This window comes from Temnothorax curvispinosus, unplaced genomic scaffold (genome assembly GCF_003070985.1).
Source record: "Temnothorax curvispinosus isolate PA1 unplaced genomic scaffold, ASM307098v1 QBEX01014798.1, whole genome shotgun sequence".
Lineage (NCBI taxonomy): Eukaryota > Metazoa > Arthropoda > Insecta > Hymenoptera > Formicidae > Temnothorax > Temnothorax curvispinosus.
In genome coordinates this window covers 7,054-77,643 of record NW_020224578.1, presented here as the reverse complement: position 1 = coordinate 77,643, position 70,590 = coordinate 7,054, and the positions used below count along the sequence as shown (strand labels likewise).

General features: G+C 36.3%; 8 protein-coding genes across 15 annotated transcripts in view; 4 read left to right on the top strand and 4 right to left on the bottom strand.

Annotated features, from left to right (window-relative positions):
- Positions 1 to 3,796, top strand: part of LOC112465008 (transferrin-like) — a 5,788-nt gene extending 1,992 nt beyond the window's left edge. The window contains exons 3-9 of the mRNA XM_025032354.1: positions 396 to 692; positions 881 to 1,041; positions 1,177 to 1,286; positions 1,438 to 1,830; positions 1,912 to 2,381; positions 2,645 to 2,766; positions 3,277 to 3,796. Of these exons, the coding sequence (XP_024888122.1) occupies positions 396 to 692; positions 881 to 1,041; positions 1,177 to 1,286; positions 1,438 to 1,830; positions 1,912 to 2,381; positions 2,645 to 2,766; positions 3,277 to 3,606 (1,883 nt within the window). The 3' untranslated portion in view covers positions 3,607 to 3,796. The remainder of the gene's footprint in view (positions 1 to 395; positions 693 to 880; positions 1,042 to 1,176; positions 1,287 to 1,437; positions 1,831 to 1,911; positions 2,382 to 2,644; positions 2,767 to 3,276) is intronic.
- A 478-nt stretch (positions 3,797 to 4,274) lies between these two features.
- Positions 4,275 to 7,324, bottom strand: LOC112465003. Its single transcript, XM_025032346.1, has 7 exons — positions 7,112 to 7,324; positions 6,538 to 6,679; positions 5,933 to 6,446; positions 5,618 to 5,849; positions 5,170 to 5,527; positions 4,744 to 5,092; positions 4,275 to 4,620 (listed from the first exon to the last, which is right to left on the bottom strand). The coding sequence occupies exons 1-7, from the start codon at positions 7,322 to 7,324 to the stop codon at positions 4,341 to 4,343; spliced, it is 2,088 nt and encodes a 695-aa protein (XP_024888114.1). The 3' UTR covers positions 4,275 to 4,340.
- A 3,500-nt stretch (positions 7,325 to 10,824) lies between these two features.
- On the top strand, positions 10,825 to 12,671 carry LOC112465005 (splicing factor 3A subunit 3). Its single transcript, XM_025032348.1, has 2 exons — positions 10,825 to 11,165; positions 11,279 to 12,671. The coding sequence occupies exons 1-2, from the start codon at positions 10,953 to 10,955 to the stop codon at positions 12,566 to 12,568; spliced, it is 1,503 nt and encodes a 500-aa protein (XP_024888116.1). The 5' UTR covers positions 10,825 to 10,952; the 3' UTR covers positions 12,569 to 12,671.
- A 1,345-nt stretch (positions 12,672 to 14,016) lies between these two features.
- LOC112465006 lies at positions 14,017 to 22,830 on the bottom strand. Of its 5 annotated transcripts, none has more exons than XM_025032350.1 (4): positions 22,101 to 22,830; positions 19,012 to 19,518; positions 18,420 to 18,920; positions 14,017 to 17,129 (listed from the first exon to the last, which is right to left on the bottom strand). In XM_025032350.1, the coding sequence occupies exons 2-4, from the start codon at positions 19,362 to 19,364 to the stop codon at positions 16,829 to 16,831; spliced, it is 1,155 nt and encodes a 384-aa protein (XP_024888118.1). In that variant the 5' UTR covers positions 19,365 to 19,518; positions 22,101 to 22,830; the 3' UTR covers positions 14,017 to 16,828. The 5 variants fall into 5 exon arrangements, with proteins under 5 accessions (XP_024888118.1, XP_024888120.1, XP_024888119.1 ...); XM_025032352.1 differs by having other exon boundaries at positions 22,393 to 22,830; XM_025032351.1 differs by having other exon boundaries at positions 22,403 to 22,830.
- Positions 22,831 to 25,404: 2,574 nt separating this feature from the next.
- Positions 25,405 to 46,456, top strand: LOC112465016 (janus kinase and microtubule-interacting protein 3). Of its 3 annotated transcripts, none has more exons than XM_025032375.1 (14): positions 25,405 to 25,532; positions 26,337 to 26,526; positions 27,069 to 27,422; positions 27,629 to 27,902; positions 28,210 to 28,323; positions 30,312 to 30,404; positions 40,139 to 40,228; positions 40,455 to 40,577; positions 40,916 to 41,242; positions 41,405 to 41,626; positions 41,792 to 42,640; positions 42,789 to 42,890; positions 44,598 to 44,731; positions 45,089 to 46,456. In XM_025032375.1, the coding sequence occupies exons 2-13, from the start codon at positions 26,342 to 26,344 to the stop codon at positions 44,619 to 44,621; spliced, it is 2,757 nt and encodes a 918-aa protein (XP_024888143.1). In that variant the 5' UTR covers positions 25,405 to 25,532; positions 26,337 to 26,341; the 3' UTR covers positions 44,622 to 44,731; positions 45,089 to 46,456. The 3 variants fall into 3 exon arrangements, with proteins under 3 accessions (XP_024888143.1, XP_024888142.1, XP_024888141.1); XM_025032374.1 differs by having other exon boundaries at positions 42,789 to 43,353; XM_025032373.1 differs by having other exon boundaries at positions 42,789 to 43,413.
- A 4,534-nt stretch (positions 46,457 to 50,990) lies between these two features.
- Positions 50,991 to 51,694, top strand: LOC112465015. 2 transcript variants are annotated; one of them, XM_025032372.1, is made up of 3 exons: positions 50,991 to 51,271; positions 51,353 to 51,509; positions 51,599 to 51,694. In XM_025032372.1, exons 1-3 carry the CDS (start codon positions 51,007 to 51,009, stop codon positions 51,681 to 51,683), a joined length of 507 nt encoding a protein of 168 aa, XP_024888140.1. In that variant the 5' UTR covers positions 50,991 to 51,006; the 3' UTR covers positions 51,684 to 51,694. The 2 variants fall into 2 exon arrangements, with proteins under 2 accessions (XP_024888140.1, XP_024888139.1); XM_025032371.1 differs by having other exon boundaries at positions 51,353 to 51,621.
- Positions 51,695 to 51,827: 133 nt separating this feature from the next.
- On the bottom strand, positions 51,828 to 53,437 carry LOC112465014. Its single transcript, XM_025032369.1, has 2 exons — positions 53,142 to 53,437; positions 51,828 to 52,950 (listed from the first exon to the last, which is right to left on the bottom strand). The coding sequence occupies exons 1-2, from the start codon at positions 53,220 to 53,222 to the stop codon at positions 51,844 to 51,846; spliced, it is 1,188 nt and encodes a 395-aa protein (XP_024888137.1). The 5' UTR covers positions 53,223 to 53,437; the 3' UTR covers positions 51,828 to 51,843.
- A 4,081-nt stretch (positions 53,438 to 57,518) lies between these two features.
- LOC112465013 lies at positions 57,519 to 66,795 on the bottom strand. The gene is made up of 6 exons (XM_025032368.1): positions 66,582 to 66,795; positions 66,373 to 66,483; positions 66,215 to 66,305; positions 65,688 to 65,824; positions 65,073 to 65,205; positions 57,519 to 57,737 (listed from the first exon to the last, which is right to left on the bottom strand). Exons 1-6 carry the CDS (start codon positions 66,689 to 66,691, stop codon positions 57,519 to 57,521), a joined length of 801 nt encoding a protein of 266 aa, XP_024888136.1. The 5' UTR covers positions 66,692 to 66,795.
- Between the last annotated feature and the right edge of the window lie 3,795 nt (positions 66,796 to 70,590).

Below are 70,590 nucleotides of genomic sequence, written 5' to 3'. Positions count from 1 at the left end.
AAATTAAAATTAATAGTAAAAATTAAATTACTAGAGATCAATGCGTAAAGAGTTTTATCGAGTAAAATTAAGAATTTTAAAATTAGTTCAAACTTACAATATATAAGTAATAAAAATTAAAACATATTCCTTAAATGTTTTTAAAATATCTACTACTTTTTTGGAACTACAAATTATCATTAACAGTCTCCTCTGAAACTGACTAAAAATTAAAACCAAAAAATTCTGAATTTTGTATTTTTTAATAATTTCTTATTATTGAGCATTAAATTGAGTATTAAAATAATTATTACGATATTTTCTTTATTATTGGCAAAAATCTAAGTTTGGGTTATGTTATTGCACATCTTGATAAAAAAAATATATGTGTTATAAACATAATTTAACTTCTACAGAGGAATTTGAATTCCAAACGGTGGCAGTGGTCCCCGTAGATTTGACGCAGCAAAACATACTCCCTGGTGAACGTCTAAAAAATTTGAAAGATAGTGGCTTTTGCCACCCTGGTTTTAGCCAATCTCAATGGTGGAATGATTATATTCTCAAGAACTTTGAAAACTCAGTGAACCCTCCGCAATGTCAGGATGATGTAACCGCTATCGAGAACGAGATCATAAATCTTAAAAATTTTTTTGGAAAAGCTTGTAGGCCGGGCGAATGGGCTGCTGATAGCGCCGTCGATCAAGAACTAAGTAAGTCGATTTACATATTAAAATAAACTTATTTTCCTTATCTTAAGTATATCAATTATTATCTATTACAAATTTTTGCTTAAAAAAAGATGACTTCAAGATATTTTAAAGGTAACATACATAAATTCAAGAATAAAAATTGCACTATTTTGAAAAAGTGTATAATTAATAAATAATATATTTTTCAGAGAAGAAATATCCAGAACTGTGTGCTCTTTGTGACAACGAGGTAACTTGCAGTTATGATAATATGGATCATCATGGACATATCGGAGCTTTGCAATGTCTAGTTCGTGGTAAAGGTAAAGTGGCATACGCAGCACTCAACTACGTTCAGAATTACCTCAAAGTAAGTGAGATACTTTATCTTCATTTAAGAAACGATTACAGCAATTCTCCTAGAATCAACGTGTATAACAATTATTAATTATTTATATTGAGTCTTCTCTTTATGCTATTATATTAATTAATTATTATGTTTCAGAGAAATGAATCGTATCAGTTTTTATGTCCAAGCGGCACCGTTCTTCCTTTATCCACTGAAAATCCTTGCGCCTGGCTCAAACAACCGTGGAGTGTTGTTGTAGCTAGAAAGTAAGCAAACAGCAACGAAGATAAATGAGAAAAATTTTTTCTTTTATTTCCCGAAAATATAATTCTGAAAATTATATAAGTTATTTAGGTCTCTTTTTGAAATAATTCACTTGAATATATATATCTTAATTATATAATTCCCTTTTTTCAGCGACATCGCAGAGTCTCTAAAGTCTAAATTGTTGACATGGCTGAAACCTCCTCATACCGAACTTTGGCTAATTACTTTAGATAGTATTATACAAGATGACAGTTGGGCCTCCGAGATAACCGAGAAAATGTCCATAGCTACGTACTTGAGCAAGGGAAGAATCGTTGATATCGACAATATTCAAACTTGCGGCAAACACATTCGTTGGTGCACAATCGGCGATCTGGAGACCAACAAGTGCAAATGGGTGGCGAAAGCGGCGAAGGCTCTTGGTGTGGCACCGAGCATTTCTTGCATGAAGTCAAATTCCACGTTTCAATGCTTCCGCGATATACAAGAAAATCGAACGGATATCATGGTCATTGATTCTAATTACGGTTATCTGGCACGAACGTAAGCAGAAAATTTCAAGTATCGACGAAACTTTGAGCAACATTAAAATTATTTGACGTTTTTCTTACATTTTGCTTGCAGGGTTTACGACATGTCAACGGTTCTATACAGCGAAACTGATAATGATAAGAATAGTGTGACACTCGCGGTAGTGCGTGAGCCCAGAGGCGACGATTACCCCATAAAGAGCTTTCACGATTTAAAGGATAAAACAGCATGTTTCCCTGAATACGGCGGACTCACCTGGTTGAGTTTCATCAACACGGCTAGAACAAACGATATCATTTCGTCTAAATCCTGCGACTATCCATCGTTGGTGTCCGACCTGCTGTCGGGCGCTTGTACCCCCGGAATCGAAGATACCGACCACTCGAGCACCGCCGTCCCCTCGGACATAGCGTCCAAGCTTTGCTCGGCTTGCAGACATCAAAATAATACATCCTGCGCAGGGAACGAAACTAATCACTATTACGGTGACAGAGGGGCCATGCGATGCCTTATTGAAGGAGCTGGCGATATTGCGTTTGTCGAGAAGGCGAATATTCTCTATGGTAAATGTATATAAAAGCTTAAGAAATCATCTATTACCAATTCTTTTAATTTCAAAGATCAGTATTTTACAAAATGTGCTTTTAATCTGTCAATTTTTCATTTTCATATATTAATGGAAACATCTTTTCTTAAGTTTATTATTATAACTTTTTACTCGTAATTATGAAAAATATCTCTAACTTGAATTTAAACGCGTCGCGTGCACTATTCTTAACATTTTTTTTATTTGATAGTTGGTAATTATTATATTTTTGTTATACAGTCGACTACTTCTCCATCGATTCAAATATGTACCGTGTTTTGTGCAAAAATGGAAGTTTGGCCCAAAATCCAGGGTTTACTGTTGACGAGTTCTGCGCACTATCGGTAACAATCGACAGTGAGGTAAATAACTTTCTTAGAAATTATTTAATTTTTAAATTAAACTACGTCATCGTGTTTAATTAAGAAATTAAATATTTCTGTTAAAAATCCTTAATATTATTAATACACATGCAGTAATTGTGCTATAAGATATTTTATGCAACACGTGCATGGAAAGTGCCCCATTACGCACGCTACGCGTGCGTGATAGACCACTTTCCAGGCACTTGCAACATAAAATAGGGAGTGTAAGCCGTGTGTAAAGATGAAAATTCCCGGGTGCGGAGTTTACAAGGCGAGTGCGGTAACCGCACCCGGGAATTTTCATCTTACCTCACTTGTTACACAAATAACTATTAATTATAATTAATTACATGTAAAAAACTTATGTAACGAAAACAATGAAAAATATGCTGATGTAGAACAAAAAACAGAAATATCAATTTCAAAACGCTAAAAGACTATATAATGTAAGCATTAAATGTTTAACATTTCTTTGCACAAATCGAATAAATCGCAATGTTCTTCCAGATCGTTGGTCGTAGGAAGGATAGCGTGCAAATTTCTAGAACGGATACTATTCTAGCCTTATTAAAAATGGAAGATTGGCTAGGATATCGTGTAAAAGCTCGAAGACCAATTCACATGTTCGGGCCATTCAACGACACAAGAGATCTTCTCTTCAAAGATTCCTCGTCGGGTTTGATTTCCTCATCGTCGATGAAGAAGACAGTGCTTGCCTATAAAGAGCTTTTCAGTCACGTCGAGGAGTGCTCGAATGACTCTTTCGCGGTCACCGCTAATTTCATTTTTGTAGGCCTAGTCGCACTTTATCACCTTCTTTCCAGTCACGTACGCTAATTTTCTCTGCATTGTTAATTCCAATATTTACAATATTTACGTAATATACAATTGCCATATGTACTTTTAAGTATAATGGATGGCTAAGCGTTGACCAACTTTTTATTGACCTTTTTTTTAAATAAAAGCACCACTACCATATTTCCTTATTTTGGGGATTAGAATAAAACATTATTATTACTTTTCTATATTCACTGAATTTTTATTTACGTCACTTAATCCTTTTACACATGCAATATATACTACTTTTCTATCGTATTTTGCAAAATTTTTTTTAGACTGTTATAGTGTAATATCATAAATTAAATTTCATTAAATGTTATTTAATTTTATTATATATTTGTAGATAAAAAATTTTAATTATGTTCTCTCTTAATGTATAAAACTAAATGTATAAAACTTAATGTATCAAATGCTGTTAATTAAATAATAATTTACATAAATTATATTTATATTAAAATAACACTTTATTAGATTTTAATAGCAATTTTAAAATATGTCACAATCTTTATGCATACATACATTGATATATATATATATATATATATATATATATATATATATATATATATATATGCGCGTCATTTAACATTTTTATTTTATGCATCTTTCTCTGTTTTTAAATATTTTTAAATGTAACAGTAACTTAAACAATTATTATCTTCTGGAGTCCCCACCATTGCGCGTTCAAAAAGGGCGCGAGTTTTAAACACGCCTTGGATCCCACCAGTCCATCAAGTCCATATCCAATGTGGGTATTTTTCTTTTGCCTGGGCAATGAAAGGGCCATTGTCCGAAAAGAAGATCGTTTGCAATTTAGGACATTGCTCGAAAATTGCGAAGTTATTGGCGTCCTCGGTAGGTACATCCAAGTATAAGTGTTTTAAGTTTTTACACAGCATCAGTGGTTCGCCGAAGTTGCCATTAAGACCCAACAAATTGACTTCTTCCAGGAGTTGACAAGAGGAAAACAATCTACGTAAACTAAGCTGATCGGTTCCGCCAAAATAATTACTGTAACAAAAGCCATACTCTATTATTATGGTTTCCGCAAAGGAAAAAATAACAATGTTTTATGATGTTTGCAAGAGATGTAAACATATAATATATTTAAAAGAAAATGTAACTCACACGTACGTGTATGAAATGTTCAGTTTTCGTAAATTCTTGCACTCAGCGAAGGCCTTAATACCTCGCGAGGTAATACCACAGCCCGTTAAATCTATTATTTCCAAGTCTGGACACGAATTTCCCAATTGTATTGCAACTGCATCTCGATCTTCGTAAGACGTTGATGGTGATCGGCCGCTAAATGTGCTCAAATTTAAGTTACGCATCCGGCGATTTTTTTGCAATATTTTGCAAAGAGTTTCAGTTGCTATATCTATCCCTCTAAGGTTTAAACCCTCTAAAAATTCTAGATTTTCGAGACACAAAAATTCTAATGGTTGGTATTTTGAATGATCAGAAAAACTGAGATCCAATACTAAAAAAAAAAATATATGTATTAATCATACACAATTTACCTGTAATCTTAAATATTATATTTATTTATGTACATACCTTTCAACATTTTGCATGTTATGGAAATTTTTAAAAGAACCGAGTTGTTAACAAATTGGCAGTTACTTAATCGTAAGTGCGTTAAACCCTTGCCACAAATGTTGACAAATTTTTTGAAGTGCTTAACAGAAATGTTGCTTGATGTAAGATCTAATTGTTGTAAATATTTACATCTAAATGCAAAGTAAAATAAAACATTGTGAATACAAATAGAATTCGTATAGCGCAAATTTCGTAAATTTAAACATTTAAAGAGAAGAGGATCTCGTGTTAAAATATTGAAGCGTTTATTTATTTGGCTCAAACGGCACAACGACCTTATATCCAAGTTTTTTAATATTATTAGTACTATTTCATCCTGTAAAGATAAAAAAAAATTAATACATGAAATTATATTGTAATAAATATTGGTACGACTTACGAGAAATAGATTTCTTCGAATACTTACAGAAAGCGTAGAAAAACTGCTACATGATTGTTCTTTGGATTCATTCGAATAGAGTTCGATATCTTTTATTAACTTTGCATAATTTGTATGATGTCGTAAGAAATGGTTCCTTAAAATGCCTCTCTTAATAAATGGATTCCTATATATCTGCTCAGAACATGCCACTACATCTATTTCCTGTGACATTTGCTTGTGCCCGAACTTGCTCTTGTTAAAACTCTTTGCTGTATTGCTGCAAATAACATATTAAAAAAAATTATTTTTATTATTAAAAGAATAATAAAAAAAAATTAAATATTATGATAATTATTATACCTTTTACAAATAACGCAATATTTTGAGAAATTTTTTTGCAGATGAATTATATCCAAGTGTGCAGCATCATGATCATGACTATATCCAGGTGTTAAATTATGGCTGTCCCCATGGCAAGGATACTTGCAATTAATACTTTTTAACAGATTAGTCAAATTCAGTATAGGACTTTTAGGTAGGACTAATTCTGATGTGCCAATTAGCTCCACAGCATCTAGGTGTGTGGAATAGTCCCAGTGGCTGTACATAAATTGTAGTCTGAGTATTTTCGTTTTAAAGTCACAGAACTTTAAAGGCGGCGAAAATATCCGCGATGTCAAAGGAACTGCATTCTGAGGTGGTCCACTCCATAATAGAAACCATTGATTGTTCTCCCACTCTTTCTTCTTAGTGAGAGTTATGTCATCTGGATACTGTTGTTTACCTTGAGCCCAAATTTTGGTTACATACCCAGGATTATATACTTCATATATAGAGACTCTGACTGGATATACGGCTTCATGAAACTCGAGATCTTCAAAATAGAAAATTAATTATAATCTTTCTTAAACATAAATGTATCTTCTTTAACAATATCTTATTTATCAATTATAAATGTGACATACCAAGATAATTACAATACATGTGGCTATCATCTTGTGGTAGTGATGGTGGTGGTGGTGATGGTGGCGGTGGTGGATTGTCATATGAACTTGTTATAGGTTTCGACTGCCATGGAGATGTCGAGATGTCGAAACCATTGGTTCTCTATATTAAAAGATCAAGAAAATATTGTAGTATAAAATTATAGATTATAATTACTTTTTAACCCGTTGAGGTCACATCTCCTAAAAATAACGTAGAGGTCCAATGGACCCCACAACAGTTTCCATTTGCGTTCTTTTTGATGTAGCAACTCAAACCTTGAACTGGAATTAATTTATGATTTCTTCTTGATAATCCAATAATTTAAAAAAAAATTTTATGTTGAAAAAACGCGAGAAAAAAATTTTTTTTCGAGAAATTTGACTTTTTTCACAAAAATATTCATCAAAATTTTTTAAGATAAAGCAAAAAAATTTTGTGCGTTTTACTCTCAAATTAGTATACTTTTAAGAAAAAAAAAAGCCTGGGGTCCACTGGGCCCCATGTGACCTCAACGGGTTAAAAAGCATAACAGATATCAAGAAATATACATACCATGACAAATGTACTTAAAAAATCTCCATAATTAGGAAAATTGATAGGTGGTCCGATTATCCTTTCATAAGTTTTCATTATGCTCGGAGTATTCATATAGTTATACTCTTTAACCCAGCCATCGCTATCCTTTACATATTGATAGATAAAGTTAACACGATCCTCACCTGCTACTACTTTATCGATCGAATGATAGGATGCCAAATTCTCCATCTAAAAAAAAATTAAAGATACGGAGTGTAATAATCTTGAGTTGTTCTTAGCATAGGTATGTTAAAATGCTATATTGTAATATAATATATTTATTACAATTATATATATATACTGTAAAATGTATATCTAATTGTGAGTTCTTGCTTGCTTTTATGCTGTCAGCATGCTAACAAACTGAAAGTAACATTATTTTTATTTGTATCATACAAACGCTATTTGTAAGCCAAACAATAATTAGCACGTATAGTATAATCAAAATATTTAAAAAATGGCATTTAACAATAATGAACAATAATTCTTAAAATTAGTAACGAGTGAATTTTATGTTTTTATATTTATTAGAAAGTAAAGATGATTTTGTGTGTATTATAATAAAATTTATACTAATTTTAGATAGTAATCTTAATTAATAGGACATTGAAATTAGCTCTGTTCTTTTAACTGAAATATAAATAATTATTATAAAATGAATAATTAAATATGAGTGATTACAATAACTTGATGAATTAAAAAATATATATGTTAGTCAAAAATATACAACGCATAATCACAGTATAATAAAAGCCATTGCACGTAATAAAGTTTTAGTCATAATCTTAAGGCTGTAAAAAAATAAACCAAGCACAGTCGATTATTCTCCTCGCGCTTGAAAAATAATCAAGTGTGATTGGTCTATTTTCTTACGGCCTTACGATTAAAACTAACTTTGTTATGTGCAATGGCCTTACAATACAGTAGAAACACTGAACTTTTTTAGTGGTCGTCAATTTCCAGTGCACATGATTGGTATATCCTACATCAGAGACTATATATAGAGAATATGGCGGCTTGTATGTATGACAAAGGGCCTAAGCTAAGCAGAATGGCGTACAGTATTGTGCGTTACATAAGACAAAGACTTAAGACATAAAACACTGCCAAGACAGCTATTCTGCTTAGGCCCTAAGACCGCCTAAGACTTAAAGGCATAAAACACTGCCAAGACAGCTATTCTGCTTATAGGCCCAAAGAGAAAAATACTTCTCTCTCTTTCTCTCTTATAACCCCCTATCCTACAGAGAAAATGGCGGCGGTCATGACGATCCCTACTGCATACATGTATGTACAATATTATACTGCGTCGCATTTCGCAATGCCTGTTCCATACTTTTCTATAATGTTCCATCTCAATGGAGTATTACAAAAGGCTTCTTTTAAGCTAAACTTCTTGCACGATTCATCTTTCCTCTCTTTCTTTTCACGTTGGAAAGAAAAAGAAGAAGATATGAACTGTGCGTGCAAGTTCAGCTGAAAGAACAGCAGGCCTATATATACGTAGCTTATATATGGCAGTAATAATGCACACACTAAAATTAATATGTACATTAAATTTATATCTCGGTGATCTAAGCATGCTAATTTCAGCCAATTTGAATGGTCCAGTTTAAATATTTCTTTAAAATTATTTAAAAACTGTTATGGCCTTGGTTTCGATATTAATTTATTTTATGTTATTTTTTGCAATTTTTCGTGCAAACTCATATGGATATAGTAATTAAATTATTATAAATTTTACGTACTATATGATGCATTGCCAGCAATTTATTAGATCGCATGCGAATTATGAAAAATCGTAGCACACGTGTGTGCTAGCTGCGTTAACTTAGGATTATTTTAAGTAAAATGTTGTACAATTATTTTATATTGGCTGGTTTTAAAATCTCAAAATTGAAATCCGATATTAATATCTACTATTCCAATTCTAATGGTTTAATGTTTAATTCACACACAACGCGGAAATATAATGCGATTTACGACGAACACACTGTATTTAAAAATCTAAATGATAAAATTCAAAATACCCATTCAATACCTCAGTAAAACAGGAACGTCACATCCACGTCGAATCACGTGTAATTTCGTCGAATTCACGTCGAATCCACGTAGCAATAACGTAGATCCACGTACTGTTTTACTGGGGTATATGACACTTTCTTGTAGTATAACTTAATTTAAAAATAAATATGTACCTTGTTTTAATTTCTATATTTATATAGAATATCCTCCTTGATTATAATAATATAATTAAGATATCTTCGTCGACGAGCGATCGAAATATACCACAAACACGAGTGCAGCTCGGCAGCTAGTGGAAGACTGGTGAAGCAGGTGAAGAAGTAGCACGTGTAAGTGTAAGTTACGAGAACACGTGGCGGAAAGTTTAATAATTAGGGTTGAATCCCACGGTTGTCGAGGGAGAAACGAATCGGAAATGAAGTACTGTGAAAGGTAACCAATGAAAACGTTTCTCCAAAAGATATATTCTTTTTTTTTTTTTTTAATGACCGGGGCTGCATTCAGGGTTGCGTTCGAAAACTTTACTTGGGTGCACACCAGCGTCGTTCTGTCCTTGTTCAACTTTTAGTAAATAACAAAAATATAATGACGCGGTGTGCGCACTCGAATAAAGTTTTCGAAACGCAGCCCAGGGAGTGCACTATTCACTTATATTCTATCCCTAGAGTCCTTTTTATAAGAGTCTGGACAGACTGGTCCTTACTTTCATTGGATGTGCAACACCATGGCGGAACCAATCACGAGCGGTAAAATAGCGAGCCTATGCCCGTATCAGACTACGAATTGGGATTGAGATTGGATTGAAATTTGACCAATCAGAACATAGTTTACTAAACTTGAGATCAGTTTTCTCTGTTCTGATTGATTTAAATTTCAATCCAATCTCAATCCCAATCCGTAGTCTGATACGGGCCGCTTTAGGAGCCTCTCTCAGGCCTCTCTCAGGAAACTTTTTGAAATAAATTCCGATCGGAATTATTATTTTCTGATGCATTTCTATTATGTTTTTAGGGAAAACAGTGCGTAATTTTGACAGGAATCCATTCCGAAAAGTTCCATAATACGTGTCAGTACACACTAACGATATTTTACGTGCTTTGCTACAATGTTACATACCTGCAAAGCACGAAATGATGTCGTTAACATTTACAGAATAGGTGTATTAGAATGAAAAATAAAGCATTACAAAATTAATAAAAAATGACAATTACTACGTTTACGCGAGCGTTACTTCTGTAATATAAACTTTATGTTATGATAATTCACTCGATCGTTTACGCGGAGTAAGTTATCGTAAGTTACTACAAAATCCCGTTTACGCGCGAAAAAAAATCTTGTTTACGCGAAGGAATTATCGTAAGTACTACAGAAGTAACGCTCGCGTAAACGTATTAGTAAAATTGTCATGCATTTATCGTCTCGTATCGCGCGAGCTAAGTGAGAGCGACAAGGAGCGAGTGATATTCTCTGGCGCTGGGGTGCGTTCGAAAACTTTACTCGAGTGCACATCGCGTCGTTCTATCTTTGTTAGGTACTAAAAATTGAAAAAGGACAGAATGACACTGGTGTGCACCCGAGTGAAGTTTTTGAACGCAGCCCTGTATGCGTAGTGGAGAGGGAAATCCGCTGGCGTGCGGCGACTGCGCGACTGCGACGTGCGCGCCGCGAGCTCGAAATCGCAGCACTGACGTTAGGGGGTTAGGGGGCCTTTATTGTTGAAAGAAGAAGTCTTGACTTAGCGTGTTTTTGAGTTGAGTTGATATATCAAAGTAAATTGAGTTTAAAACCAGAGATGGAGACAATATTGGAACAACAACGACGTTATCACGAAGAAAGGGAGCGGCTGATGGATGCGATGGTGAAGGAGATGTTGCACAAAAAAGCGGGACATCGCGAGACCATCAATTCGGAGCATCGCTTGAAAATGTTGCTGGATCAGTTCATGGACAGTACGATGCATTTGCAGGATTTGTATGAGGACAAGGACGGACAGAGAAAAGAAGAGGTATGTTAATATAAGATTTTAGGTATAAATTAAAAACAATGTCTTTAATGATTCTAACCTTTCTAACATTTCATGAGTTTCATATGTTCTATCTCATGGTTTATCGTTTGCAGGTTCAAGCACTTTCTGGCCCAAATGAATTCTCAGAATTTTATTCGCGTTTAAAGTCTATAAAAGAATTCTATCGCCGACATCCTAACGAGATCAGCGTTCCCATGTCCGTCGAATTTGAGGAGTTGGCCAAGATGAGAGAAAATCCGACCGAAGAACTGTCCAATCTCGTCGAGTTCACAGATGAGGAGGGTTATGGAAAATACCTGGATCTTCACGAGTGTTATCAAAAATTCATCAATCTTAAAGGGATAGAGAAGATAGATTATATAACTTACCTGTCGACTTTTGATCACTTATTCGACATTCCTAGAGAGAGAAAGAACGCAGAGTATCAGAGGTATGTCGAGTCCCTTTTAGGGTATCTAACAGAATATCTGAACAGAATGAGGCCTCTGCTCGATATAAGCACAGAGGTTGAAGAAGCCAACAAGGATTTTCAAGCTCAGTGGGAGAAAAATACCTTCCCTGGTTGGCCTAAAGAAACTGGAAGCGCTCTGACTCACGTAGGGGCACATTTGGAGCTGTCTGCGTTCTCGTCGTGGGAAGAATTAGCGTCTCTCGGTTTAGACAGATTAAAATCGGCTTTGATGGCATTAGGCCTCAAGTGCGGAGGTACTCTCGAGGAACGAGCGCAAAGACTTTTCAGTACAAAAGGTGAAGCTTCCCTAGATCCCAACCTATTAGCCAAGAATCGAAAGGGGAAGTCAGCTAAGAGCAAGGATTCCGAGAAGCAAAAGGAGATTGCACGACTCGAAGCTCACGTATACAAGCTCGCTGAATTAGTGTCTAGTCAACGACTGGCTACGAAGGAAAACGTACAGAGGAAACAGGCGAGAACCGAGGGTGAAAGGGGAGACTCTGATGCAGAAGCAAGCGCGAGCGAATCGGAAGAAGAGGACGATAATGAGGTCCCGTATAATCCGAAGAATTTACCTTTGGGCTGGGACGGAAAGCCCATACCTTACTGGTTGTACAAGCTGCACGGTTTAAATATCAGTTACAACTGCGAGATTTGTGGAAACTTTACTTATAAAGGCCCGAAAGCATTCCAGAGACACTTCGCGGAATGGAGGCACGCGCACGGCATGCGTTGTCTTGGCATACCGAATACAGCGCACTTTGCTAATGTCACTCAGATCGAAGACGCTCTTGCTCTGTGGGAAAAACTCAAGGCGCAGAAACAAGCCGAACGTTGGCAACCAGAGCAGGAAGAGGAATTCGAAGATTCGCTTGGCAATGTAGTAAATCGTAAAACGTATGAAGATCTCAAAAGGCAAGGTCTGCTCTAAAGTGTACTTCTTAGTTGGATCTTATTGTAATCCTTGATTATTAACTGTATCACTAATCTTTTTATAATTCCACTTGTCCATTAAAGTGATTTCACGAGTGAAATATTTTCTTATCCAATTACTTTAAAATTTGTTAAATTGGGTTAGTACCTTAAAAAAGAAACTTGCGTTTAAATAGCTAAAGAGCAATATTATTCACACGGTTACGCATGCGTTTGCATCTGCATAGAGAGAAATTTTATTTCAGATTTATTTCTCAGATTATTTTAAATCAAAAAAGGTTGTAAATAAAAGTAAAATGATATAAATTAGAAATAATCTAAAAAAGGATATCTTCTTGAGAAGTAAAAATTCAGGCACTTATTCAAATGTAAAATAAGATTATCCTTTTTATAAAAAAAATATATTAATATATATATATATAAATTTTCAGAAATTATTATTTCTGCTTTTCAATATATTTATCACATATATGAATCACATTTCTGATTTAGACACGAGTATTTTTTTAAGGGATATTTAACGCTATATATATTCAAGAATTTTGATTGCATTCAATAAGAGCATACTTTCAAGCTCATGATATATAAATAATGTATAATTTGTATTAGAATTCAGAATGCTATAATTAATTTTATTTGCTATACTTTTTTATGTGTGTGTGTGTATGTGTGTGTGCGCGTGCATTTTGATACGTATATTTTCTATATATGTAATTTTTCAAAAGTTTTTTATATTATGGGGAATATGTAAAATTATAAACAGAATTCCGTTTTGAATTAAGTTGAATATATCGTTGAAAATAAACTACAATGTAAAAAAATTACGTCTACTTAAACAATATATTAAAAGCTTGAGAACTTATTAAGTTTAAGAATAATTAAGCTTTAAATAAATTTATATAAATTATTTTGTTTTGTTGCTAGTTTTTTTATTATACTATTAAAAGCATATTTCATTGAAACTCACTGTTCAAATTTCGCCTATAATCGATCATCTTTGTAGCTATCTCTATCTCCTACTAATAAAAATGAATGTGGCCCAAAAGAAAAACGAGTTTCCACTTTGTTCTTTTTAATTATATATATATATATATATATATAGTGGATTGTTTAATTTTTTATTTATTATAATAGTAATTGGATTTATGTTAAAAATTCAATTTTTAAAAAATTAAGATACAACTTTTCCTGTTCTAATATACTCTAAAATTAACATTTAAATTGATTGTAACGTAAATATTGCCAGTAATATAAATTTTTCACATTCTAGGCATTCGGTAAAAAAATTATTGCACAAGGTTGCAAAGCTCGGGTTCTTCTCTTCTTTTCTTATATCTATTATCAATAAGAAGGATCCGGCTCCGGCAGTCGCAATTTCCTTACCTTTCTTCTTACTTTCATATTTCTTATCTTTAATTACAAAAACAAAGTCTGTGCATATATAGATATGGAATACTTAATAAATCTTATATTTGCTCCATTACGTTCTGCACCAGATAATATCGCGATGTTAGCGGATATTACATATGGAAGGGGGGAAACATTTAATATACATAAAAGCACATTAATTGTGTGTGTGTGTGTGTGTGTGTGTGTGTGTGCGCGCGCGCGTGCGCGCGTGAGTGATCACACATCCATTTACTATTCCAAAAACACTTTAGTATCACCCTGGGCTGCGGCGCATAATACTGATGTGATCTGTCGTTAATTAGTCATGACAGGAAGTACAATAGTTCCGGATTTTCTGCTTACACTGGATAATTAAGACTTTCATAAGGAACACACTCATAGAATTAAATACTTTTAGCATGTACTCTGAGTAAATTTATCACCGGCACCAACAAGTTCTTCATATAACCGTTCAAAATAAACGGAATTTCAAACGACTAGTCTTCATACCGGGTGTACAATCACAAAAGTCCTAGTACGCTAAATCGCGCGTATCATCCTTCATATCTCAAGTAGATAGCTTCCTTGGATTGCGTGTCGCATCGTTAAATCTTTACACACGGTATCCTTTTCGATTTCGGATATTATCCATGCTAACTGCAAATTCGAAATGCAAAACGGTATGGTTCTTAGTCTACAATTATTGTTAAAATTTCGTCGTTCCAGCAACAGCTTGGTACCTCTCGAATACTCTCCGCTGATTAAAAACTTCTTATCGATATGTGTCTAAGTACTTAACGCAAGATGTATACTCTCTCAGTTTATATATTGGTTTCCTTCAATATAAACGCTCGCTACGGAATTACTGAATTGTTAAATTACGGCTTATTAAAATCAGCCTCTAAATCCATCCTATTAAATCTCTTGGCAAACTGAATTTACGAATACTGACTTGTAGGAAAGTTTCTACGAAAAAGTTCCATGAAATCTCGCACAGAAACGTTGTGATCATGTTGTTATCATTAGATCGTAGAAATATTTCTAATCTCAAAAGTTATTTCCTTAATTTAAGCAATAAATTATTTGGATAAAATATTATAGATAAAAGATTTCTATAATCAGCTGATCACTAGAATGCCAAAAGTATACACGTACTAGTGTATACTCCTCGTACTACACTTAGAGATATTTCCAAGTCGATTCCTCAATTTGTTTCTAATAACCAATTTAGTTGCCTTCAATATTCCACACTAATGCGTATAAAGACTATTTTATTCGACATATACTCTGCAACAGCAGCAGAGTATAAGTATGTTAACCGTGAAATAGTCAACATATGTTCTTCTAAATAATATAATAATACATTGGATATTTTATCAGTTAAAATACGTATATTTTTACACTTAAAAAGAAACACGTGCAAGTGTCTCGCCACTCACTATCGTTTCTGAGAATTTTAGAATTTTTTACGTATTGTTGAATTTATCTTTAAATAAGCTCTAATTTTGTCATAAAAATGAGTTGAATTCTCAAAAACGATAATGGGCGGTGGGATATTTCGAGAGATATTACATTTTATCGAAAAATTTGAAATATTTAAATAGTGTGCTTTCAAAACTACAAAACTTTTGTTTAAAACAGAACTTTTGTTTTAAACAAAACTTTTGTTTAAAATGTTTTTCCATATTTACTGTTTCAGCAATATACGCTTATAAACATAAAAGTCGATCATTTTCAAGGGGATGTTTCTCTTTAACGCACCTGTAAAAGAATACGTGTCTTTTATATTTTGATTTATATTGTTACATATTTATATATGTTTCTTTGTCAGATAATTACATGCCTTTAGTGCGCATCAGTGTGGAGTAATTAAGCAACCGAAATCGCTATAACGCCCGTATAAGTCCTTTGTATATGTAGCCAATAGAACGGGATTTCGCTTTACACGAAATGCTTCGGATACACTCGTTAAGCGACACCAATCGCTGGACGAGGAGGGACGGATGTTTTTGCGATAGTTACTTTAGCTTATAGCTCCTGGCTCATTATAGCAGCCATATTGGATTATGACATCACACGCGATAGACCACGCTTATGAAATCATACTATACATCACATTCATTGTAGCGATTTATTCTCGCAATGTACATTAGAATAAATTAGTCTTTTTACACATGCTATTATTTGTATTCAACAAAATAAGTTTATAAGATGATAAAATACGTTTATACCGAATTCTTTTTTCAATTCATAAGATAACTGTAAATCCTAATAATCTTAATTATGAGGCTTATTTTTTTTTAAACATAGAGAGTACATTTAACTTGAATTACATAATTATTTATTAATTCTCGCCTGACAAATACGTATCTTATCTCTGTTGAATATCAACTCATCTTTCTGCTGACTGTCTAAAATGCATCCCATGATATCTAAACATGAGGGAAGGGTAAAATAAATAAAGGGTAAAAGACATCTTTGATGATTCAGCAGAGATTGATCTGAATAAACTCGGCATCCACTAGACGAGAATTAATGAAGAAGGACTAAGAGGGAAATGCATTTTATGCATTATTTTGTTTTGTTTTACCAAATGAGAGTGTGGAGCATTTGAAAAAAAAAACTTATTTATTTCGGTGAACAGTGTAAGAGAAAGATTCATATAATTCTTCGCTTTAGATGTCATAATTCAATATAGCTAACAACAAGATCAGAAGTCTTACATATTAGCGGTGTTCTTCGAAATGCGACAATATGGTATCAACGAAGCGTCTTCGATAAAGTAATATCGAGGAGGAAGAGACTTAGGCACGGTAGGTCGCACGTTGTCGGAACTGCTGGGGAGATGCTGGAGAGGTCTCCTTGTCCCTTATTCGACGCTGTCTACGACCGCGCTGTCGTCCAAGGTGTGGAGCCAATTAAAGATCATCATGTTCCTCTCATACTTGGACAGCTGATTCCCACGTTCCCTCTCGACGTCCCGTACCGTCAACGCGTGATTTCGCTCCTTCCGCCCGATCAAGGAAGCACCAGGAACTCCGCCGGTCGTTCCGGGCACCAGCAAAGTGGTTCCGTGAGAGCTCTGCGCCGCGGTAGCCGCCGCTTCTAGCTGGTCTAGATTAAATTCACTCTGCGAGAGGCGCTCCAAAGCGCGATACGTGGTCAGTAGCCTAATGAAACATGAATGAGACACTCTAGTCCTGCCTTTTTTATACTGAAACTTATAACGGCGAGACTTAATAACTTCAAAATGCGTTTTGAGCCCACTTAGATTACAACATACGTAAGTACCCCAATTTCGATGAAATTTAGATAAGTTTTTTTTTTTTAAGAGACCGTTCTCACTCTGGTGGAAAAATGTCTCAGAAAGATGCATTATTTCTTATTTTTTTATTTATATTATAAAGTATCGGAAAATCATTAAAATTGGGGAAAGACACTTATGCATATTTTTTTTTTACACTTGGTAAGAATGATCAAAGTATCCCAGGTAGCACCTATGCGTTTCAAAAACGTTTTACAAATGTTTCTTCGAAACGTTTCATAACGGTTAAAATGTCCACTTGAAAAAACGTTAAAGTAAACGTTTATTTTCGGGTTCGGAGAATCTATAATAGATTCTCAAATGTGAAATTTGACCAGAGACAGTACATAAAGTCTTACGGCAAAAATTTGTCACTCGCTGTTCTATACATCATTGCAAGCCACATAAAAAATAAATAAATAAATGAATAATAAATATTCAAATGAAATTAACTTTTAAGTGAAGTAAACTAATTATTTTGTCGAAGAGCTGACGACACTTTTGGCCAAGTGATTTTGTAAAATACAATTTTCCGTTTTAACCTGCGTGGACAACTCTCTTTCGATAATCCGAACACCTGGCTGGCCGTACCTGGGGGGTTTAGAAGTACGCAAGTGAGAAAAAAAAACAGATTTTCAAGTCATGGTATAAGTCTCAATTTTTATCGGATATTGATAATAATTAATTGGTCACTCAGGATATTTTACAAAATCACTTGGCCAAAAGTGTCGTCAGCTCTTCGACTAAATAATTAATTTACTTCACTAAAAGTTCATTTCACTTCAATATTTATTATTCATTTATTTATTTATTTTTTATGTGGCTTGCAATGATGTATAGAACAGCGAGTGACAAATTTTTGCCCTAAGACTTTATGTACTGTCTCTGGTCAAATTTCACATTTGAGACCGTTATGAAACGTTTCGAAGAAACATTTGTAAAACGTTTTTGAAACGCATAGGTGCTACCTGGGATATAGCTTATTCTAGATAAAAGAATTAAAATTTATTATATATTTCCATTTTATGCAGCTAACAAAAGACAAAGACAAATACAAACGTCCTATTTTTTCCTCGTTCCAAAAAAATTGTATCTGAAAAGTCCACGTATTTTGAACATAGGCAGAGCAAAGAAGAAAGACTTCGAGTCTACTAACCTTCGTCGTATGTAATTCTGTCGGACTTTCTTATTGACGGACCTGACGAGATCCGCTCCAGTGAAGGGCACGGGTGGTGGTGGCGGCGGTGCCGGTGGTTGCGGTGGTAGCTGCGGCACCGATTGAGCGTTTGAAGAAGATTGCTGCGCTTGCTGTTGTTGCTGAGGCTGTTGCTCCTGCGCGGCTCCTCCATGCGGGCTGGGAAGTTGGGACGTGCTGGCCACGGGCTCGCCTACGGCGACCCAGGTGCTGCAGGACCTCGAAGCGTGATCGAGCCTGGCGTGCTCCAGCAACAGGGTGTTTCGCTGGGCAGTGTCGAGGGCCAGCGCGGATACCGCCGTTCGTAGGCCACCGGCCCCAGCCGCGTCTGGGCTGGGAAGCTGCGATACATCGCTTGTGCTGAAGCTCTTACGCAATCCCAATGCTGACGATAGAACACCGCAACTGCGGATCAGTTCGTTCTCCTCCTCGAACCATAAAATCTCGGGAATGTCCGCCGGCCTAGCGCGAAATGCACGTAATAAATAAGTAATTAGTCGATGTGAAGTAGTCATATCTCTTCATCGTGCACGGTAGCGATTGTACTACGAACCTGTTGCCCTGAATCTGTCGGGAGTCCGGTTTCGGCGAGGGCCCCCGTCCGGTGAGCTGCGCGTCGCTGTAGGACTTGAAGGTGACCAACCTGTTGGCGCTGCGCAGATCGCTGGCGATCGACGACACGCTGAAGAGCGACAGATCGGTGGTGACGCTCTCGTGACTCGGCGAGCGCAGCATCCGCGAGGTGACCTGTAGAGCCGGGCATTGCATGGTCGTCTGACTGCCATCGCCACCTCCACCGCCGCCCCCGCCGCCACTGTCATTGTCACCACCGTCGTCGTTGCTGCAGCATTGCGCGCACATAACCGCGGGTATCGGCGAAGCCGACTTCGTTTCATTTTCGGACATTTTTGCACTTTGTCCGTTTTTTTTCTATCTATCTATTTGTCTTCCTTTCTGTCGCACGGCGCTTCAACCGTTTCAATTTCTTCCGCCGTAACTGCAGCTAGCTTTTACGTCATGCCGAACGTCCGACGCTTCTTCGCGGTTTCCAGAGTAACAACTATATATGATACACAGACGACAACTTAGAGATAAAGACGATAAAATCAGGATGTGAAAAAATTAATTTTTAATCAGAAACCTTTCCAAGAAGTTACTTAAGGCTTCCGTTCTGTTATGGCGGCCATGTTTGATTAGAACGTTAGAAGGAAGAAACCCTAATTAATCGTTTTCTAATATCATGTACAAATGAGAACAATGATTTCTTTTCTCATATGATAGAATAGATTAAATATACCAAAGACTCCTTTTTTAAATATTCGTTCATCAATAAATGGCCGTGTAATTTAATTCGCGTACATATACTCAATAAAAATTGACCTAATTATATCGTGTTGCTTAATTGCAGCATTCATTAAGTCAGAAGCTGAAAAGGAAATTGGCACATATATATATTGCAAGTTTTTTTATCAATTAGATTTGATATATAATAAACGTGCGATAAAATTATTAATTTCGATATAAATATACTATAAATAGAAATCACAGTTTCTCGCTTCCACGTCATAATTTGATATGCAGTGACCAGACAGAGGTGTCAGCTAGAAATATGTAGTTTTTGTAGAACGCCAGCATACTATTATTATAGCTTTATTTTAATGAAATATGCAGTATATAAAAGTAAATTTATTTTTAGCTGGAAAGATAATTATGGTGAGACTGTTAATAGATATTATGGATTACATATGATACCACACATGTAGCGGATTAATGCAGAGATGGAGAAACTATTATCTAATCACGAGTCCTTGATCTAATCTGTAGAGCTGGAATGTGCAGGTAAGGTGCTAAACGGCTTGCAACGCCGTCACTACGTAGGCGTGGTGAAGTATACTCCGTCTCGCGATGTTATAAGGAAGCGAAAGCATACTTTACATCTATACTAAGTAATTTTTTTTAAAACCATAATATTACCTAATAAAAGTATCGATATATCTCAATTTTTATTTTTTTAAACAAAATCTAAAATATAATATATATAAGTAATTTTCAAGTGCATTGGTTGCAAAACGTTCTATTTTCTACGTGTATACCTTTCACGCGTGTGCAATTGAAATAAGTCTATTAATTACGTAAAATTGAATAGACTTCATTTTTCTTAAAATGATATTTGAGTTGTACTTATTAAAATATCTAATGTATAATTTTGAAAAAGTGCAACAGATAACGACTTTTTCTCAGAATTTTTTGTAAATTTTTTGCCAATCAACAAATGTTTTAAAGACTCTGCCGTTAAATTCAATTTTTCATAAGAATATCAAGAAAATTCTAAAAATTGTCAATATTTAATATATATCAAAAAGACTCACAAGATTAAAAATAAATTACAGAAAAAGGAGCATCGAGCCGCAACAAAGTGGAAGTGTTGTAAAATTCTATATATTAATAAAGGAAACAAATTGACAAACGTTTCGGCCCCTTATGGGACCATCTTCAGTGTCAAATAACAATTAAGTCCAAATAACGCAATTTAGTTGCGTTAATTTTAGTGTAAGAGTATGTAACGTGTAACTTTTTCAAAATTTGGACTTAATTGTTATTTGACACTGAAGATGGTCCCATAAGGGGCCGAAACGTTTGTCAATTTGTTTTCTTCATTTAAAATTTTACAACACTTCCACCTTGTTGCGGCTCGATGCTCCTTTTTCTGTGATTTATTGTCAACATTTAACTTGATGGTAAACATACGTATGAATTTTACTATTATATCATTCTTCTCTCCTCTCCCTCTTTCTCCCACTTTCTCTGCCTATCTATTTCTATCTTTATCTCATAATCGATTAACTATAACCTGGGTGAACTTTTTTCCTCTCCTTTCTATATTATAGAAAAGAACAATTTCTGAGTCGCGGAGCTAGCTAAGAATTAAGTATCGTATTACAACTGATGTATATAGGCATCAACATATGTAGCTACGTAATCGATAATTATGTATTCTCTTGAAGTCAAGGTTCAAGAACTTTTCTCAAGATTGATATTTGAACCTGCGCCTTCATCAGCCATCAGATATCGACTTTCGCGGTCATTTAGTGTGTCACGCGTGACACTCAGCGAAAATCGAATAAATTATCATATGATTTCTATCAGCGAATCTCTCTCGAATCAACTTTGATTGAGGATACTTAGAAAGTTACTAGCCTTCGATGCTTATTAGAAATGTTCTATGGAAATGTTCTACTGTGTATAGAAAAGAATAATGTATGAAGGAGCATACTGGAACGCGCTATATGCAAACTTGAAAATTTTAAATTATTCGATGTTTTCGTACTTAAAAAAAATTATGGAAAAAATGTCATTTCTGACGAACGAGAAAGAAATAACTTTTCATCATGATGACTATTTGAACTATTCATATTTGCACCAGTGGTCAAATAATATACTTTCCATCAAATGTGAGAGATATTAAAAACGAAATACACACATTCCTTGATATTTCCCGATTTAATACTGAGTTATTTTACGCTTTTTAAAAACTATTTATTTTTAAAAATTTTCTATTTTAAAATCAATTTCTCCATTACGCGATAATTTTTTTGCGAGCCTGTCCTCATTAATAGAAATATGCAGGTAATTATACTCCACTTGACTTGCCTCCACGGTGGTTTCCTGCAGACTAGGCATAATCATAAACTAACTGTTATGGTAGCGCAACTACGCGTAACTACGCGTTACGTAGTTGCGCTAATTAAGCGGGACTGCAGACAATATATATGTGTTCAGCAATTTATATCAACTGCGTTAGAATCGCGCTTTGTTTTTCGGGGGTTAATTCTCGTCGCGATTATTAAAGCGAACCCGTCGTCGTCGTCGTCGGGCGATGGGAGACCCCCGATAAAACGGAGCGAAGAACCGGCGCGGTTCTATAAATACGCACGAATATTCACCACTCTCTCGGCGCACCTAATGTATCTCGCACTGTCAGCCACATGACGACGTTTATCGCCGCGCCGAGGATGCCGCCGTCGCGTCGCGAACGGCGTGTCTGTCAGCCGGGCTGCGTGGCTCGCAAGCCGAAGTTCGGTGGAGATGCGATGTCCCCTTCGCGCCAGGAACGCGAGGGACATACACGGTTGCTCACGGAGATCGCCGGTGCACGGAGAGCACGTGAAAGGGAACAACAACAACCACTGTCAACGCTCCGCCGTTCTCGCGCGTCGTCTCTCGTAGCGCGAGAGCTATGTCAAAGAGACGACGCGATTGTTTCCCCTGGGCTCTACGGTCGTCGATCGTGGCATGGCACACGGGCTCGCTCACTGCACAGGCGTCGCTATCGATCGATAGCTGTGCTCTCCTCTAGTTTCGCCGCACCCCACGCGATTTGGACTTTCTCTCGCTTACCGAGCTAACGGCCGATCCGCATCCCTTCTTCATCCCTTATCAGCGGTGTGGGACGCGGACCGGGCCCTAGGGGCCTTTGGACCACTTGACGGCGATTTTGTAATATAATGACCGTCTCCTGACTTGCGACGAAAATCTCTTGAGTTCCTTCAGATATAAGCGTTAAATAAATAATAACTAAACGATTTATTAATTCATATCTTTTATTTTGTAATGCTTTAATTATTCAGATAACCAAGAGTATCGACCAATTAAAAAAAAAAAAAAAAAAAAATGTAGGGGAGACCGGGACACCATGACCCATAAAAATTCAAACTCTGAAAAGTATACCTTTAAATATAAGATTTTTCGTCTCATTTTTTTTAAATAGTTAAAGCACAATGTATATTTTAAAGTTTATTTAACATATTTGATAAATATTGATTAATTTTTGAAAAAAAATTAAAACATTTTTTGAGAAATGACCCATGGTACCCGCGGCACCATGAGTCTGTCACTGGGGCACTATGGGTCACACACAAAAACTAGATTTATTCATTCAAGAAATAACAAAATGTTACAAAAGTTAAAAATATATCTTATTTTATACATTTTTTATCACACTGTTCAGGATTTTACAGGACAGACAAGATACCGAACTACCTACTATTGAAATATTATTTTCTGGAAGAAAAACTTATTTCTGACATGTTTTCTTTGATCAAAAATAACATTTTACAAACAAAAGACATAAATGTTCATTTTTTTACAAACAAAACAAATGTTTATACTCTTTTACAAACAAAAAACATAAACGTTTATACTTTTTTCTTTATCTAATTCATTAATAAGGGCCAAAGCACATATGACAGTCGTAGTCATGGACGTAAGTAACGCACAAGCTTTGGCGTATCCTGATTTGTCAGGTCGAGGACTACGACCGTCGTATATCGCTATCATGTTATGTGCTTTGACTTATTAATAACTGTAAGGACGTTTTTTAACTTTTTTGGTTTTCTCTTCCGTGTTTTATTTTCCTTTCTTTCTTGTTTTTTCTTTTTTTCTACTAAGCTTTTTTTCCGGAGAATCAGTCTAAATTTTGCTGCTACCCTGCTGTCTACGTTTTCTAGTTCCATACTGATGTATTGCCTTTGGATAGCCTCTAATTTCTGTGGAACTTTTAAACTGGCTTGGAATCTCATCAGCTACTTCTTTTTCTTGTGCCGTTGACTGTAAATCTTTATCTATCAATATCCTCGATGGCATGCATAAGTTAATGTGTGACCCATGATGCCCCGAATGCACTTAATATAGAAAACGGTAAAATGTAATTTAAAAAATAAATGATACATGATTATCTATAGTGTTATAAAATCACAAAAGAAAGCAGGAAAGTTGCATCTGAGTGTCAGTACATGTATATTCTACTACAAAACCAATATTAAAACTTTTTTAATCAGTTAAAAAGTTACTTATGTATCACGAAAATCATTTATGTCACGTGCGTCACGAGACTTTGATCACAGACTTTGATCACTATCACCTAAGATACAAAGTATGGGCAATGAAGTATATAACTGTCACATGATACTATAGTTATACTAACCTAAACATTCTAGATTATCCTAAACAGTCAATGACCCATGGTACCCCGTGGCTCATGGTGCCCCGGTATTTCCTATATATTTCATAGAAAGAATATTAATTGCTTAATTTATGTTATACACACTGAGAAAAAAATTTATTAAAAAACAAAATGTGTTTCATCCAACTAAAATATTTAGTCCAATATGTTCAACTAAACATATTAGTTGATTTAAGTAAACATTAGTTAAATTAACTAATCCTTGATTTAAAAATTTTGATGGTTGATATGTGAGTGAATTATACCTTTTTTAGAGCAAACTTAATAATTGTTGAATCAATCATTGGGTCAACAACTATATAGCTACAAAATTTAGTCCGTACAATCAATTTTTTTTCTCAGTGCATATTTTAATTTAGCTGCAATTTCAGCACTTATGATAGAAGTGCTTTATATACATATGAAATATTTAATAATATCTACAGTACAGTTTACACGCACTGTAAAGTTAGTTGATAAATTAACTTCATTTACGCTTTAAAGAAAAGTATTTGTATATCACCGTATAATTTAATACTGTTATCATTTTTTCCTTTTTAATTTCCTTTTCTTTATCATGAGTCAGCAGTGTTTTGATGAGAGACTGATCGAAAATGGTGAGCCAAACTTTCACTCTTTTTGCTAGAGCGTTCAACAGCGGATGATAATCTTTGACATCATCTGTCCATATATTTTTTTATTATAGTTTATATTAAAATATGAAAAGATCTCCCTTCTAATCGAGACACTTTGTCGAGAATGATCGCGACCATAAGTTCGTGCAGATGAGAGCGGACGCGCACGGCCAGCTGGTCAAACTTAGAGTGGGTGGGCGGGTACGCGGGGCGAGGGGACAGGAGTGATGAGAGCTAAATAGAGCCAAAGAGACGAGATGACGCGATTAGCACATATAGCGGCCGCAGGCCGTGGTGTAGTTTAGGGCCTCGGCCTCTCTTAGTTGGCGACGGTGTCTCTCGCGAGGAGGATTCGCCGCCGTACCGGAGATCCAACAATATACTCGGCTAAGCCCGAGATTGGTCGGCCAAGATATTCTCACGTCCTCACGAAAAACGGTAAGTCCGTTTTTGTCGCGATTCTCGTTCGCCAAGCGGCGAACGAGCTTGCTGCTTGCCGTGGCTGTAAAACGAAACTGGCCGAGGTCTTTTCAGTTTCACTAAATAATAATAAACATTTAGAAAAATATCACGTGAGGTTCTAAGCTGCAATTACCTCACTTGCATGGAATTTCATCCCTGTTACATTTAAAACGTTTAAACGTTTAATTAGAGAATCCATTTAACTAGGAAATTCATAATTGAAAAAAAAAACGCTCTTTGTGTTATGACCCCGCACCCTCTCTATAAAGTAAAGGCATTTAAGATAATAGCATTAATGCACGTCTCATATCAAGGTATTGGAAATAGTATCTATATTCTCATACACACATAATAAAGGCTTTATTGTTCTATTCTTAATTTCATTTGCAGCCTTTTAATGGAAATATCACTTCCATTAATTGTTTCGAGCCTGACAAATTCAAAAATAGAAAGCTTTTAATATTAAAAAAAGTTGCTGCAATTCAGACTAATACAATAATTCCATTTGCAAAAAAAATTTTAAACGTTAAAGTCGAGTTTCGAAGTTTACGGGGATAAGAATGCTGAAAGACGATTTTATTTAATTACAATTTAGTATTTTCTTAATGTTTTATAAAAAAAATTTATATTATTATGTATACGCGATTGTTTTTAAATTATTTCTAAGAATGGAAATGACTCGCAACTCTTTGGTTACGTGCGCCTATGCTGGGAGATCCTACATATATGTATGTAGATGAACGTTTGAAAGTTTATAAATATCTGCGGTTTTTTTACCAGCGACGATGGCAAGCTCCTCAGAGGGAGACACCGTCAAGCCGACGAACACGAACAAATCAACGACGACTGGAATCAACATTCTCGCATCCACGGAGGGTGCGAGAAAACGACGACGATTAGAATCTCTGACAACGAACTCGGAGATCCCTGAGAAAACGCAGCGACGCGACGAGTCGTGCAATTCCTATGCGTAAGGATATTTATAGCGACTTCGCACGTAATAAATATCTACGATTAATTATCGGTATTGTTCAAAAATGCATCAACGACACAGCTAAACAAAGATATTCAAACAAAGAAGAAGTTTTGAATATGCAAAAAAAAGAAAATGTGTTCTTTCACAATTTCTTAACGAACTCTAGTATTGTAAGAACACTCTTTGAATTAAAAAAAATGTTTAGAAGAGAACTGTAAAAATTTAGAAGAGACAAACTACAGTGGTTACTTAATAATAACTACAGAAATATTTTCGATCTTTCTGTAGTTTCTGGTTCTCAAATTTGATAAATTTGAGGTTTATTTTTTATAAATCTAAAAATGCTCTGTATATTTTAAACATTAAAAACGAAATATTAACAATTATTACAATTATTGCTATAATAATCTCTTGTATTTAGATTTTATGACTTACATAAAAAAAAATATTAGTTTGATTTGATTAATTAGAGAATATTATATAAAATAAATTATGTGTTCTAATGTTTGATGCAATTTCTTACTTTTCACCCTCAGTGAAGCAACCAATGAAAGAAGGGCTGAGCATACGGAAGATAAAAAGGACTCATCACTGCCACGTCTGAGAAAGAAAGAGCAGGCTGTGCCAATAAATCCGCAAGATGTTAGAATGTCACGGTCTTGCGAAGCAGGTGTGGGAAGAAGTGATGCGACCAGATTAAGAAAAACGATACAATGGCTCGAGGAAGGTGCGCGAAAGCTACGCGAGGACCTGGCAAACGTGCGAACGGAGTTACATGAAGAGCGAAGGGCGGCAAAAATTGCCAAGAGGGAGTTCGAAACTGCCCTTAGAGAAACCAGATTTGCCGAGGCTGCCAAGTACCAACCGATCATAGCCGACCTAAAAACCAGGTAAAGTGTCCTTACATATCTGAAGCTTCGCGTGTCCTAAGTCTTCAATTTTTTATTTCTTAATATGGCAGTTATTTCGGTCCTGAAGTCTGAAGGTCCATTCTTATGCCTCAATAGAAAATGATCATTCGTAATTTTCGGAACTTGAATCCCGAAGACTGTCGTCCAACAAACGTAATTAAAAGAGTATTAATATTTTCTTTCAGGATCGTCCAATCTGTGTCGCCATCGCCGTCGCCGTCGCCGCCATTCAAATCGGATCCCGTGAAAGACGAGAGTCACAAGCATGAATTGTCAACCCTCAGAAAACGCTTAATTGAAGCTGGGGGCACAATACGAAAACTCGAACAATTGGTGAAATCGCAAGCGAACATTGCTCGCAATACCAATGGTACTTCTTCCTACGGTGATGCGCGCCGTCTGGAAGCGGAAATACGAAATCTACGCGCAGAAAACGAGAAACTCGAAGAAAAATTGCGTGTAAGTATACTCTCTAAATTTTTTAAGTTTTTAGAAAGACTCTTTCGAACTTAAATTTAGAAATGATCAACTTTAATGATAGATATAGATCATTTTAGTAACAAATATAGAAATGTCTACGATATTTTCTATTTTAACAAAGACGTTCATATTTCCCTACTAAGAACTTAATCGTATGAATTTTTTAATTTATAACTTTTAGATAAATGTCTTTTTCGAGACACATTGTCATTGATTTATTACGTGCGCGCGATAAATCTTCGTTCCTCCGTAATTTCTTGCTTATAAGAGAAATTTTTATATTTAGATCGCTCTAAATGCCGAGAAAACTCGCATCGCTGAGATACGAGCTCAACGGGAGAGTCACGAGGCTGAACTTTCCGCCCTGCGAAAATCACTTCGCAGCGAAGCTATAAAAATGGTAAGCGCATAGTTTAGATATCGGAAGTACATCAACAGCGCCGTCATAAAATACCTTAATGGCTCTTAATAATTATGCGGCCGTGACGTTGGCCCGAAGGTAGAAATAGAGGGTAGTCGTAATATCGCCTCTGAGGGGCGATTCACCACTCGGGCACGTAAAAATATCCGCCTTCACGAATGCGAGAGCGCTAGCGTCAGCACGAGACTCCTCCGAAGATGCTTATTAAAAAATTATGCCCTGCGGTATTGGCCCCGCACTAACTAGGAATGAGCTTGTCCAGGATGCAGCAGTCCGGTCCGGCGGCTTATTCGGACAATAGTTTTACCGACACGCGGCGAAACGGTTTGCCATAGCGTCGACGAAAAAGAATACCCTCGCTATGCGATTACCCAAAATGGTCACGAGTTTCCCACGCTCTATTCTTGAGCTCCGGAATTTCGATGTGTGATTCAACAGTTTGCAAATTGCAAGGCAGATCGTACGTGCAGCAAATGAATAGGGAAAATTATTCCTCTTTTTGAATTTGTTTCTCCGTTTAAATAATCGACTTTTAAATTTCATCTTTTCAATTCTGATACGGTAATTATTCGATCGATCTAATAGATCGATCGCTAGAATATGGAAAGCATGAATTATTTACGGAAATGAAGTTTGTGATCTTTTTTATTCTATATTATTTCAAATTTTAAATGCATTAAAAATAAAGAAGAGTACTTTTGGTAATTTATACTCATTTCCTTCTCGAATTACGTATAAGATTAAAATTTCTCTTCTTTCGATTTTCTTTCAAAGTCACCGATGTAATTTCATTTTGTATTTAGTTTTATTTACGATGAACGAAAACTCACTTTCAATGATTTATTTTAAGCTATGTCTAATCTCTAGACGCTACCGCGTCCAAGTCCGCGTCGGATGCTATATTTAATTCTAAGATATTTATTCGTATTCATCGGCTCGCCGTGTGTAGCTTGGGGAGGCACTTCCCGCTTCCTAGCATGCCACATTGCGGTCGAAATCGTGCGGTGTGATGTTGCCTGCCGCATTGCCGGCGCGCGCGAACTAATACGATCGCGACCTGATTCTTGGCGAGCAGCCAAATATCGAAGATAACAAAAAGAGACTGACGAGACGGCTCGGCATGTGGAGCGAGCAAACAAAAGTGAAGAATCATGAATCTCGTTTGCTGAATGGAAACTTAATGAAAATTAATTCGAACGTCATATTCACGGAAAAATCTCATTAATTATTAATCTAAAATGGTAGTTGTTAAGATTATAAGAGCATAAAATTGCAATAGAATCTTTTATATTTAAAAATATTTATACAATATACAGTATATACAATACAAATAGAATGAAAGTTAGTAATTTTCGTGTATTTTAACGCTAAGAATTGAACGAATTCGACATCCAACTATACCTATATAATTGCTACGAGACGAAAATGCCGTTCGACGGGATTATCAAGCGGCGCTCGTTTACGCGCTCATTTAGCCGTCACGTTCGGATCGTAATCCGATCACGGTAATATCATTGATTTAAAACTTCCGGTCGCCAGATGATTCATCGTTCTCAGAAATCGTGGCTGCTATCGCGCGCAACCGGAACAAAACGCACGCGCTTGTACGTGCTTGTATATACGATGCGGACACCGTTGGATGCTTAGGGATATCGACGGCGCGGCGGATAAACGCGGCGTTTCTCTCATCCCACACCTGTACAGACAAGGTGAAGGCAAAAAGGCCCCGGGGGCCTGACAAGCCTGACTTGAGACGCGGTGGGACGAGGTGAGAGCTCGAAAGCGGTACGAAAGGGACCGATCGCTCTGCCCCTCCCCTTCGTCATCGCCGTGTATCCCATTCTTCGTCGCGATCGCCGGCGATGTTAATTTTTCTCATTGCAACTTTCGCCACACGTGTCCACGCGCGCGCGCGCGAGCGAGCGAGAGATCCGCCGCATTCAAACGAGTTTTGCGAATTTTTGCAGATGGATGAGCTGCGTGGCAAGAGCCGAGAGATTGAGAAGCTGTCGAAGCTCTTGAAACGTCGAAAGTTGGCGCCGGCGGAGCAGGAGAGGACGGTGAGTACCTGCATTATTTACTGACGTGTTTCCGCTTCCGCGAGAAAAGTCGTGGAGCGATTAAAAACCAGGATACGAAGTTTCCCTTGTTTTACAAAGAGTTTTTAGTAATAGCTGCGTTTTTACTCGTGCACGTGATATCATTTTTGCTGAAGACAAGTTTTTTTTACTAAAATAAAATGTGATAAATAAGTGTTACATTTTTTCTAAGTTTTTAACAAAACTTTGATATTAAGTGTCGTGGAAAAATGCATTTTAAGTCGATTTATTAATCTAAATTGAAGATATTTCATCAAAATTGTATAATAAGATTTTGCGTTTATAAATTTCTATCTCTAAAATTCATTATTGCTAACATCAAATCGTAATATTTTTGTTAATAAAAATACTTTATAATAAATTTCTTTCGCCAGTATATAGAATAACAATTAAAGTAAAAATACTTTAATTTTGGACAAGAAACATTGCTATGAGCAATGCTCATTAAATACATTTAGTAATAAACATGCTATGTATATCATTTACAAAATACAAAAAAAAATTATAATACATAATATTATAATTATTTTACAATACTTAGCAATCAATATAACTTGAAAAATAAAATTTTTTTGAATAGTTCTATACATTAGAAAACTAACATTTTTTAAACATTTTTATGAGAAAAGAGAAGCGTATTATTAGGTCTTGGAAGATTTTACGACTTATAAATATTTAGTGTCAATATATCTAAATTGTGTAAGAAATATTATGTCTGTCTATGCAATCATATTTATAAAGCTTGTTTCCTAAAAGGTTCTTCATTTCTAATTGCTTATAATTATTCAGTTTTCAACACTAGGTTTTCGATATTTCTATAAAAATCGATTCCAATTTCCGATTGCAGAGATAAAATATGTTTTAGGACATTGTATATATATCCATTTATTCATAGGTATTTCTTCAATTAATGATCTTACTGCTCGAAATGGTTTTGGTCATTCAAAAAAGCTAAAAAACAGTATAAATTAAAATATCTTTCCTAATTTGAATATTGATATTATCGCTTCAGATATAGATCTTTAAACTATTTAATTTATAACACATCATGTTTGTTTAATTAATCGTCTGTCACTGAGTGGAATGTATCAATAGTCTCTTTTGTCTCGTTCTCGCCAGGGATATCTCGCTCTGAATTCTTTCTTATTTCATTCGTTCTCAGATACGACGGCAAAGAACCGTCGTGTGAACAGTCCAACGGTTCACCCTGAGGACCGTACCGGTGCACGCGATTATCATATCGTGTGACTTCCGATGTAAGTTTATACAGCATCAAGTTTCCTAGAAGCCATTGGCACACGGACACTCGGCTCGTTCAGAGAGTTAAAATCATCGGCTTATACTCGAGCTCTTAAAAATGCCATCTACCCGTCTATCCATAATAACAGTACTTATGCTAAAGATGATTTTTAGAGAGCATTTTCTCTCGAACCGGAAATACTCGTGTCCTATCGCTTCTCTTCTTTGTCAGGATGTTTCAGTATAAGCCACAGAGTGGCTAAGCACAGAGCTAAAAGAAGCCATTAGTCACTAGAATTACGTCATTGTCAAACGCAAAACTATAGGTGTGGCTGTAGTAGCTCGCCGATGCATGGTTAATGAACCATTATGTGAAGCGATATACCGAAGTGTGCTTAAGATGATACCGCGCCGTTTAAGACTTAGATATTTGGACACGCTCCAAAAGAGATGCGCTGACGACATCGCGGTCGCTACTTTTTGGACAGCGGTCTTTACTTTCGTCGAAGCGTTTAATGATTCAACGAAGCCATTACAAATCGCTGAATCCGATGGATATTTTGTATCTTGATGGTTCGCTTTTAGCCGAAGGTACTTCGGATATATCGTGATACCGCCCGGGTCAACGTACCGGGTCAACGTCGCAAGACGACCCGCGCCGCTCGCTCATTGTGCATTATACGCGTCTTCGTCATCTTTAAGGAACTTAAAGGCCATGCGAGCGAGAGCGGCCGCCGCTAAAAGGTTGTAGTTATGCGCCGCACAATATAATTGACACCCTTTCCCGTCTTATCGCCGAGCTTAATCGAGCTAGCTAACGGTAGCGCGGGATCTACAGTAAAAGCGGTAAAAGCGATAAAAGACGCTTCTTTTCTTTGCCAACGGTTTCGTGAACTCTAATCTAAAAAAGAGGAGAAATGAAAACACAAAGAAACGCTTTGCTCTTCGAAGAGCGAATCGCCTCGAAACTTTTCAATTTCCAATCTCAATCGATGTCTAATACACTCTCCTTTCCAGGAGAAACATATATACAGTCTAAAAACCCTTCCTGAGTATTTAAACGTTTCTTTTAATATATCAAGAAGAATAATAATGGAAGGTTTCGATGATATAAACTCCATTTTTTCTTCTTACTTCAAGAAAATGCTCCGTTAATCAAACGCAGAATTAGCAGATTAGCTTGTCAAAATCACACAGGAACGATTCTGACGTGAAGATAACACACGGAAGGGTACGCGAGCGCATTGTCTTCCGTCACACCCTTTGACGAGCAAGGGGGGTTGGGAGGAGAGGGGAATAGGGAGCAGTTATGATCCTAATCTTACGTTTCATTGTGTCTCGGGTTTAAGTTCCTGCCAGGTCAGCAAACCGTAGATATACGCCCGTAACTTTCCGAATGGTATGGAGGAGAGGAACGGGTCCGCGCTCGCAACTCCGCGCGCACAGGTAGCGTAGAAGGCCCCCACGATTATCGGAGGTACCCTCGCTTCAGTCTGGTCTAGACGTCGGCCGTGCGCGCACCGCTTCTCTTCCGACGTAGGCCCGCACCACACTTCCCTGTACGTGTGGCCCCCCCCCCCCCTCGAGTAGTGACACACGATCGAAGGATTCGCAACGATCTCCGTGTATTCGTTTTACAGGTATACCGGCGCGTATACCTGACATCCCGATATACTCCCTTCTTCACGCCCGTTATATGAATTCTCAGGATCAACGTGCGCTTCATGGGGTTCGCGTGGAACGAGGTAAGGATTACGGTCCGCATCTCCCCTTGTCTCCTCCGTTTACGCACGATTATCCGTTAGAGTCGACGAGCTCGGAATCGCGAATTTTTTCAAATGAATTCGTCATTTTCACCGGACGATTTTAGATTTTATATTTTAAAGTGTCACTTATAAACAGAAAAGTAAGGGGAGATGAATTGGCAATTATAACTTTGATTTTAGATTTTATACTTTAAAGTAAAGGATCACTTGAACAGAAAAGTAAGGGGAGCAGATGAATTGGCAATTATAACTTTGATTTCGGATTTTATGTTATAAAGATTTATTAGATTTTATATTATATTATATTATAAATATATAATAAATATATTATATTATATTATAAATATATAATAAATATATTATATTATATTATAAAGAGTTACTTGAATAGAGGAGTAAGAGGAAATTGGCAATTTTAACTTTTAACCTTTTCAGTACAAACAGCTACTACAGTAGGCTTTCACCTATGCGTTCATCACATACAAGAAATCATTATAATGAAAATTTTCACTGCATATATATAATGACATTACAACGATTCATCGTTAAGACGCGTTATGAAAGAGCATCATTAGGAACATCGGTAGGAAAGAAACTTTCAGTGATTTTTTTATCGATTTTTCAGTAACTTGGTGATTTACAAATATTTCAGTAAATTGTTGATTGACGATGCGATAAAAGTTATACATTTCAATTCTATAGGTAAGAATAGTTTTTTTTTTTTCGAATATAATTTGTTACGTCATAACGACGATAATGCTTTTCATTCGATTTCGTCGTCACGAAAGTTGATCGCTATATGAGATGTTACAAAATACTTAGCAATAATATTTAGCAATAATACTTAGCAATAATAATAACGATGCATTGCACGATGATAGTATCTTTTTTCTTGTTTATTTTCAATAATATTAATTTATTAAAAATCCCGAAATTTTAATCTGAAAAAATCACAAAATCTAGAAAAAATATTTATAAATAAGAGCCGCTATTACGGTCAAAACAACGAGCATAATTTTTCTAGAAATAATAAAAAGCAACACTAATATTCTATCGTAAATGCGCAATTCAAGATTTAAAAATATTGCGCATTGGCATCACTCAGGATTCAAATATTTACATTATTATTCCGTGTGAGCAATTGGCTGCGACAGTCCGCGCTCGCACGTAGTCATCAAGATTGAATATTTTCACGCTCCTACTCCAGTTTCACCGGCGCCTTCTCTTGTCCCTGAGTAGAACGCGAATAGAGCGTGGAGCCGATCGCGTTCCCAGGGAAATCGACATAAGTTGCGTGTCGTCGACGTACCGTGGGAACGATCCTCGCAATGCGGGTCGCGACGCGAGAGGAAAAAAAATAGCAGAAAACACGAGTGTATTCCGAACGATTGTAACAATTCCCGTAATTGAATTATTTCGCGTAGTCATTTTGCGCCTAATGAAGAATAGAGAGTGGATCCAGTTAGTCATACACATGTTGAATTAGCGCGCTTCTGGTAATACCTATAATAATTCCGTAAGAGGCAATTGGCTGAAAGTAGAAATTGTCCTAAGAAGAATTGGTTTTCGACTAATTGGTAGTCGTTGCCAAGTTATTACAAGAACTGTTGAGCGGATTGCCGGCAATGTACTGCATTGAATCGGAGAATTAGAATTTTAAATGAAAAATAGAGTGAAATAAAGAGATTTTAATATGTTTACAAAATAAATTTAGAACAATAGACAATAAATATGTGAATATGTAAATATGTAAGTGCCAAATCTCACAGTATAATATACCGTATATTAATGTATCCTGCACAACATATTAATATACTGTGCCAACCGTTAATCCTTTCGTTATGAAGAGCCAACAATAGTAGTTTCCATCATATACATTCATTATGTATGAAGAATTATAGTGGTTGCCGATGCGTGTATAAACGCGTTGCAATAACTCATCATCCGGTTGATTTACCTGAACTGAAAATAACATACAAGTTTCACTGTTAATTATCTCCTATTTCTATAGAAAAGACGAGTATTCTTAAGACAGAGTATATATATATAGCATTTTGCTGCGCCATACAATAGTAGCTTAACTTTAACTTAATTTTCCACGGTCTCGCTCAAAGATTAAGATCGAACAATCACGGAATGCGGAATGCCCGCGACTTCGCGGGAACGGTATGACAAAAAGTTCGTAAATATGAATCGACACGAGAAATCGGCGGTTAATAGACGAATATCTTAGCTCCATGCAAATTCGCCGATCCGTTGAAACTCCGTGTCCGCCGCACTCACACACGCCTGGTATATCCAAGGCGGATCATGCCTGAATGTGTCCCGATGCGCGTGTAGGCACGAGCGGACACGTAAGTATGCCTTAAGCACTTAACTATCTACCATTGTCCTCCTTCGAGGCGGCTGGCACGCGGGATGAATTTCAATGACTCCGCGACGCGTAAAAGAAGGCGAGAGAGAGAAAGGCGGCAGCGATCCGTCGCGCGCGTATATACCGGGCTCCAAACGGAGCTGTTATTTCACCGGATGCGCTTCCTCGCTTCTCGTCTCTCGATTGCAAGTGGAACGGCCGGCGCGCGGCACGTTCTCTCCCTTCGCGATTCTATCTTGAGCCTTCTAGAATCGGCGGAGAACAGACTCTTCGGGGCGAGAATGCGGCGCGGCTCGACTCGGCTCGGCTCGGCATGGCCGCGGCGCCGGTAGGCAAGTACCTTCTCGACAACTAACGATACCGGCCACTCTCGGTGAGCTACTTCGCAGAAGAAAGTTCCCAATCTCCCTGTCCCCTTCGCGTTCTCCCTCGTCCCCCTGCAGGCAACCGCAGAGATATGAGCGCGGGTCGTGATACATCGGTGCACGAGAGCCGCACATATATTAGCGCGCGATCGAGCCCGCGGTCACGTTACCGGACCGGATCACCTCGAGGATCACCGTCGCGGTTTCTCTATGTACCTACTTAACAACACCTTCGCTCAACCTCGCCTCTCTTATCCTTGACTTTATAGAGAGATCCGCGCGCGCGGGCGGATCGATGGAAAGAATAATCGAGAGATCCGGCGAGAGACCTGTCTCCTTTCCATCCTCTTTTCGCGAGAAACCGCGATAAAGTTACGCTCGCTTAAACCAACCGATCTCCCTGGAGCTCTTCGTGACATTTTATGGCATCCCGCCACGTCTTCACCGTCTTGGCCGCGTCTTACAATTAGCGGATAAGTTGATTCGGTCTTTTATTTTGGTTCTTCTCGAAAGAAGATAATTGACGATAATCGTCATTGAGAAACCCTGGGGGGATGATCGGAGTCCAAGTTCGTGGTCAAGCCGCAAACACGATGCGCCTTGGGCATCGCATCTGTGCGGAACGTACCGCGACTGGCGTGGGAGAGACGCGCGCTTACGTAGTCTCACGTAGTCTATACGGCCGGCGGAGCGCTATGTAATTCCAATCCAATCATCGTAGTCACGTTATTAATAATACCTGAGTAATCGTGGGCGTATATTGCGGTGCAATTAGCAACTTCCTTTCTTAGCGTAAGAAGTAACGAGCACGCATAGAAAGGACGATACGTTATTATAGGTATGTTATATATACGCGTTCGGCACCCACGGCACGTCCTTCAATAACGCGGACGTTTCGATTTTACATGCGGGTCGGCGAGCGCGAGTAAAACTGACAATGAGAGCGAAAGTCGCGCTTCGAGCGCGACAGACAGCGCGCGAGGGCTTGGCAAGAATCGTATTAATATATAATAATAAATCATGAGCGCACGTCGTCGTGTTGCCGGGCGCGCTCATTGAAAAAAACATACGTGTCGGAACTAAATGCCACTTTTGAGATTTTTATTTTATAATGGAAAATTTATTTTGATTTGATTAAAATTGGAAAAAATTTAGAATGTTATTTCAGGAGGTACATTCAAGAAGAATTGTAATTTAATGAGTTTTTCTTGGTACAAATAAAATTTGTTGTGCCTCTATCGTATCTTTTTAAAGAAGACTGTAACATGACAAAATTTATGTGTTTATTAATTAATTTTATATTATTTTAGTGCTCCGACTAAAGTTTGTAATTTTGTTTATAATTGTGTATAAAAGTTTCTAATTGTATATTGTACAGTATAAAAAATATTTTCAGGATTAAAAATATATTTACTAAAAAGCATTTCGTATTTATGTAAAAAAAAAATGTGTGTGTGTGTGTGTGTGTGTGTGTGTAGAGAGAACAATTGTGTTGCATATATTATTTGCAAAATTCGAATTACATTGTTAATCAACGTCATTATCAAGAATCTCTATAATACGTTTCTTCATTGTCTATAATTATTTTTAATGTATTTATATAAAAACTATTAGATTATGTGTTACACGCAATGAAGAATTAATAACGAAATAGTTTTATCAACTGTATTTCTGATACTGTAGATATCTTAAATTTTTCTTGATAAAATATCTTATAAATCTCTTGATAAAATCTTTATAAAACGTCTTAGTTTTTTTCATAATCGCATATAAAGAAAAACGATTGCCTTGTATTCTCGGATGATGTAAGCTCGAAACGTAAATCTTTATCGCGATTGCGATCGAATTAACAGTCTAGGAGCAAGGACCGATCGCGGATTAATAAAGAAGTTCCGTTCATCTTTAATGGGCGGTAGTACATTAGAAATACTCAAATACGCAAGCCATTCGCGAAACACGCAGACGGATTACGAGATCTGTAAGCGGGGGCGAGAGACGATCGGTGAAAGTGAGATCAGGTACCTACTGCATGGGATGGTACGGATCAAGTCAAGACGCCGCACGCGAGATTTCCATAGGATATCCTAAATTCAACCTGTTCACAGAGGGAACGAATCTATAGATAGATCTACTACTCTCGTTACATCGTTACATAGAGTTGCCGGATACATATATGGATTCCTATTATAGAGATGTCACGCTTCAATTGCAGCGTAGAATTTTTTCTCAATATTCTCGATATATTTGAAAAATAATTGATGTTGGACGGATAATTGGATGATGTATGAATAAAGCGATATAAATCAGAAAGAAAATGTGATAATAAATAAATGAAAATAAAGATCACGTATTTTTTTTATGATTTCAGATATCTCTCCTTACAACTTTTTTAATCACAGAAAATAATAATGCTATAAAAGATGGTTGTACTTTATAAAAGAAAGTATAATTTATGATTACAATCATTTTCCTATTCGGTGACTCAATTAGTATGTAAAAGAAACACTTGGTGAAGTTATTAGTAATTTCACTAGTAATTAATCCTTTCGAGAGCCACGACGCGATTTTCATTTTTAAAGAGTTAAAGAGTCATCTTCCAAAAATTAAAGTTTTAATTGATGTCTAAAAGATAAGTAAATAATGAAAGTCATATATTTTCACTCAGGAAAAAGATCGAATTATTTATCAATATTCATTAACTACTCATTCACCGGAACATTTTAATTATTGCCCTAGGCTGTTATTGTATTAATTACTATGTGTAGAGGTCGGAGAATCGAAGTAAAATATCCGGAGTTTCGGAAAATAGATTTTTTCTGCGCTCATTGAAATCGCTGTGTATAATTTCAATGTTTATTCCGATTAACTGTACCCCAGGTGTCGAATAAATATAAGAAAACGTCGGAACAAAACAAGACGAGACGAGCGGCGAAGCGGCGGATAACGGTAACGCGTGACGCGCTCGTTTCACCTGTCCCAATATGTCTTATATCCGATATAGTCGATCCCCCTGGCCCGAAGAAGAGAGGAGAAACGAGCCGGTGTAAAACGGGCGCGCGTGTCCAACAATTTACATATATAGCGCAAAGTGCATCATCGCGCGCGGTACGGCAAGTGCGCAAGGTGCAATCGTCGACTCTCTCGGCGCATCTCTTTACGTTTCGGTGCATATACACGCTGTACACACACCGCCACACGTTGAAATCACCTGAGGAGGAAGGAAACTGTGTGGCGCGAGGGGGAGAGAGGGAGAGACTCTCTGCCGCGGCTGTATGTCAGGGGGCCAAGCTAACGGTCCACCCAGACTCTCGAGACTCTCCCGTAATCCAATCGTTGCAACGCAACTCGTCTGCTTTTCTCTCTCTCCTCTTTCTCTCTTTCTCTCCCATCTCTCCCCTCCCCCCGTCTCTTCCTCTAGCGGCTTCCCGGCTCGTTGCACATATGTCGCATCGGACCGTGACGTTCATCCGGAAGACTGAATCCGCTGAAACTATCGCGATAGATTTCTGCTACTTCCTTCCGAGGAACGCTAAGAACGAACGGCGTAACTCCGCTTTGGAAGAAAGCCACAATAATATTGTGCTCCTCCCTTTGAATCCAATGGCTTTATTTACCTCGCGGTTATTTGACCAAAAAATGGCATTGTTATCGATAAAACAATGTCGAAAAGTAACTGTAAAGAAAAATACTTGTAAATTTTTTTAATGAACATCATTTTCTGCATTGATTTAATAGTTTTTATGTAGAAGTTAATTATGGAACTTTCTTTTTTTCTCTTATTTCAACTTTGACATTTAACTTTGCTGCTCAAAAAACAATTTTTGTCACATATATTTCGATTTCACTTTAATGTAATATGCAAAAAAAAACGGAATATCCGTTTACCTACAGGAATAACTGATATGATGAAGGCGTCCATTAAGGATTAATTATTTTGATTATCTATTACAGATGCGGAAGTTACGGGAGAACGAGGGGAACCGGCCGATACAGGCCGCATCTCGCACAGAGAAGAAGATTCTCAAAGACGATGGTCACATAGTACGTAATTCTTTAACGCAAGTAATTTTTTCTATTAATTCCTCCGACAAACACATATTGCGAAATTACTTTAATTATTTTTATATATATAAGTTTTATATGTAAACTTTGTACATAACTTTATACGTAAACGATTATCTATTACCATTAATATTTCTCATTAATATTTCTCATTGCGATAAAAGTGTGTAATAACATAAGCCATTAAGGTGGAGTATTGTTTAAGGTGAGGTCATATGTGCGCGCAATAGAATCCGACAGAGCCATAAATGAAATCGAGGTCGAGCGCCTCCGTGAACTCGCGCTTGAGCAGCAGGAAGTCATCGAAATACTTAGACAGGCAGTTAAGGTAATGGAATTTTCTTAAGAAAGTAGATACAAAAATTTGAAAAATATAATTTTTTAATTTATTTATATCTTGTAAATTTTGACGTGCTATGCGGAATACTAAAATTATTACGCGTCATTGGTTTTGGAAGAAAGATATTTCAATCTAAAGTTTGCGAATTAAAAAGAACATCTTTAAAATATGGTGTATAATAAGAATATAGGTATCTTAATTTGAGAAAATCATAATTTAAATTTGCTAATAAAACAATCAACTCATATTTACTCTCTTAATGACAAGTACTCTGTTAGAAATTAAGTTGGAAACTATAAAAACGGATTACTTTTCTGTTACTTAAGGAGAGAGAGAGAAAGTTGGAGCAGTTATCCAACAAAAAGAGGAAGGAGGAATTCTATAAACAGTGGCTGGAATTAGAGCCGGTGGCCGAAGTGGACGACGAGGAGGATCATGAAGATGATGACAGCGCTCTGTCGAGCGCCCCGTCTTCGATGTCGCCGCAGCCTGGAGGCTATGGTCAGTGGCAGGGCAATGGCGTCACTAGAGAAGCATATGAAGCCGTTCTCGTCGAGATCGAGGAGCTACAGTCGAAGCTTCTTAAAGAGCAACGCGAACTGTCGCACGCCAGGGCTCACATTTGCGACTTGGAAAAAGCACTCTTGCAAGAGGTAAAATATTTCTACGTACTTTTCTTGACAATTTCTTTTCGTTTAATATTATAATGTAGAATAGATTATAATCTGGGATTTTAGAAATTAAATATTAAGAATTTTTAATTCTTAGTATTGCGCGTGCTTGAGAGTTTTGACGAAGGTTTTTGTATTTCGCAGAAATGTACCGATCGGGACAAAGAGTTGAATGAGCTGAACGATAAGCTACGAGCTGCTGAAGAACGAGAAGCTACACTTTTGGTGGAGCTCTCGGAGATACGGGAGCAAAACGAGCTGCTGGAATTTCGATTGCTTGAAATGGAAGAGATACCCGTGCGCAAGGATAGTCCCAATGCGGTGGACAGCGGCATCGTCTCACCGGAACCCGCTCATACGAACAAGGTCAGTTTCTCTTTCGAATATAACGTTGAATCGTTTCAACGTTCTGTTTAAGTGAATTAACATACAATAATTAGTCACTAAAAAAATCTTATTTACTACTTGTTGCAAGATTATTCCTGGCCGATAATCATGTAATTTACTTTTTGCAATGCAATGATATTTCAGGATCACTCAATCAACAAACAGAGAAGCCGCGCCGTGGCGACCGTGATACCCTACACGAATAATGCTACAATAAACTCTGTGATATCCACGTCACCCGTGCTACCGCGAAAGCCCCCGCTCACCCTTCAGGAGAGCGGTATATTCGAGGAGGAGGAAGAGGAAGAAGGAGAGAAGGAGTACGAGGATGAGGATGAGCGCGACGTCGAGTTCGCTAGCCGCGGTACTCAGACGGAAGCGCCGTCCGGCGAACTTCTGCAGGAGGTGCAGCGTCTCCAAGAATTAAGGGCGCGAATTCAAGAACGAGCGGCCAAGATCACAACACCGGTCTTCCAACCAATTGACTCGTCCAAGATCTGTCTCGATGTGTCGACAATGGATCCGATAGTCCAGCTGACCTCCTACCAGGAGCGCGTTCGTGACCTCGAGGAGAGACTCGAAATGTATGAGGAAGGCGAAAAGAGTCGAGAACAAGAGAAACGGCTGTCGAAGCAGCGAGAGGAGGAGCTGTTGGATGAGAACTATAGACTTACAGAGAGAGTATACTGGTTGGAAAACGAACTGCGGACCGTGGCAAAAGGTACTTTCGACGAGCATGATGGCGAAGATAGAGGCGAGACAACTGCAAATGAACAGCAAATGAATGACGTGAGCCAAACTAAGCACCAAGTTCCAGAAGATATGCAGAAGAATTCGGAAGATGTGCAAGATCAATGTGAAGATGCAAATTGCACGCGTGCTGTTCAAACCATAGAAACGTATGGAGATTACGTGGCTATAAATTGTCCTCGATGCCAAGATAAAGATAACTCCGACCAGCAGATCATCCAGGATGCTCAACGCAATATCACGGTACATAAATTTATTTATCGTATTGATCAAGGTTTTTTTTTATTTATTTATCAATTTCAATAGCTTAATGCTATTCATCTGCAGTAGAGATATAACATCTCTTCTCTAATTCGAAGCAAACAGTGAGTAAATTGATCATTTTCTACAGCTTGTATCCCTGGAGGAGAAGGAGAAGGAAGACGAATTGAAACTCTGTAAATCGGAAAAACCGGCCGTTATTGACCTTACCAAAAACGACTCAGAAAAGAAGGTTAGCCGCAGACGAATTAGGAGTAACGAGCGCGAAGTACGGCCCGCGAAAACAGCAAGAATGACAAACCGATTCGTCCGCGACATCTCTTTCGGGCGGCGGAACCATCCATTGGTCTTGTATCAGGAAATTTGCGTTTAGCTTTACGCCGTCGCTATGTCGAATCCTTAACAACGAACTCTAGTAAGATGGGCGTGGCTTAAAGATCCGATAACATCGTCTAGTAAACTTTCGCTGTAATTCCCCGTTTTCACACCGTGAAGAAAGTTGTGGCTCGCGTTATAATTGAAAGCTGTGGTGTCTCTGCCCAAGTTGACGTGTAGTTTTCGAGAAGCTGAGAATCTCCCTCGCGGATAGGAGGGTCGCGCGGAACAAAGCGTGTGTTCTTCGGAGCGACGGCTTCCAGAAAATAGCGACGAACTGAAGAAGACCGAGGTCGTGGAGAAAATATGCGGATGAGGAGGTGAGGAGGAGAAGGAGAAGGAAAGCTAACCGACTGCATATCTACCTTACGTCTTTGAGCGTACGTATATGAGACAGACGATCGACGAGCACAGTTTTATTTGACTTAACGGAAAAAAACATGAAAAAGATATATAATTATCAAATACGCGCGATGGCCAAATAGTATTCCAGATAGTTAAGACTGTCGAGAACAAATTCTCTGCGAAATGTCTGCTACAAATTTTGCCGGCCTTTCTGCAGACATTTTGCAAAATCTATATTTTCGACAAACTTGGCTGTCTAGAATACTGCTAACATTTTGCTTGCTGGGATATTGTAGCGCTACATTTCTAATTTTTTCAGTATTTTTTGTGCCTGTAATATTAATATTTTCCAAATTGTTGTGGTAATAATCACATTTGCATTCTCAAGATGATCAAATCCAGTGTTTGTACATTTAATGAATTTTTAATGTATTTTGATTAGAAAATTTTCATCGAGTCATTCAAAATAGCTCTGACTAGCTATTTAGACCGTAGCGCTTTGTAGCATATTCCCGCCTATACGGCGTAGTCAGTGTAGTCACGACATTAAACATTACGCGCTTAATATCAGTTGGTGATGGTAATGATTATTATGCTTCACTTCTCCTATTTTCTTCATCTGTCTCATTAGGAATTAATCGCCATGGCATGAACGTATTTGTAAAAATAGTATTCGATAGCGAATAACATTAATATTATTTTTTGAATAAAAATCGGGTTACTTTATTTTGAGAAAACAATACGTATCAATAATATTTAGCGTTATTATCATGTCTTTTTGTTACGTTTAAAACATTATTGCTATCTAGCGGATTCGACTGTCACGCAAAAAATCTTTTAAGCAATTACAATCATTTCTATCCAGTTAGACTATTTATCGACGCATCGACGTCTAGTTGACGTCGATTCGACCAATCATTTCTGGCTGAATAGCGAAAAAATTAAAACTCGTACAGCACAAAAAGATTACAGAAACATTCCAAAAATATTTTACTGCAAGATTGCAGTGTACATATTGCGCAGTAATATTTTTTACAATATTTCTGTAGCTAATATCGCTACAAATTGTTGAAATTGTATGGCCCTCTACAATGTCTCTGTAATATTATACCGCAATTTATAAGATTACGATGTTGCTGAAATGTTAGTTGAAAATTTCTGTGCTGTATGGGGGAACGTGATGTGAGCTCGTGCATTACCCTGGGTATACTTTACGCAGGTGATCTATTTTCGCTGGAGATAAAGGCGAGAAGAGGTTCTCCGTCGTCTCTCGTCGTCGCAGACTCTGTCCATCAACCCACAAGTTCCACGGAAGAATCAATGAACCCGTGGGTGACCCGCGGCATAAACGAGGTAAGATAACGTTTCCAAATGTTCATTAATATTAATAAGTAGCAAGTCATAATAATAAGAGGTTCCCAGACGCTTCAAAACATTTACGTCAACTCTGCAAATTGAATATCGATTTATGTCTCTGCGTGTCTAATATTATCTATTCGTAAGTAAAATAAAGACGTGCAAAATTAATATAGTATCTACAGAGAATTATTATATACAGCGATCGTTTGACTTTAAAGTCAATTTATCTAAAAACTGACTTTAAGTGACAATATAAATTTAGTTCCAATTTTATTTGGTCCTCTAATCGATTTTAAATTATATATAACAAATAACAGCTTGTTCATGTAATTTTTTTATTCATTCTTACAGGACAATACGGCTGGCGCTGCTTGGTGTGCCCAAGTGACGATCAGAAATGGTACGTCCTAGAAATAAAACGAGGGCGCCTGCGGATCGAGTGCCAACCTGAACCCTCGGTTTCACGTACTTCACCTCCCCACGTCACGACCAATCTTTTCGTACAAGCTGTGAAATCAAGTGCCAAATAAGCCGTAGATTAAAAATATCTCCTTCACACGCGAGCGTAAATTATATGAAGATAAATTATTGCAAAATAACTGTAACAGTGCTTTGTAATAATTGCTACAACGTTGCAATAATTATTACAAAATAATTTCATACGTATGATTCAAAACATCTGCGATTGATACATTTTTAAGAGATGGAGATACGCCCAGAGAGAATCAGATTAAGGACGATTGCGCTAAACGGACGTGTCCTTGTAAATCAAATGTATCTCTGAATTCCTAGTATCGTCTTATCGAAATTTAAATCTACGTTTCGATGTACATTTAAATTTGATAGGACCAAGGAAAAATTGCGCGTGAGCGTAAAACTAATTTGAGATGACACACGTCGCGCGTGTGCGTGGCAAATTACCGCGCGCGATTCGTAATACAATGCATTCAATGATCCACAAAGGCATGTCTGTGCGGTGCCATTTACGCTGAGAACAAAGATTCTATAGTATCTATATCAACGACTATTGGAGATACTGTTATATTTCCGTCATTATACACTGCGTGAAGAATCGTTTGAGAGAGAGAGAGTAATTGTAGGAAAATAATATATATACGTATCATAGGGAATATATGAATTCCTAAACGGATCGATTCACTTCACTCCGATATCTTCTTTTGGTTTTTCTCTTTAAACTTTTGCACGTCGATTTTGCGCGATATAAGGTACATAATAGGATTATATATTGAATTAATCCGAAATAATTGCTACCTTTACAGAGTAGAATATAATTTCATGAATCTTATCGAAACTAAACTTATATAGGCTTGCGTGTGTCTCTATATCTGAAAAATATATACGTGTATGCGCGTACGTATGCTTCAGCATTTAATGTTTAATTGATATATAGTATTAGAATATAAACAATGTGTTTCTAGTCCTACATTTCGTTCGATCATTGAACACAGCGTGCCTTAGCATGCACGTTGACATTGAGTGATTTGGTAGATTTAGTATCTTTTGCAAGAAGAAGTGTGTACAGGTATATCCAAACGCTTGTCATATTTATGTTGTATAAATTTTCGAAGCAATTCAATCAAGCCTCTGTTCGACAGCTTTGGCTGTTTGCCTCGCTCATAGATTCGTTTCATATGTAGAATTGATTTTGTTCGTCGCGTGTGTATCGACGAGAAACGAATAAAATTGTCCACCTGGTCACCGTCTTTCTTATTATTAAATCGCTAAATTTTAAAACGTATAAGTTAACGGAACCTTATTTCCATATTATTCAAATAGAATGTGTCTTTCTAATGATTATAAAATGGCAGATTCTGCTCGGTTTTTGTAGTCAATTTGCCATCATATTTTATTGGCAGGTTCTCCCTAATGAAAAAATTTTTCATATTATTATAATGAGAATTTCTATAAAAATTTTCAGAATAATCAAAATTTTTCGGATTTTTTTATATAAATTGAAACGTTTCTCAGAAAAACTCGGACAAAATAATAATAATATTTCAGATCTTTTCCGCTAACATATCTTTGTAGAAATTTGAATAAATATAAGAAAATCTGTGCAATTAATCAGAAATTTTTATACATACAGATACTGAAATATTCCGAGAATCCTCGTCCAATTATTTTTGAAAGTATCTGAGAAATTTTATATATATTTTTTTCAGAATTTTTCATACGTCTTGAGTCTTACAAAATTTCGGTATTTATTTAGAATACGGGCCTGAAATATGAGAAATTTTGTCACCAGGGCTGTTATATTTCTGCCGACAAAAGATGTAGATTAAAGCAGATACTTTATAAAATCTGTTTTTGGTAGATTTGACCGTCTGCAGAGTGCTTTCTTACTTTGTAATACATTCTGTAGCTACGCTTTTTGAGCGGTGGATTTGGACGTGTTTTCGCGGCTTTTTGCCTGTTTATCGTGGACTCCTCGTTTGCCGTAAGCAGTAGATGCAGCGACGCTCATCAGCAAAGACGGCAATGTACATTCCATAAAACGAACTCTCTCGACGAGTGCGCTACGTCTCCTCTCCAACGATGCGTTCCTCTTCTCGTAGCTCTTCAGCATTTGCCTCCAATAACTCGTTTTATTATTAGTATTGACTTCACTTGCGGACCTGTCTATACTGGTATTTGTCTTGTCGATTACCGACGTCTTCGAGAAATCAGCCATTGTTCACGAAAAATTTTGACAAGCTAAGATTAGGTCACGATGCCAGACGAACATTAGCATGGTGAATGTGTCCTTTATTAACATCGAGGATAAAAATCTTTAAACTTCAGGTTTCAAGTCGCGTTGGCGTCGGAATCAGTATCGAATGAGACATGGCGGTACGAAATGATGAAATGACAAGTGACATGGCGATATAAAATGAAAAAATGGCTCAACATTATCGGAAGTCATCGGAGTCGTTAGCTGCCATCCGTGTTACTTTCGCACCGCTATTACCGCAGATTAAACCGAGTTTGTTTTCTTTAAATTAAACGCGATGGAAACGATAGGCGATGCGAAAGATGTCGTCGCAAGACTTCGTCCTCTTGCCGTCGCGATTCCATCGAAACAAGGTGTTGTGCTGATGAGTCGCGATGAATCATCAGGCACTACACATTCGAGACCCGAAATGCCCCTTTGTCCTGCATATCGCTTCTGCAGAGAGTCAAGAGGGCCTTACCGTTCGCCCGTGCTTGACAGCGATCATGATCAGCAAGTAGATAACATTCTCCTCTATGTCTGTACTCTTGAGAGTGCAATATTAAATATTAACAAATTCTCTTATAATAAAACTTCTAATTTTTAAACTTTGAGACATTTCAAAATAACTTTTTTAGCTTTATTTGTCTATATGTATATGTTTAAAAAAAAACATGAGGTTAATTAAACATTGGTTTAGGAATTATTGCTATTAAAGAGATGACAATATCTTGAAAACCACAAGTGGAAGAGGAACGGGGTAAATAAGAGCGTGATATTAACAGGAATAATCTTATTAATCAAGAATAATTATTTGCGCATTGCTTACCGCGCCTGGCTCTTATTTAGCTCGTTCCTTTTCACTTGTGGATATCTAATATCAGAGCTTTCTACTTCAATGTTGATATCTCGAAATATTATGAATTTATAAATCAGATATGGTAAAAGCAAAGAATTTTTTACTTTCTGTTGCAATGTAATTTTATAATTTATTTTATTTATTAATCTGTTTGATACAACAAATAATAAACTAAAAGAATTGAATCTATTATAACATTGGACATAGTTAAGATTTTATACAAAAAATGATAGAAAGAAGCGTTAATAATTATTGAAAAATAAGTATTAACTTTATCATTAAAAAATCATTACATTGTCCAATTTATTCAATGTACACGTGTGCGTGCGTATCCATAATTAGTTCACTTGAGTCTACATTAGATGGAAATAACAAATTGCTAATAGATTACGACCCTCCACGATTTATTGCAAGCGATCAAGGAAGCTGCGAGATTGATACAATTAATCGCGAGTGACGTAGAGCAGCAACGGAGAAAAGACCCAGATCCTCGGATGCGCTATCCTGATTCGCGATATGAGAGCAGTAAACAAGTAGTGAAATTTTTATTTTTGAATTTATTAAGAATAAAAAATAATAAGAAGAGATTGAAAGTAAAACAGTAAGTATTTTCCGTTAGCCGCGCAGTTCTGGATCTGGATTAATCGCGGCCACGTCCTCCTCGGTTTGTGCACTCTGTGGCGTCACGCTTCGCCTGAAGGATTCTTCAGAGAAACCGAGGCAATTCGTCGATAAAGAAAGAAATGACGATTACGACATCTTATCAAAACATTTTGAAAATATATTTTTGAAAATGGCAAATAAAGATCCTTCGTCTGCCGAAAAGGGTAAAATAAGCGATAATTTACTTATTCCTGGAAGTGTATTCGATTATATTCTTCCCAAAGAATATGATAATATTGATAAGCGCGCGAAAGAACAAGAAAACGTCTCTTCTAAAACTCAATCGACTGACACGAGTGACAGCGGATTAAAATCGAAATTGCTGTTTATACGACAAACGCCTTCCAGTGGAACCACGTATCAAATGCGTCAAGATGAGTTTCAGCGAAAGTATGACAGTGCAAGTCAAATGCCGAGATACGTTAGTAAGTAAAAAAAAATTTTTTTATCTCTTAAAAGAATTGCTATTGCTTCTGTATTTAAAAAACGAAATAGGTAACAGGTATCACGTATAAGCAATGACTGTTGTTTATGTAAAATAGCCAGCAAACGTGGATATAAGACCGATGACTCGTCAAATCAATGTGTCGTCAATATATCGTCTACAATTTCCTCCATGCAAGATGCATCGACGCTTACTCAGGAACTAGTAAGTCAAATTTATTATTCATACGAAAAAAATTATTGAAGAATAACTTTTGGTCTAATAAGAGAGGGACGAATACTTTCTATTTAATCTTTCAGAATATAATATAATAAAAAAATAGATATAATGGCAGTTTCTTTAATGTATTATATATCGTAATATAGATGTAATGTAGATCAATATTTTTTAAATTATGTAACATGTTGCGTTAAATATTGATCATATCGGGCTAATCCCCAGCAGACACTTAATTTCCAATTAAATTTCAATTAAATTTTTTCGGTCTTAGTTTTAAAGGTATAATTAATTTATTTGGCTGATAAAGACGCGATGTAGTTAAAACGTCCCATTTTTATATTTAAATTAATACACAATTTGAATTTTTTAACAACTATTTTTTGCTTGTTTATTGGTCCTTAATCATTTTACAGTATTTGATACATACGAGTTTGATTCTTCATTTACTTTACTTTAACTTCATTAAGTAACCTAAGAATGATTTTATTAAAAAATAAAACCTATTGATACATAATTATATAAAAAACAGATTCCTAAATAATTTATAGCGTTGAAACGTATTTTATAAACAGTTTTTTATTTTTAATCGCAGTTCAATAAGTTGACGCTTTAAAATCTTCGTAAAGGAAAAATTTACTTGAAGATAATAAAAAAATCCGCTGTTGAAAAGAAGAGCAATTAATTTAAAAAGTTGTGTATTACATATAACTTGTATATATAATCATGTACTCAACTTAATTATAACATAATAAACATTAGAATGAGAGTCTATATAATTAATTTTACGATATTATTTTCAGCTCTGTCCGTGCGCGTGTGGATTGCTTGTGAAAGATGGAAGCGAAAGCGAAGTTTCCATCAATTCAATGCCTATATTGAAAGATAAACTCATTAAAACGTACAATATAAATATAATTCTTGTATAATATTTAAAGTATGATTTTTGTCCTTTCAATCCTATTAGCTTTAACTGTTAATAAATGTTACATAAATGTTTTTATTTTATTCCAACAAATACCACGTAAATCACTGAATTTTCGATTCCTATAAATTTTTTTTATCGAGGAGTAATATAATACAGTTGTTTGTACTTTTTAGAATAGTACTAATAATGAGCATTCTCTTACTCAATTTATTTTAATCTTATCATACATCTCTGTCAATAGTTGAATTCTAAATTTTTAGATATATAACCCATTACTCAAGCTATTTATACTGCAGAACTCCACATAAAAATTTAAATATATCATATAAATTACACAATTATTATTTTACTTCAAAATATCTCTTCCAAAACGATTGTAAAATAACATATATTCCGTGTATTTTTCAGTAAACTTAAAGAATTAGGTCTTCATTTGGATTCAAAAAAGATGATGCATACAAAGACGCATGATGACATAGTAAAGGGCAAGAAAACCAAGACGCAGAAATTGGAAAAAGATATAAAAATTAAGCGTTGGGTAGAGGATGTTGTGCAACTGCGGCTACAAATGCAAATTGAGGAGTTGCATAAAAATATTCAATTTTTTAAACAAGAAAACGAATACATTCGATGCCTCGCGGAGAAGTGTCGCTGTTTATCGGAAGACATAAGGAGTGTGCAGCAATTACTACCAATCAGAGACACATATTTTGGTGAGAAATCGAGAGCATAGATTTTCTATATCTTTTAATTCGGCATACCGCGGAATTTGTATTACGGATAGTTATTTTCAGGACTCACGACAACGATCAAACACTTACAAGCAAAATATCACAATGAACATGGAATAATAGCCACATTAACCGGGATATTTCGAGGTTCGATTAATATTCAGCAGATTGCCGCAAGACTATTAGCGCCGCTATTAGAACACTGGAATCCAAGAGACAAGTATTTTAGAGACGCGACGCCACATATAATTGCACTATCATTAAGCTTTTCATATAAAGTTAAAATCAACGTTACTATATTTTTTTCAGTATAATACCGACCCGTGTATCCTCCGCTCCAAGAGCGCAAGCTCCTTCGAAGCCACCGAGTTCCGTGGTATTCAATGTTTATTAAAACATTTTTAATATAATCCCAAATAATATACACGCCAGTATGGACATACAACGAACATACAATGTATAGTTTATTTTGCAACATTGCAAAACGAAGAATACTTAAAAATTCTTTCGCACGTAACGTCGCAAGTAAACGCGATTAAACAGTTAATGGCGCGTTATATCGATTTCACATTTGCGCGCGGAATATAGAAGAACTTCCGGCGGTCGACTAAATCCTCCAACGTGTTCAAATCAGGCAGCACAGACGGGATCTCGAAGGGAAGATTGGGACGCGCGACTATCAGCGGCGCTTGGCTGGAGCTGGAAAACCGAACGTTCGTGTCGACTCTGTTGCGATTGCTGGGTGTGTAATATGCCTCGGTGGACGTCGCTTGTTTGGGATAGTAAGGATCGTATTCCAGCTCGTTCGGTACCAGCGGCTTCAAGGACATCGTCAAAGCATGCACGGGAATCTCCGTGGTGGATTTTACGTAAGTCGTATGAGCGCTGGCTTGAATCGATCGTAAAGTCTCCGAATATGGATGGAAATCACTGTTGTAACTCGACAAGGGGAACTTCTCGCGCGGAAAAGGTGGACGCTGATTATCCTCCGACGTTGTCGCTGTCGTAGGCGAAGAATTCGAGAGCGGCTCGTATGGACGATTGAAATATACGGTATTTTTGTCGCGAGTCTCCGACAGTGATAAAGACAATGACTGCGTAGTTGATTTGGGTTCGTTATGCGGATTCCAAGCACCAATCTGTTTGGTAGGCGGCCGAGCGGTGGAAATGCGGTTCCTCGAATCGGTGTCGCATGTCGTACAGGTGTCGGTAATTTGCCTAGCTTGATTCCGGTCCTGATTCCTTAAGAATAGACTCGCGCGGAAGACGAACCCGGATTGGAACTTGTTAGGCATGGATTTGTCAGGCCGTTGAATCACTTGGAAGGAACGCGAAAACGACAATCGATCATCGTCGAGCGAGTTGATCGATTCCACCGGGGATCTCGTCGAGGCTGCTACGCGCACAATTTCCTCGTCGACGTTCTCGTTTGGAAATTGAGTCGACGGGTGAACGGTCGCTTGGCAATCGACCAGATGAGCGTGGTCGCATGTCAAGGCGTCTTGACGAAAAGCCGTTTCCTCGGGGCATCGGTAAGTGAATTTGTTCCCGTGATCGTCGCACGTGTGATATATCTTGCAGTTCGCCTCGACGTCAGCGTAGAATCCCATAGGCCGGTTGAAACAGGAGAATCTCGTTCTGACGGTTGGCGGAGTGGTATTCTGCGTGGGCGAACATGCATTGAAATCGTACAACTCGAAGACGTTTATTCGCGTTTGTGCAAAATCGAGACAACTTAACGCATCTGTAAACTTGTATAAGTATAAGCAATTTCTCGTTTTTTACGTCATCAATACTTATACACAGCTAATCCGATCGTTAACATAATGCGTTAACGTTTGGAGTTACTTACGAAAACTTCTTCGGCGCGGGCAATAACGACGAATAGCGTGCATCGTAGAAGATATAACTGTAGAATCCAGTGTAACGCCATTTTTTTTTTTTAACAAAAATCTAAGAATATACTAAAGGATTACGTGAGATCGAAATTACGCGGAAAGCAACAGGAGCTCCGTTCCCATCGTCTAGAAGATCACTACACGGCGTTACAAGAAGTTCAAGTGAAAGTAACTCGAGGATGAGTCTGAAGCTGTTCTCTCCCTCTCCTCACATCCTTTACTTCCCCTCTCTTTGCCTTTCCTGACAATATACCTGGCACACTTAACGCATCCTATCTTATTTATCATCTATTGTTCTCTATGCGAATGGACGCGTACGCGATCTACTCGCGTTGCAAATCGAAATCGAACAAGAAGTAAGGGAATCATTCTGCGTGAAAGTTAGGTATTGCGGTGAACATCGATATATTCTGTGATGTTATAGCAGTTATACTATGATATACTTACCTTGAATTTATAAATTTAATCTACGTGTAAAGCGCCGGTACCAATTCATTCACATTTCACATTTCAAAATATATGCGATAAGTGTTGAGCTAGTTTACAAGAATAGGAATAAGAAAAACCGTCGAAAGCAAACAATTGATGGAAAATGGAATAAGTACACAAAAAAAGAAAGAAGTGTCAAATCAGAACTTATATACTCGTATATACGCAACAATCTATGATCTTTTTATAAAAGTTTCAACTTTTTATTTTAACTTTTTTTTTAGTTGAACTATCAAGAGACACGGTAGTGTCTCGTGCCAAGTATACGCGGAGCGAGACCGACCGTGACTCTTTTACGCGAACGCACGAGTTGCGAGTACTCAAGATGTTTATAAAATACTTCATTCAAGCAAGTTTTCTTCGTTTAATGATAATAATCTCATTTCAAGATTTCCACGAAGTGGAACCGCAGTTTGAACCACAGTTGCAAGAATGCACAGAAAAGAAGAATATTCTTGATTTGAAACTAAAGATGTTTTCAAATCAAGAATATTCTTCTTTTCTGTGCATTCTTGCAACTGTAATTCAAACTTCTTATGTTAGCTGACATCAAATTAAGCCTGGCACTAGTTAGAGTGTTACGTCCAAAAGCTCTAAAAAATTCATTTTTTTTTTTTTTTTTTTTTAGATAAAAGAGTAGAGTTCGAAAAAACGCGGTACATATACTCTCTCGCAAGGCCAACACTCCAAGGCACTGCGAATCACTGTGCAGTTTTCCAGATGTAGGTCAACGACCCGATAGGACGCTGCGACACCCTCTGTGAAAAATTCCATTATTTTTAATAAAAAATTTTAGTACTAATGTTTAAATTTTAATGTTAAAATTTCAAAATCTAGCAGCGCCAAGTTTTTTTACAAAAAGAATTTATTTATTTTAATTAAATATATTTATTTATTTTAATTAAATATTTTTATTTTGTACTGTTACCTCTGAAATTCTTTTTCAATTATTTTTTATAGCAATATATATATTCTCTTTGCAATTAGCGCAATTTAAAGATTTCACTTTCTTTTTTAAATACATGTATACCGAATGTGCGGGATACGACAAGTCGGACTTTTATTTTGATCTTTTTTGCCCGTTCGGAATTCAGTTTGTTAATCTCAGTAAAGAGAATACTCGGTAAGAGTATTTGAAAGTTGTGTGTGTGTATCGATGGAAAAATCGTCTTTTCGCTCCGCTTCTTTAAGAAGGAAATTTAAATGGAATTGATGGGATCATAATAAAGGCTGGATTGCTCGCTTACGGCATTCAGCGGAAGACGTCGTTCTCGCAAAAGTTTCTGTTTATCGAATGTAAATCATGTAAATCTTCTAGTTCCGTGAACGTCAGATAACTCAATCACGTAAATACTTTTACAATGTTGCACCAACTGTCTGAGGATCTCGCTCGGTCTGAAGAACCGTAATTATATAATGTGTAAAATACACATTGGCAAGAAAAATAGCAAGGATATATAATATTAAATTGATTCTTTTCTCAACATGCAATTAAAATAAATAGTGCCAATTAAAATAATCTTAAAATAAAAAATAGTGGAATAAAGGGGATATAAAAAGGGGTTTTAGATATATCAAATTGTTTAATTTAATATTTAAATTTTTTATTTAAAATGTAATTCCAGAAAATAATTCCTTTAATCTCGCGGATTCTTTTTGAGAAAATCTGAGAAAACGATATAACGTATGTTGACGTTTTTCTGATGAACGAGCGGAACGAGGATTTCCTCTGCTCGCGTTACTTGGTCTATCGTTTTGGCGGCCACGCGGGTCTGCCGAAAGGCGTTGTTTTACCTATCATTGTCCTGCATTCTAGCGTGGCGACCCAATAAACTTTGGCGACTTTGGCTGTCCTACGTCGCAGGTAAGGATGCCGGCTCCTTCAACTCTATTTCCGTGAGCTCCTGACAGATATATATGTGCTTGCAGCCGATCTCTTGGCGGTACTGTCCTTGCTACATATTGCATTGAGCGCGCTAGGGCGACGAGATCCTTGCCAATCGGGCGCCGACTCGGTAGGCGAGAGCCTCTTGAACTCCAGGCAGGAGAATTACGACCGATTCGAGGAAGTTCTGGTGAGTGTTTCCGAGGTCGGCGATCAAATAATTTTGCAAAAAGTTTGTGAATTAATTTTAATTTCAATCTCCTGGTTAATTCTTTCTTAGGAAATATTTGTTCACCGATTTATTACGAAATATACTGTTTTCTCGATTCGCCCTTACCCAATACCCATTATCTGTCTGTTTCACGAGGTGACAGAGGTTCTCGATGACGGCGTGTCAGAATCAGGACGCTGTCCCGGGGACAGCGACGGTCCTCCTGAGCCAACGAATCCGAGGATTGCGAACTTGACCAGTAGGACGTGTCAAATCGTCTTAGTCCTTAGACGATGGACCTTGGAGGCTAAATAATGCCTTTTGAAATGATGTAAATTGAGAAAGTGTCGGAGAAGTCATCTCATGAGAGATTCGGTAAATTTAAGAATAAAGACAAGATGAAAGAGAGAGAGAGAGAGAGAGAGAGAGAGAGAGAAAGAGACAGAGAAATAAAGTGAATTTATTAGATTTGCGAAATAGGAAAAACGATGCGAGATATCCTATTTCTATGCGTGCACGTGAAGGAATGAATATACGCGAATATTTTTCTTAGCTAAACACTTGTTAGTTACAAGTAATAATCTGTAATATAAGTACAATTTTCTATGCGTTATGTCTTTTAGAATATATAAATATAGATATAAATGTATAATGTATATAGGAGAGACCGGGGCTAACTCGACATCGGGGCAAACTTGACACTTCAACTGTTGACGGGGCACGGCTGCTTCGGGGCCTTCCTTCACAGGATCGGGAAGGAGGAGTCCCCGATCTGCCGCTACTGCGACAGCAATGTGCCTGATACTTCGGAGCATACCCTGTCGGATTGCGACAGATGGGGTCTAGAGCGTGGCGAGTTGACGGTTGCCCTCGGTCAGGATTTGTCCCTGGCAGCCGTCATTAGAGAGATATGTGACTCGCGCGAGTCCTGGAAGGCCTTTTCGACCTTTGCGGAGAGGGTCATGAGCCGCAAGGAAGAGGACGAGAGACTTAGGGAGCAACAGCGACTTCATCAGGATCTTGCGGCGGAGGACGACGACCCAGACCCTCCGACTTAAATTTGTATTTCCCTTGCGAGATTTATTATTGTAATTCGTTCTTTTGCGCTCTGTAAATGCCTTTTATATATCGTGCGGCGTGGGTCTTCCGTAGGCTCTCCCGGGCGTTTTTTTTTTTTTTTTTTTTTTTGGGGGGGGGGGGGGGGGCGGGGTTTTTTTTGGGGTGCTTCCCCCCGGGGGGGGGGGGGGTCGCCCGGGGGCGGCGGCCGGGGGGGGGGGGGGGGGGGGGGGGAGTTCGGCCTTGGGGCGGCCGGCGCTCGCTGCCTCTGGGATGCCTGGGACTCTGCGTTTCCCCGCGAACATTCTCTCTTGTGTCGAGGAACCCGCCCCTCTTCTGGTCGTGGGTCCTCCCTTGGGGTCGGCCGGCCGTGGGTCCGTCACCTGCCGCTGTTTGGGCTCTGGACTCATTGCTCGTCAATGAGCTCCACGAGCCTTTTGTGGTGTCGGGGCGCGGTTGGTCGTCCCCTGGGGGGGATCTCTCGATCTGGGACGGTGACTCCTCGTTGTGTTTTTCTTCGCTCCCTTTACCCGGTTTCTTTTGGAATCGGGGAGGGTGAGCGATTTTGCTGTTGCCGAGCACTGCGATGGTTTGGCTCGGACAGGGATGGTGTACTGGTGCCTCCTGCTATTGGTGATGGGTTCTTGTGACTGAATCCTTTTGCGCGGACGGATCGATCTTCGATTCGTACTATTGGTGGTGGGTCGTGACTCTTTTGCGCGGACGGATCGGCTTCGATTCGTGTATTGGTTTTGTAATGTGAAGTTCCTCATCCGGATGAGGAATTTCTGTTAGTTTTATCCTTCGTCCACCTGGTGAACGATCCCGATCCTGGATTTCGTTCTTCTCTGGGGGAATGATCTCGTAACCGATGAAGAGATCCCACAATGGTATGGCTACCCGCAGCCACTATCATGCGGTTTCTCTGAGGTGGCCGAATGACGGCACTCGTGCCAATGTCATTCGACTAGAGAGCCCTTCCCCCGGGGTTCGCGAGTCCGGTACCGGTAACCTTTCGTTGGTCTTCGTCTGGTTTACGTTTTATTGTCGCCTCTGCGTGAAGACTGTTGCGTGATGTGAAGTGTACCTCCGGTGTTCCATGTCACGTGACTTGTGTCCCGAGTGCTTTGTTTAAGGGAGAGGATGTTTAGTGGGTGCAAGTCCCACATATCCTGACGGCCGGGGTCAGGAATGCGCGAGGCATTTTACCTCTTCCTACGGAAACAAAAAAAAAAAAAAAAAAAACTTGACACTAGGCTTTTTGCCAATTTAAATCTATTGTAGAAACTTGCCTTTCCTACGGTAAATGTGTCTTTATGTGCCAGTATTATCAACAAAATTTGGTAACATTCTGAGTTATATTGTAATTTTTAACGCGACATAAGCGTTTTTGATAGTAAAAAGTAATTTTTCTGATCTCTCGAAAATGTCTACTCTTTCATCGAGCTTTACTCTTGCGAATCTACCGGTAAGTGATTTTGATAAGAAATTCGATGCTTTATACGAATCCAATAATAGAGTTTTTGCATATTTTCAAAATTTTTATATTTTTGGAGTAACAAAAGTTAAAAACCACGTTCGGGGCAAAGTCGACACGCTGTTTTATTGGCTCCCAATAATAAACGATGCTTGTGATGCAGTTATATGGTCCATGACAAATGTGTGCGCACGTGTAATCGCGAATTTACTTGCATAAATTGTTTTTCAGACATGAGTTTAGATGAAAAAAATTGAATGTTCAATAATTTTTGTTCTCGTTATTTCCAATGATTGTTTTACTTAATTCCAAATTTTTGTACTTTCTAAATACACAATAAACAAATGTATATTTAGTTTCAGACAATAAAAAATAAGTTCTAGATCAAATTCTGTCGATCAGACAAAGTGTCGAGTTTACTCCGGCATTTTTCAATTTGAAAATTTGTCTTCGCGTCACTTTTCCTTTCCTGGCGGCAAAACAAAGCGACGTACAGCAAAACTTTCTGAATCAATTTTGTACCTGAAGGAACACTCTTTAAATATATACCATTGAATTTGCCTAAAAATTTTAATTAAATATTAAAAATTGCCTTTGAAAAAAATAGTGTTGAGTTAGCCCCGGTCTCCCCTATAATTGCATGACATGTACAAAACAGCCGTAAAATTTCATTATAAAGGATCATTCGTTATGCTATTAAATTGTCAATATATAAAATTGCTAATAAATACTTTCTAAAAGTCTTCTACTCGGTGAATTTATTTATATAGAAAAGCCACGCTGAAAAAAACTTCATTTTTTATATAGATACTTAAAAAAAATAAAATTTATTGCAAAAATATTAAATAAGAAATTTTATTATACTATTGATGCGGTCGCTAAAAAGTTACGATAAAGAGGTACATATAGCGATAAATAAGACTTACAAATAAAATAAGTGACTTATAATTACTTAATACACTTGCAATTAGTAATGTTATATTGTACAATATGTATAATTATGTAAAGAGAAAATTAACAAACAAACTGAAAATATACAAGATTAAATCTCAATAAGAAATAAATATTTTAACTTTACATATAACAATCTATTCTGTGTTATAATGTATCTTGTAAAAACGAAATATACGATTGTCTGAACAATTTTCTAAATGAAAATTATTCATTTTATTTTTTGCACGAAATATTCGACGTTTTACAATAAGAAATAAACAATCTTAATTTTTATTTTCAGCTTTGGAGCCCGTAACGTGGCACCTCTGAATGTTTAGGAGGCAATTAACCCACGCTTAGTGAAGATGATCCTGAACAAGTATGAGAATGAGGTGCCGTGAATTGATGCTGAATTAGATGCTGAACGAGTTTAATTTCAATCCTTATCTTCTTGTTCAGTTCTTGAAGTATGTCCCTCGTGTACTTAAAGGAACCGCAATTCTCTAATAAGTCGGCACAGTATCATATGTAACTGTGTCGACTTATTAGAAAGTTTCGGTTTCTTTAATTTATGTCGGTATCCGTAGTTATATCCGTAGTCGGTATCTTGTAATCGTTGTCAGTTGGACATGGCATTCCCGTTACCCATTCCTTTTATGGGCTTTTTCCATCCATAAATGGAATGGGTAACGGGAATGCCATCTCGCAAAATGGTTTAATCTTGAATATCATCGTATCTATTAAAAGAATTTTATAATTCTATAAAAATATGTACATATTAGTCTTTTTATTTACAATATTAGTCGAAATTGTACTTTCCTTGAATTGTATTTATTTACGAAATATAACAGTAGATTGTAACAGTAGAACAATTCAATAATCGAAGAAAGGAATGGAGAGCAATTCAAAGAAAATTTATAAAATTTTAGTATAAATTATTGTGTCAAAACATATATATTATTAATAATTGGGAAAAGAAAAACTGTAGTACAAATAACAGAATAAAATTTAATTTTTTTTTGTAAAATATTAGGGGAGACCGGGGCTATCTGTCTACGAGGGCTATGTGTCCACAGTACTGCTATCTCAAGTTTTAAGAGACAGATGTCTCTACCATTGTAACAAGTATATAGTTGAAAAATGCCCTACGTAAGATATTTAAATGTTGTTTGTTTTCTTGCAATGCCTCTCGCAGACGCTATATATGTTAAAAGAAAAGCGAAAATAATTATTCACATTTTTCGACGGTCAAAAAATTTGCTGTGCGACAATAGTTTAACTCAAATTAAAGTAAACAATTCATAATATTATCAATTAATATACAGTTATCAGGTGTGAAAAGCGTCAAATCTTAATTCCGCATTATCTAAAATTGGCAACATGTTAAAGACTAAAAAATGTGGTCGGGGCTATATCCGTCCTATTTTTGATGGGGCAATGTGTCCACACTTCAATGACGAATTGTTTTTTTATAAATAGATAATGGTGCGTAACCACAAAAGAAAGACTTTCCTTAAGACGGATAACATATCCAATAAAATTATATTTAGATTAAAAGAATGAAAATTGAGCGAGAATCTTTTCGTAAAAACAGCGTTAGACTTGGAATAAATATTCGGGCTCTCACTCGTTAGGGGAGACGGGGCTAAACAGTCCGTTTTTTTTCGGAGCCGATTTTTAACAACAAAATAAATAATTTTAGTTAAATGTGGGAAACCACTGTAAAGAGTGAACCTTTAGCTACAAAATTTATATAGGAAATTTTTGTCTACGTCGCTTTGTTTAACCGGTATAGAACAAAAACGACAACGGCGGAAAAATTGAAATCTCAAAAATGCCGGGGTTTAACCGTCACACTGCATTTTCAATACATGTACGTACATCTAATCCTGAATAATGATAGGATACATTTTAATAATTGTTTTTTAAGAAAAAAATATAAAAATTTATGTAACATTTTTATGCAAAACATTATTAAAAAATAGTTACGAGGGTTCCTCATTCCGCAGAAGTCACTCGCCCGACTTGTTTCACTCCTCGACGTCCGATGACTCTATTCGGTCTAAACGGTTGTAATTTCTGTCTCATCTATATTCCATATGCAGTGAGCTCGAAAATGCCTTGGAAATGCACCCGGACTGCTTACTGATTAGCCCCAAACACAAGTTTCAGGTTTGATCGCCCACGAAATATTAGACATCAACAATAATGAAAAAACTACACTGAATTCGTGTTCAGCATGCATTACTCTTTATAATCACGTATACCTCAAGATTTGGAGACCAAATATTATTGCAGATATTACAAAATTTCCACGCGCAGAAAATGTAACTTTCACCTTCCGAAAACACGTTTGCTCTCGTAAAAATCATAACACGGCAGGTAACCTGCTGAAATCCGTTGGTCACATTGGTACTATAAGCAGCGTTTACAATGTTAATAGCGAGTTCGCACAATATATAGATTATTCCTAGATATTTGATTAGACGTATTTACCCCGTAGACATTTTAGCCCCGGTCTGTCCTACTGTAAAAAAGTGACCTACGAGCAACTACTTGATCCTGCAATTCAAGAATCGTCACGAAATTTTTATTTTAAAAATACACGTCAAGTTAAATATATGAGTTTGTCTTAAATTATTGAGTATTTTTTATTTCAAACGCTGCCAAGGATAAAGTAAAAACCCCAAATAAAAAAAAAGATTAAAGAATTGAGGGGACAAAAAAAACTCATCACATTAATTTTGCAACGGATTCAAAATCAGTTTGATGCCACCGTATATAAAGAAAAGTCAGCTCTACGCAGGAAACTTGTTAAAAAATCTACTCAAAGTGCCTACTACTTCTCTGCTTATTTCGGCTGTGACACACACACGCACAAACATTGAAGCACGCGCCCGATATCTCACTATAGTAGGAAAATCATTTATACTTTTCACTACAGAAAACATTCCTGGACGTGAAATACATACCTTACCATAGCATATACAAGTTCTTCTACTGCCCAAAGACGTGACTCAACTGCGGTTCGATTTTGTAACTCTTAACGACAGGTTTGTTATCATTATATTGTTTTTGCGCTGCTTTTTTACCATATATAATATTTGCGCAACAACAATATAACGATAACGAAACTGTCGTTAAGAGTTACAGAATCAGCTTGCTAGACATGTAGTTGTCGACAGCTATTATGTTTGCCGCGATTTGAATGGAAAGCAAAAGAAAACAAGAAAGCATTGCACTTGCAACAATAAGGGAGTGTGTGATAAGCATCCCATAACCAAGTTAACGTGCTATTACTCTATCCAAGTTTCTTCATAATCATCCTAAACATTGTACTACATTTTGTAATAGAATAGAAATGAAATATGGACATAAATAAACACAAATATAAATTATTTCTGCATTATTTCCGATTTTATACAAACCATGTGAAGGTACCTTTGTCATTATAATTAGGGTGTTAAACTTTTGTTCTCCCTGTTTGGGATTGCAAGGATAACTCGATACTTTTATATGTACGTCTTTACTCAGAGACAGTTTACACTCGACTCGACTCGACAACATCGGCGTCGTCACTCTTAAAAAAACGATCGCCCGCGCTGGGGTCGCGCCTATCACGCGTCGTCCGGCAGGAGCACTTTTATTCTCGTGTCGCGGGTTTTACAAGCGAAATTATACATTATGGTGTGTTCTCATAAAACTAGTAAAAGAGATAAATGCTTGACGGAAGCTCAAACATACAACTCTAACACTCCCGTCTTCCCCATTCTTCTCCATTATGTCAATTTGTCTAAAAATAGTAACATAATCTATTCATCGATCGATGAGTTCTTATGGGGTTTTAGGCTCCTGGTGCAACTAAAACATAAAACATTTTTAGTCCAAAAAACGCAAAAGTACCTGGCTATTTCATCACTCAATAGCTTCGTGTCATTAAAAATAAGTATTAAGACAGAAATGATTGATCGTGCTGAAAAGCACGATTTCAGGTCGCAAAATACATGCCCTAATTCGCATGTAAATTTGAAACCCGTTACTTAATCCGAAACTGATAGAAAGAATCAAGTGATTCTAATGATAATAAAAATATAAACCTTTTTGTTGATGATACTGTTTCTGATATAAGTCGGCTAACAAAATAAATATTAGAAACTAAAAAACATCATCGAAGAAGTAAGAAATTATACGTCATTTCCACCTTTAAAAATAAGTTACCGAATAAAATATCTTTTGCAATAAATTTAATTATTTGAATGAGATGTTTATATATAAGTATCAAAGATTACATGACCAGTAGAGTCGATTAATACTTCTATATTGTTGTTTATTATTTGACTGGCGAAATAAAAGTGATATATTCTGTTTAAAAGAATTATGTCTTTTTTTAAATAAATGTTTGTTACAGGTAAAAGTTTATTGAGTGCGTACTCTTATTCGTATGCGTATCTTTAATCTAAAAGGTTTTAAGAGCGAAATTTATATACCTTTGTTTGAGGGATAACCTCTAATATATATTACATTTCTGTAATATTATTTACATATAAAGATATAGTGCCACAGATAGAAGTTTCTGTTATACGTAAATAATCAATATTGTTTTCATTCAATAATCCATTGTTCTCAATAGTTATTTGTCGTGCAAATGCGGGTTATTTTGTTGGACTCTCTCCATACAGAAGACCGGAGCTATATGGCTCCAAGAATATGTTGCTCATGTGCTATTTTTTAGTATTTATATTGAGAGGAACAATGGACGGAATCTCGCGTAATTTTTTTTTAATCTAGAAAAACTATTTCTCCACTGTTCCTCTCAAAATAAATACTAAAAAATAGCACATAAGCAACATATATACCCCCAGAGTCATATAGCCTCGGTCTCCTTTACTTGAGATAATGACATATCGGAAATATATACTACTAAATATCATTAAAAATTAAATAAATTAAATCAGTTAATTGCGCTATAAGAAAGCAATCGTAAAGAAAATTTTTTTTACATAGATATTATTTAATAATGGAACCATTCAAAATTTTATTGCACAAAGAGGAAACTTTTTATAATTACATAAAATCTGAATAATAAAAATTTTTTATCGTACGCAACGTTTTCAACATTATTTTGCAATTTTTACAATGTAGAATCCCGATTTCTCACTTAAATAATAATATTCTACCTTCGCAGAATTACTAATACTTTAACACATATATATTACCTAAAATGCGAGATCGAAATGGTCCCAATATTTATTTCAATCAACTTCACCGTCCCCTTTTCATTCTCTCGCTTCCAAATTAAAACTAATTTTATTTTATCGTTATTAATTTATACTCTTAGTTCTCCTTCGTAGAATAAAGAACAGTAAAATAGGATATCGTAGCACTAAACACCTGTAATAAAATAAATCTTTTGCTTTATTTTGTAATAAGTAATACTAAAAATATAATAGAACTTTCTTTAACCAAACATTTGGGAACAATACGATAATCGATTTTTTTCGATAATCCAGCAACTATGACATTTTGAAGTAAAAGTTAAATATTAATTTCGTAATAATATTGACTATAATAAAACAAAAAATACAATAATAATTTTTTTTATCTTTTATTCTATTTTCTAGCCGTACTGAGCTGTTAGTTAACATTATGTAAATAATAATTATTATAGTGAAACCTACGTTTTTGTATGATATATGTGATGTAAAGCGTGATTCAATTAAAATAGCAATAGAAGATTTTAAAATAATTGTTAATGTTATTATCGATTAAACAATATTCTCAGAGATAATAGAAGAACTTACTATAAACTACAACATATGATACATGTTTCTTACCGTAGCCGCACTTTCTAAAGACGCCACAAATATTCCACCGAGATTTATATGAAAAGGTTTAGTGCCTCTTTGCAGTAGAAACAATATTATTTTCTGTATATGTAACGGAGCCGTGTACCACTGAACGTTGTATCTACAGAATAATAACAATTGCTAGTTTTAATAAGACAAAAATAATTGGTAATAATAAGTATTGGTAATAATATTTTCCTAACGCGAGCGTGAAATGGGCCGCTTTTCGCGCTTGTTTTGAGTGAGCAAAACGATCCATTTCGCAATGATGACGTAAGCGTTGAAAAATGGAGCCATTTCTCAACTAGTAGAGAAATAAAATTGTAAAACAAGCGCGAAAAGCGGCCTGTTTCACGATCTTATTAGGAAAAATAGTATGAACAACTCGTGGGAAGAGTGGTCGAGTCCAAATGAGTGTGATGGTCTTCACACTTCACACTCATTCAGAATCGACCACTTTTCCCGCTAGTTGGTACAATATACTATTGTTCCACGAATCGTATTTTATCATATTAGTAATTTTGCTCTAATATTTTTTTATAATTAGATTTCTATTGCAAAACGAGTACCCTTGTATGACAAAATGATGGAAATATTTCTTACACTGTGGCAAATACACATTCGTTGTGAATCGTAGCTTCTTGCGCTACATAGTTGGCTAAGAACAAGAACACGTACAAGAAGGTTAGCTTTAAAATAGGTACAACAAGTTTTTCAATTCCATCACTGTATGACGCAAGCTAAAAAATGTAATACGTCCGTTAAGCATTTGCTATCGACTTCTTACGCACGATCAAATCATATTGTGTTCTATATATATTGCAAGATAAAATTTCAATAGATTATGATATATCATCGGATCATTGAATTATTGAGAATAATTGAGAATTAAAAGTTTTAATATTGAGTTTTTATTTAGTTATTGCTAATTTATTTACTTAGCTTGTACATGTAATTAGCAATTACTGTACAGTATATCTTAAAAATTAGGTAACCATTATTTTCATGAATTATCGTTTTCAATAAATATATTATAGATAGAAAAGTGTTTAGCTACTTCTTTTTATTTTCTTGACTATATCATAAAATTCTAATATAATGAAATTACGATTAAATATAAAGAATATTACCTGAAAAAGATTAATGCTAGCACAAGTCACGCCGATTACTATCAAGAAGAAGAATGATCTCTCAAAATTTGATATTAAAAAGTCCGTGAGCCTTCAAGTACAAGAAAATTCGTGTAATTATACGAGTATTTAATGCTCTTTATTAAATATATACCAACTCCATAGCTTTGCGATGAATATCTACGGCATAAGTAATCTCCTTATAAACCATGTTCTCACTCTTTAGGATATCTTTTTGTAAAATATTGATTGCCTGTTCGATTCGGTAACTGTAAAAAAAATAATTTTATTCCTTTAATTAATTTTATTTTGCTTTAATAACAAACAAATATTGTTTACGATTATATTATAGAATTCATTTACTCACCTGGCGATACCAAACATTCCGCAGATATGTTGAAAATATGCAATGAATATAGTTCCTGTCGCCATCATTGAGGCAGCCCCTATGTAAATAGCTGCTAGTACATGCAACATGATTAAGTAGAAATATTTTTCTTGATCAATAAAGTACTCTGTCGCAATATACACTGAAGGATTTAGTTGAGACTCGTTTTTAGGCAGACTAATGTGTTGAATGAACCTCCAAATACACAGAGCAGTTAATGTACCTGTGCCATATGTAAGAAGCACTGAGAGAAATTTTGTAAAATTAAACACACACACACACACACACACACACATATATATATATATATGTATATATATATATATATATATATATATTAGTTGCTCCAAAATGACCCTATTATATATTTATGAAAAAAACATAAGAGACCTTTTTGTAGATCGTTAAATTTTCTACAAAAATATTTCATAATTTTTGATAGTCGATATGATATAACATTCATAAGAAGCAAAAACAAGTTTTATAAAATTTATCAAACTTTAACTTTGAATATCTTTTGAACGGTTGAATTTATGAAAAAATAATAAGAGGTCTTTTTTGTAGAGCGGTAAATTTACTACAGAAAATTTATGTGGCGCAATGCTGTATTATGCTAAGACTCCATAGACGCGGAAACGCCGTGCGGTAGAGTGCATTGACCAATCAGAAGGCTGCCGCAAATCGCCTGCAGCAAAATCAAAATTTGTGATTGGTCAATGCACTCTGCCGCACGGCGTTTCCGCGTCTATGGAGTCTTAGCATTACTGTTTGTTAGATAGTTATAAATTTTTTTCTATCTTACTAAATAAAAAATAAAAAATTGCGATGAGCGACCTGTTAATACTAATATTAAAGGCTAAAATTTTAACAGGTATCTTATTTTACCTTCCTGCAAGTATATATGCTATTCGTGACATGAAAAAAAAGTTGCTCCAAAATGACACACCCTAATATATATATATATATTTAGTCGAGACTCGTTTTTAGGCAGACCGATGTATTGAATGTTCGTCCAAATATGCATAGCAGTAAATGTACCTATGCCATATGTACCAACAGAGAGAAACCTGAGAGCGGCCATCCGGCTTCGGGGGACGTCTGTCCTAATCTGCCCTCTGAGAAAGTGGACGTCAACTACGGCGTTACGCTCGGTAACGATCAGAGAGGACTCGGGTAACGATACATCGTATCCATGCTATGGTTCGTGTCCGAACTACTCAGATGGAGGGGATATGCTGGTCGCGCAAGCCTTTCCTCTGTCCGTGTACGCTAGGCCCTCGGCAAGCTTCGAGCGGGGAGAGAAGGGCAGACATACGATCTGCTGTCTCTCTTGAGCTGTGACATTGCCGCTTTGCACGGGCCGGCTTGCCGGCTATACCACGATGCCACGCATTTCGGGTATCGCGTCTCGTGTCTCGCCGAGTGCCGAGTCTCGAGTTGACAAATCGACGATACGCTATACTCGCTATATACGTTACATTTGCTTGTATACAAATTTTAATTTTTATATTTATAATTAAATAAATAAATATAATATATATATATATGTATATATATTTGAAATTTATAAATATATAAAGATTGCAAATATAATTAATTAAATAAATATTTGTAAACATAAAAACTAAAATTCGTAAATGTAATGTATAGAAATCACCGTTCTATGCTTTTCTATCTAAAAAAGTCTTACATTAAAAACCTTTACTTTGCATAATAAATTTTAAATATAATATTTAAATGCATACCAATAATTATATTATTAACTATATTGAGAAAAAAATGGTAGTTTATAATGTTTCTTGCACTCTTATTAAATTTATTTTACCTATGCATGTTCAAGCGGCCAAATTACGAGCAACAACAGAAGGATAATTGGATAAAAATAAAAACACTTTCTTAAATAAACAATACACATGGGTAACAGTGAGTTCTATTATAATTCTCGTATAGTTCTGAACGTGTTCTAACGTTTATTTCTAAAGAGTACTGACGATAAGCATTATTTATTCATATTTTAAATAATTTTTATCGACCAAGAAAGACGCATTTACGGGTATGTGGGTGAGACGCTGTAGAAAACGGAGTTCTGGCTTATATAAAATATTTTTCGTACAGTTCTAAGCATACTAAGACAATTTCTAAAGAGTTCCGGGCATTGGCAATGTTGTATAATTTTTAAATAAATTAATAACGCACGAAAGTCAGAAATTTATCGAGAATAGGGTCTTTCTCGAGCGATAAGAATGATTTAAAAAATGAATAAATAATGCTTATTGCCAGAATAAAATGGGACAACGTTAGAACACGTTCAGAACTACACGAGAATTATAGCAGAACTCACAGAACTGCCGAAATACGACCAGCTTCTCACCTTATTTTCGATAAATTCCTGATTTTTGAGCGGTATTAATTTATTTAAAAATTATACAACGTAGCTATAGTGTTTGTTAAAGTTAATGAACATATATGTACAACGTAGCTAGTGGCGGGAACTCTTTAGAAAATGCTTTAGTATGCTCAGAACTATGCGAAAAATATGTTATATAAGCCAAAACTCCGAGATTTCGCACAGCGTCTCATCTTCTTCTGTCATGATTACTTTTCAGTTAATATTAATTTTTTTTAAATATAACACAAAGATTCTAACGCTCGGAACTCTTTAGAAAATGTTTCAATATGCTCAAAACTACTCGAAAAATATTTTACATAAACCGGAACTCCGAGATTTCAACTGGCGTCTCAACCGTATACTCGTTGCATTGTAATTTTTTTTTAGTACCTTATAATTAATTTTTTTGCTTTTATAGAACTCTTTATAGAACTGTTATAGAACTATAGATCTTGCAAAATCTGATGAGATAAACTCTTTATAGAACTGTTATAGAACTATAGATCTTGCAAAATCTGATGAGATACAGTGGTGGAACTTGTGTAGGACAAAATGAAACGCTGCGTGAACATAGCGTCTCAGTTTGTACTGACGCGTTTTTTGAAAGAAGCCAGAACTCTCAATAATTTGTGAGTTTCTGCAAAATGAGACGATAGCTTCACACACACGTTAGGAAGAGAATGTATAAAGAATTATTAACGGAGATATTTTAATTACAAGATCATTTAAATATATATTTTTCAGGAATGTTTTATAGTGAAACGAAGAAAGTGAATAACGTTAAACTTTGCATGTTTTCTTCACTTTATTTTAAAAATTTATTTTTATTTTTTAAGTAACAAAAATGCTCTTTTTTTTGTTATATCCTGGTCACTATAAATGACAGACGATGTAAATAATTCTAGCTGTTTTAGGTATCTGAAACGCAAAAAGCTAAAATTTTCTTATTCTGCAGGAGAAGTGTGGCTATCGTCTGAACTAGAACTAAATCAATATTTTCATTCTGAGCGGCTTTTTTATTTAAAATATTATAACTTTTTTCAAAATTTTATTAGTATTTTATTAAAAGAAAATGTTTATTCTAGTTCAGACGATAGCCCATATCACTTATTCTGAATAAGAAAATTTTTGGTTTTTACGTTTCTGATACCTAGAACAGCTAGAATCATTTACTTCGTCTCTCATACTTACGTCTTTTAGTGATCAAGATATAATATAAAAGTAACAAAAAAGAAGAATATTTTTCTTACTTAAAAAATAAAAATAGATCTTTAAAATAAGATTAAAAGAACATGCAAAGTTTAACGTTATACGCTTTCTTCTATGGCATGCCGTTTTACTTTTTAATAGCAAACATTTTTAGTATACAAATAAAAACTAATTCTCCAATTTACAATAAACAGAAAAATGGTTTAGAAACATTATTATTATTATGTCTAGGCATAAAAATAATTAATTAAAATTATGTCTAGACATAATTTTAATTCGTCAAAGTAAAATTTGATGAAAATTGGATGGCACACCGTTTTACTTTTCAATAGCATAAATAATATTGTACTCGATATAAAAGTTTCAAAAAATAATTGTCTAAGAAAAATT

Bases quoted from the DNA above. Each gene is read 5' to 3' on its own strand.
- LOC112465003 (XM_025032346.1), bottom strand. From the start codon at position 7,324: ATGGAGAATTTGGCATCCTATCATTCGATCGATAAAGTAGTAGCAGGT. The intron at 6,680-7,111 runs GTATGTATATTT...CTTTTAATATAG, and splicing joins TTTTAAGTACATTTGTCATG to AGAACCAATGGTTTCGACAT. The intron at 4,621-4,743 runs GTACGTGTGAGT...CTTTTGTTACAG, and splicing joins AAACTGAACATTTCATACAC to TAATTATTTTGGCGGAACCG.
- LOC112465005 (XM_025032348.1), top strand. From the start codon at position 10,953: ATGGAGACAATATTGGAACAACAACGACGTTATCACGAAGAAAGGGAG. The intron at 11,166-11,278 runs GTATGTTAATAT...TATCGTTTGCAG, and splicing joins ACGGACAGAGAAAAGAAGAG to GTTCAAGCACTTTCTGGCCC.
- LOC112465006 (XM_025032349.1), bottom strand. From the start codon at position 19,364: ATGTCCGAAAATGAAACGAAGTCGGCTTCGCCGATACCCGCGGTTATG. The intron at 18,921-19,011 runs GTTCGTAGTACA...ATTTCGCGCTAG, and splicing joins CGACAGATTCAGGGCAACAG to GCCGGCGGACATTCCCGAGA. The intron at 17,130-18,419 runs GTTAGTAGACTC...ATGTTTCATTAG, and splicing joins CAGAATTACATACGACGAAG to GCTACTGACCACGTATCGCG.
- LOC112465016 (XM_025032374.1), top strand. From the start codon at position 26,342: ATGGCAAGCTCCTCAGAGGGAGACACCGTCAAGCCGACGAACACGAAC. The intron at 30,405-40,138 runs GTGAGTACCTGC...TATCTATTACAG, and splicing joins CGGCGGAGCAGGAGAGGACG to ATGCGGAAGTTACGGGAGAA. The intron at 41,243-41,404 runs GTAAAATATTTC...TGTATTTCGCAG, and splicing joins AAAAAGCACTCTTGCAAGAG to AAATGTACCGATCGGGACAA.
- LOC112465015 (XM_025032371.1), top strand. From the start codon at position 51,007: ATGATGCATACAAAGACGCATGATGACATAGTAAAGGGCAAGAAAACC. The intron at 51,272-51,352 runs GTGAGAAATCGA...AGTTATTTTCAG, and splicing joins AATCAGAGACACATATTTTG to GACTCACGACAACGATCAAA.
- LOC112465014 (XM_025032369.1), bottom strand. From the start codon at position 53,222: ATGGCGTTACACTGGATTCTACAGTTATATCTTCTACGATGCACGCTA. The intron at 52,951-53,141 runs GTAAGTAACTCC...TCGCCCACGCAG, and splicing joins CCCGCGCCGAAGAAGTTTTC to AATACCACTCCGCCAACCGT.
- LOC112465013 (XM_025032368.1), bottom strand. From the start codon at position 66,691: ATGTTGCATGTACTAGCAGCTATTTACATAGGGGCTGCCTCAATGATG. The intron at 66,484-66,581 runs GTGAGTAAATGA...TTTTTTTTACAG, and splicing joins GGAATGTTTGGTATCGCCAG to TTACCGAATCGAACAGGCAA. The intron at 65,825-66,214 runs GTAATATTCTTT...TACATTTTTTAG, and splicing joins CTAGCATTAATCTTTTTCAG to CTTGCGTCATACAGTGATGG.